This window comes from Zingiber officinale, chromosome 3A (genome assembly GCF_018446385.1).
Source record: "Zingiber officinale cultivar Zhangliang chromosome 3A, Zo_v1.1, whole genome shotgun sequence".
Classification (NCBI taxonomy): domain Eukaryota; kingdom Viridiplantae; phylum Streptophyta; class Magnoliopsida; order Zingiberales; family Zingiberaceae; genus Zingiber; species Zingiber officinale.
In genome coordinates, this window is record NC_055990.1 from 5,775,064 (window position 1) to 5,847,152 (window position 72,089).

The window sequence follows — 72,089 nt, forward strand, 5'->3', positions numbered from 1 at the left end:
GAATAGTGAGAAGGGGACGATATTTTTGCAATCCACTGACACATCTGATATCTCAAAGACAGCAGATAAGGTTTTTGAAATGTTAAATGAAATTGTGGATAAAGTTGGTGAACAAAATATTGTGCAAGTAATCACCGATAATACAGCAAATTATAAAGCTGCAGGAGAGATGTTGATGTATAAGAGAAAATGCATTTTTTGGACACCATGTGCAGCTCATTGCATTGATTGGATGCTTGAAGACTTTGAGAAAAAATTGAAAATCCACGAAGTCACAATTTCAAAGGCAAGAAGAATTTCAACTTTCATATATTCGAGGACTCTTCTCATTTTTCAATTAAGAAAATGTACAAAGGGAAGGGATATAATCCGGCCTGTTGTTACAAGATTTGCAATTGCATATTTGTCTTTGGGTTGTATTAATGAACTTAAAAGTGGTTTGCAACAGTTGTTCACATCTGATTTTTAGAAGAGTAGTCGATTTTCAAAGATACAGGAGGGAAAGTTTGTTCAAAAGACCATTTTAGATGGGAGGTTTTGGTGTAATGTAGTTACATGTATGAAGGCAACAAGCCCTCTCATTAAAGCACTTCGATTGGTAGACTCTGAAGAGCCTACTATGGGTTTTATTTATAAGGCAATCGAGGCTGCTAAGGAGAAAATAAAAGTCAACTTTGGCGGCGAGAAAAAACTGTAAGTATATATGTTTATTTACTAATTAATACTTTGATATTAACTTTCATATACATAAATTTATTGATTAATTTGATATTATATGTGTTTTTTTGCAGTTATGAACCGGTATGGAAGATTATTGATGAAAGATGGGAAAATCAACTTCATCACCCATTACATGCTGCAGGTTATTTTTTAAACCCAGTGTATCAATATAACCTAGATTTTGAAGCAGATTCGAGGATAAAAAATGGACTTTATGACTGCATGGAGCGAATGATAGATGATCGAGATGTGAGAAGCACAATTCATGCACAATTGGAATCCTTCAAGAAAGCAAAAGGGCTATTTGGTCGTGATGTAGCAAAGTTAACCTTAGGTAAAAAATCTCCTACAGAGTGGTGGGATTCTTTTGGTGACGATTGTCCTGAATTGCAGAATTAGGCTATACGTATATTGAGTTTGACTTGCAGCTAAGTATTATAAATCATCAAAAGTTCAAAAACTCAATTATGGTCTATCATGTCTCTAATATATGGTATATAATACAAACAATATTTCTAATGAAATGATATAGTTATAATTTTTGGTTGTTTGATAATTTATTTAGGTTCATACAAAAAAGAGAAATCGCTTGCATCAGAAGAAAATGAATGACTTAATATTTGTTTACTATAACTTGAAGATGCAAGGGAAGAAGTCCAAAGAAGTTAGTCAAACTCTAGCTACTTTTGAAGAGTTCCCCTCTGATGATGAATGAATAACTGAAGCACCTAGCTCTGCAAGATTGAATTTGGTGGATGAAGATTATGATGTTAACATAAATAATGATCCTTTAGAACTAATTAACTTTGTTGATGATGTAGCTAATTTAGAGGACACAAAGATCACCAATGCTCGTGTAGGGGTTGAGAGTAACATAGGTGATAACGATGCTATAGGATGTGATAATGAGCTTGATGGTACTGATGATTTTGATACTGAGGATGAAGATGAGGATGAAGATAGAGTTGATAATTTGGATGTCACCATGGATGATTTATCTTAGTATTGTTTTTTCTTTGGTTTTTAGTCATCAAAGGTTTATTGTGTTGGGATTTGGATTATCAGTTGTAAATTTGAACCTTTGTTAGTTTGTTTCCTTTTATCAAATTTGGACAATGGAAGTTTATTTGGTGTATTGACTATTGGACTATTTCTGTGTGAAATTTTAAATTTGTCATTTTTAACTTGATTTTCACACGTAAATTTTCAAACTTTGTATCTTTTCATGTTTAGTTTTTTTTATATGTGAAAAAATGTTGATGATATGTGTGTTTATGTTTTTTTATTATAAATGTGAAATAGTGATTGTTCTTATGATATATATATATATATATATATATTATTTGCCATTTTATAACTCTGTTTTTGATGATTTGTAAACTCGTACGAGTTTACGATACGAGTTTGTGAGTCCCTAGCCGAGTCGACACTGGAATCGCGAGTTTGACAATTATAATCAAGCTTTGTCGGAAAAATAATTATTTGCTATCTTCCCATTGAGACATTAGTCAACTAGATCCTTCTATCACTCAACTAAATTCAATCTAGTGGGTTGCTTATTTGTCTCATCCATGAACAAAAATATTTTATTTGTTGTCTCTTCAACTTGAGTTGATTGCCTAATAACTCAACCACCGATCAATTGAACATTACCTTTACTCAACTAGACTATTGACTATGACCATCCAAATGATCAAGTCTTTGCTTATGTTTAGAACTTACCCTCTTCTCAGTCTTGTCTCTCAACTCACATAAGAGTTTCCTTGCAGTTCATCTTTGCCTGTGAGGCCATCTCTTGTGAGGTTACTCACTCCTCAAATGCACCGAGTCCTCGGCTAATTTTATGTGTTATGCTTCATGCTTCCCCTACATAGTTCACCTCCTTCATCTCAACTAAACTTAGATGCTCTTCATTTACAATCCCTTGAATGTTCCATGATATCCTCCTCTGATCTCTAACAAATCTCAAGCCATCGAGTCATCATCAACCTTGGTGATACCCAGTTTTCATGTGTATTTTAAACTAAATCCCTACATAAATTCATACATATATCAAATACAAATATGTTCCTGACTTGAACTCTTTTTCTAAATATCTAAACTTTGATCTAGTTTGATTACTTATGGTATAATTACACTAATAATCTTCTCCTTTTTATATTTAACAATATAATTAAATTAATAAAACTATAAAATAAATTGATGCTTAAATAAGCTCCCTCTACATTTAAACTCCCCCTAGAATTAGAAAATTTTAAAATGTCTACTAGAGTAGAATAAAATTTCTAGCTTAAAACTTCTTTTTCTCCCTCTTTAGGATACATAAAAAAATTACACTAAAGGCAATTAAAACTCATAAAATTGATCATTAAATCATATTCTTATCCTCATATGGATCTATATTGAATACATAAGATACCATGATTAAAACAGGCTAAAAGTTTTATGTCTTAACTTTATGACTACTCTAGTCTACTACCAAGAGAGACTAGTCTAAACTCAAAGTCGGGTTAACTGACATAGTCAATTGAGTTGCAAATTGTACTATTGTACTAAATTTGAAAATGAATTAGAAGATAAACAAACCTCTAAAAATTATAAAATTTTATAAAGAGATTTGTTTTATATATTTTTACTATAAAAATAAACTTTCATGAAAATGCATTTAAATTTAAAATTTGACACAAACATAAAAACTAGCCAACTGTTTCACTATATATTGGCTTTCATGCCTTTGTTTTAAAATCTAAACTCTAAAATAGTAACCCTAAATTTTAAAAACATGAAAATGTATTTTTAAAATATAATTTTCAACTATAATCTTAAAACCCAAACGTACACCATCAAAACATTAACCTTCCTATAGTTGATCAACACTATAAAAACACTTATGTTCCAAATTAATACATCATAATAAGTTGGAACTCTCATCCCCTCTATAGCAAGGCAATTAAGTGGTTTAATGAGTTGGGCAAAAGATTCAAGTTAGGTTTGTAGTTATATCTAATGTGTGTTAAGTTGTGCAAGATCTACCAGGTGTACAGGTTAATTTGTCATGGCCAAGGTGGTTGTTGGTTAGATGACTTGAGGTTTATAGAAATAAGAAGGATGGAACAAGCATATGAAGAACTATAAGATGAGGAGCATCATACTAAAGTTGAGGAGGTGAACTCCATAAGCAAAGGTGTGAAGAATTGCATGAGGAGTTGAGGGCTCAAAGCATCCGAGGGATGTAATTTGATGAGCAAAAACTTCAGGCTTTGGAGAAACTCCTCACGAAATATGAGTGGAGTAACATGTATGCAAGGGAAGAGTGTAAATGACAACTTATGTAAACTCGATCATAAATGTGTTCAAAGTCAGGGGAACTAAGGGTGTAATCGAGCCGAGCCGAGTCGAGTCAAACTCTTGGATGTTTAAATTTGGCTCGTTTATAATCGAGTCGAGCTCGAGCTTTATTTAACGAATATATTCATGACTCACGAACTTATTCGAACTTTTATCGAGCCTAAACGAGCTTAATAAATATAAATTATAAATTTAAATATTTATTAAAAACTAAATTATATATTTTAAAAAAATTATAATATTTTTGTTAAAATTTATAATTTTATTCTAATAAATAAATTTAATATATTTGTCTATGTTTTTCATAAGTAGATTGTAAAATCTATAAATTCAATATCAAAACTATTATTTTTTTTATTTAAAAATTGATTCATAAGTTTAACGAACATGTTCACGAGCTAACGAGCCGAATTTTGTGAAGCTTGAGCTTGGTTTGTTTATCTTAACGAGCCTAATTAAATGAACTCAAATGAACTTTTATCGAATCGAACTTCGAATAGCTCACGAGCGGCTTGGTTCATTTACACTCCTAAAAGGAACCAGTCGTGTTAGATCCAAGTTTCAAGATTTAGGAGTTTTACGAAATGACTATGACTGTATGTATCAGTCAACTAGTGACCAAGAGAGTCAATACCCCTAGGCGTTTGGGGGTTTATGATTTGACTAGTCAATTAGAAAATATTTTTTGGAGTATTATAATTTGGAGCAATCAACTAATTAGTAAGGATTAATCGCAAATAATAGAAGGCTTGCCAATCAACAACCAATTGGCTAAGGTTCATTTGGCCGAGAACAAAATATTTTTTGGTCGAATGGCAAAATCTACTGAACACTGAATAGTCGATTGATGTTAGATCACTCAATTGATGCTACAGCGACCAATTCAAACATAGTCCAAGATGAAAGATTCAACAAAAAATTTCGGATAAAATATTATTGATAATCAATTGGTGGTCTCGACGTTAGCATAACTACAGGATTCAAGAAGAATACTATAAATTAAAAGAAACTTAAAGGGTTGCGCGAAGGGGTATCAATCAAGTACAAACTATGTTGAAATTGCCTCTATAAAAAGCTTTATTATAGATAGTTTCCTTCATATTTGTGGGGCTGATATTAGGGGGACGTTAATATAATGGATCTATATTTTTTATTATAGATAGTTTCCTCTTTTATTTTATCTCGTATATTTGTTGATATGTATGAGATTTCTCTATCTGCTACTTAATTGAAGAGGAAAAAAAAATATTGACATTAAGAAGTGATCCATCAAAAGATGCTAGCAATTGTCCCGTGGTAATGATATAATGGTTAAGTCCGCTAATGAATAATTAATGGATCTAAGATTCGAATTTTAACTGTAGTGCACTATAAGAGATTTTTCTTTCAGTAAGAAAAAAACTTAAGAATGTTAGCTATTTGGATGGACTTCCATGAGTACTTCTCAATTTACCTTGATAACCAATAAAAACTTTCATAGAGTTGAACCAATCACTTTTAAAATTAATCAGTTTGAAGAATTTATATATATATATAAAATAATATGATATGTTACGGACCGTTCGCGGTCCGTGACAAGTTGTTTGAGGCACCTAGAATTAATCTAGGCGACTTGATTCATTTTTAAAAAAAAAAAAATTTTGGTCGAGATGCCTGAATTAAATTCTTTTTTTTTTTTATATTTTAAAAATAAAAAATTCTTTAAATCTTAAATCCGAAGCATCCTAAATACATATATTATACTTCGTCAGTATTTAAAGTTTTTTATCTTGAACACTATAACCCAAAAGGGAAGTCTAAACTCTAAAGGGAAAATCTTATTAACTTCAACTCATTATAACTCAACCCCTAAATTATAAAATTTTAAACTATAAATACATACAATATACTACGTGAGCATCTAAAATTTTTAATCTTAAATACTATAGCCCAAGAGGGAAGTTTGAAATCTAAAGAAAAAATCTTATTAGCTCAAACTCATTATAACTCAACTCTTAAATCTTAAATTGTTGAAACTTAAATATATATAATATACCCTAAAAAAAATTTTAAAAAAAAATAGTGAATGAGTCTAGGCGCCTGGATTCATTCTAGGCACTTGGACCATGTTACGTACAGGCAGGCGCCTGGTTTAGTTCCAAGCGCCCTGAGTCAAGTCCGGACAAATCTGCAGCAAAAGTTCTGCAACATATCAAAATATTATATATTGTGGACCTTCTGCTGCGGATTCGTTCGGACTTGACTCAAGGCACCTGGAATTGATCCAGGGCCCATACGCGACATTGTCCAAGCGCCTAGAATGAATCCAAGTGCTTGGAATGAATCCAGGCGCTTGGATTCATTTAGTATTTTTTTTAAGAGTATATTATATATATTTAGAGTTCAAGATTTTAGAATTTAAAAGTTGGGTTATAATGAGTTTGTGCCAATAAGATTTTTTATCTAGGATTCAGGCTTCCCTTTTAGGTTATAGTGTTTAAAAGTTTTAGATTCTCACGGAGTATATTATATATATTTAAGGTTTAAGATTTTAGGATTTAGGTATTGAGTAAAATGGATGTAAGCTAATAAGATTTTTCCTGTAAAGTTCAGGTTTTTCTTTTGGATTATAGTGTTTAAAATTAAAAAAAAAAATAGATATTTCTAGGATATAATATGTGTATTTAGGAGGTTTCAGATTTAAGATTTTAAATATATATATATATATATATATATATATATATATATCTATCGTGGATGTAATAATTCTGGAGAACTGTGAACCATAGTATATTAATATGCCCCTAGTTTGCTTTTTAATTTTGGGTTTTCTGTTTGTTTTTGTTTTTTTAATTCACCAGCCTTTACCACATTTATCACCTCAGCACTCCTATCTTTACTATGTGATCATATTATTTCAAACATTTATGAATTATGATGAAGGGCCGCATTTAAAATTATGAAATTTTTAAAAAGCACATCTAACATTTAGATTTTCCAAAGGACACCTTTGTTTATCATTTTATGTCTCCTACCAACTATTATGATACTACATTAAAGAATGATACTATTGTAGTACTAGATTTTAAAAAATAGCACTATAGTATTGATTTTCGAAATGAGGAATTCCTCAACTTTAAGTGAGCAATCAAAGCAAAGTATCAAGTCAAACATACTAAATGGTTATTGAATTAAATTCAACATAAATTTTACTTCTACAAAATTCACTAAAATGAGTGGTGCCAGACTTGGACCACCAATATATGTTTGGCCCAACCAAATTCACCAACCATCCCTTAGAAATCCATCTTCTACTAATGGTCTTAGTTTTGGAATTGCCCCCATGCAATAAGACAATGATAAGCTTTTTTTTCTTTCTTGGTTGCTTCATAGTTTAGCCATTATTGCTAAAATTTAATTTTTGGCTCTCAATAATCATGTTCACTATATTTGAGGTAATTTTTCTATAGCTAACTTTAATAAATCTACTTGATTCCTCAAAGTATATTTCTCTACCCTAAGCTCCTTAATCCTACTTTCATGAACTTCATTGAATGTGTAAGTAAACTAAGTTTGGTCTTCGAGCTAAAATCCCTTTCTTTAATCCCTTGTTCTTAATCTTACAACTTGAGGATCTATGACTAACTTAGGCTGTTGGCTCACAAACACCTTATCAAATTACACATTAGACAAATAGTGCAACTATCCATATAGCAGTAAATATTAAATTTACAACTTCTGGTGCAGTCAGACCCATGAGCACATTGCACTTGATAGCTAGGGAAGATCTAATAACTTACCACTGTTATCTACTTTGTGTCCACATTAGGTTCTTTGATCCCCAAAATATTCTAATGACAAAATTACAGGTATGATGATTGTGTCGGTTAAACTCTCAAATTTATTCCATGCAAACAAATCTGTTAGGTATTTAGTTGTGGGAAGCCGAAGCAGATGATAGCCACACCTTCCACATTTTCTGTGTGCTTAAAAAAACTTGCTGAACTGCCTTGATGAACAGCACAACCAGATGGCTGGTTGGTCACGTTTAAATATAGAATTGCTGCAGCATCTTTGGCGTTTGGTTTGCATACTACACAGAGCTGGTCTAAAGTATTGCAGATCACCTTGCTGCCACATCTACAAGGACATGCACATGTCAAGAAGTAGCAAATGCATACAATTGTCTAAAATTTCCACTGCTTCTATAATTCAACAATCACCACATAGAGACAGACATTAGATTAATAGTGCAACTAACCAAAAAGTAGTAAATTCAATCTATCAACTTTTGGTGCAGGCAGATTTACGAGCACATTTCATTTCACAGATAGGGAAGATCTGGCTTACCCCTTGTGGTCACCTACTTTGCATTAGCATTAAATTCTTTGAACTCTGCAACATACTGGTCCAAGAACAACTGGATTGTTCGCCAATACCGATCACCACCAGAGTACCATGTATCCATGTGCATGCCATTTGGAAAATCCACAAATCTGCAATCCGAGTTATTTTCTATAGCTTTAGAGTGCAGCATCTGCATCTGCAAAGGGGGAACTAACTCATCTTGCAACCCAGATAGAAACAAAATAGGCTGTTCAATCTGCATGACAAAAAAAAAACCTGTAAAACATCTCCATCCACAACTATTTGTTTAACAAGCATATAGATTAAAAATATGGAAGCAAAATTTTCAAAAGTAAATATCGAGAATGGCATTCCAATGTAGGGATGTGATCCTTGTTGAACTATCCTAAATAATCCCATAGTTTGATGATGATGAAGTTTTAACATCAAAAGTGCACATTTATAGACAATGATGGTTTGTCAATGTGGAGACATTTTAGATCAGTATCAGATTCCCTCTTAGATTAGATGGTTCATGGGAGAGGTTTCTAAATATGATTTGTACATGCATAGTATTGCACTCTGGTATTTAGTCTGGAGTATAGGCCTTTGGAATGGATATCATTATCTTGACTATTAATCTTTTGTTGATGGCCAAGAACTACAGCAATACAAAGAGATCACTCTGCTGATTTTAATAAGGGTACATTACTATTCCTAATTCCTAAAACACGAATCTCTGGGAACAAAAACTTTGAAAAACATATGTAGAAGACATCATAATAAATAAAAATAATGTAACTCTATCACAAATAACAAAAGGAAAATGCGAGCAGGATAAATATTCCAACAGTTGTAATAGACAACTAGTACTGGTTTATGCAAACAACTCCAGAATTTAATCTGTTAATCTTGCTAAGGAAGTTCAATCATAGTTGACTTTCTCCTAATCATCACACTCCGCGCTCTTCAATTGTGTCATGTAGTCATTCATTTATTTATATCACTTGATATAAATGAATTTGAAACTCCATCTTGGTTGAGCTCATTAAACCTAGATATTAACTCTAACATCAAGCATAACTGAAGTGTCATCTCTTTTCTTAACCAAAAAGAAATTTTTCCTTGACAACATCAAATCTTATTAGGTCACATAATTTATCTTCTTGTTTTTTCTTCTTATTTTTATTATTATATAGCTATTTTAAATCAAGCATAACTAGGATATGTGATCATGTATGCTTATGGGAACCCTGCACGTGTTTGCTGGTGCATATGCAACCACATGAAAATATCTTTAGAGCAATTATGGGAACTTGTACACATGAAGGTCGACCAAGCGAGACACTACTTCAACTGAAGAGGTAAATGGACTATAATTCAGATAATATTAAGATGGCCCAGCTCATTTGTATGAAATATGAAAAGGAGCAGAGTGAAATTCATTTATATTTTGGAGATGGGTTATGAGGGAACCTAAAAGTTCGTGGAGTATTTTTATTTGTTCTCTACCTGACTGTTTTTAAACACTAAAAACTAGCTTGCTAACTGTCCTAGTCAAGGTTTAAAATATCATATGAGTTTTGGTCGGTCAAAATAGTTCAAGCCGGTACCATATTGTTCTCACATTCAACGCACTTAAACATGCTTCAAAACATTTTGAAATGAATTTAATAGAATTTTAATCCAATAATCCCCATTTGACTCAGTTTGTTTAACTCTATAAGTCTCTACCAATCATAAAGTCAATTGAACAGCAAAAAGTTACAAAATACAAGAATAATTTGACTAGATTACACCTTATTACTAAAATGAGTGGTTTACATTTAATAGGAGAATTGAATCATGTAGAATCCTATAGAAATTAATATCATAATATTCCAAGTTCTATATTAAGTAATCCTCTCGTAATATCTGATACTAGAAACATGTATAAGATATGTATCTCAGCTAATCACTAGCAGGAGTTAGCCTGACACATTGAAGTTAGATCAGTGTTTTTTAAATTGCGTAGCGTTGGTTCATAGCATTGCTATCTTGTCATCACGGAGCATACATAGCGAAGCGCATAACGCAAGCTTTTCGTGTACATCAATTTTTAAATTTGAAAAAACAAAATATACTTATATAAGTAAAATAAAAATAACATAACCTAAAATTAATCATAATAATTCATTACATGTCAAAATATCCAAGACCAATAATTTAAAAAGTCTTATAATTAAAACAACATAACTTCATTGTGTCAGGAGTTAGCCTGACACAATGAAGTTAGATAAGGTATAGGTACAAAATATGGCTACATTTCAATTTCCCCAGCTTTTTTATCATTCTTCATTGTTAATGTTGGTGCTCCAATGTATTTCCTCTTCCCCTCCACTTCCTAAGTGGTCTAGCTCCTCCCCATAACCAGTAGATGAAATCAAACAATGATTAATAGGAAGAGAACCTTCGTATCTCAACCAGTACCAACCATTGGTGCGTCTCCTCTTCCCCTCCACCTCCCAACTGTTCTAGCTCCTTCCCATAACACCAGTAGATGAAATCAAACAAAGATTAATAGGAAGAGAACCTTCCCATCTTGACCAGTGCTAACCATTAGTGCATATCCTCTTCACCTCCCTCTTTTTATAGTGTTTCATCTTGTTGTAATAGGCAGGGACAGTTAAGGGAAGTGAATTTTCGAACTCGATTAGTTCTGAATGGTAACGGCCAAGACAAGCCTTATCTGGCTTGGTATCAACAAAACCATATCAACACAAGAAACACACTAACATTTACTAGTTTCGATACAATATCAGTATCAACTAACAATTGGAATGCCCATGAAACAATCAATAACCAAGACCATACCAGCCTTATTAATTTTTGCAATTAACAGAAACACAAATCCCACTGACAAAAACTCTCAAATTAGTACTAGTGCATAATGCACATTGCACTTAAGTTAATCCATAGTAACACCCAAAAAAGACTAGTATCTAGCCTAGAATCACCAAATAATCATCCAACAACAATTTATTAGAATATATGGGAACAACTTCCAGGTCTTTAGCAACTTGGTTGCCAACACCTTCAATGCCATAAAACACTTCAATCACATAATTTTAAAAAAGCGCCAATCTTACTGCATATATAAGCTTGGTTTTTTGAGACACTCAATGAAGGTGTAAAGCATAGGAACATATTTTGTCTCACAAAAATAGAATCATAAATTTTCTCCTTCCTGGAACCTTCATTGGAAGCCTCATGCACCAGGCATAGAACTCATTCTATTTAAGTAGGAAATGAACCCAAATATTGGATTAAACGGATCATCAAGAAGTCAGATTTGATTGCTTCTACAACTTGGCTATTTTCATCATCCAGGATCTTGCACTTATTAGACTTGGCAATGTCACTGATTTGTTTCTCAAGATGTTTTGATTATGTTAAAATTACAACCATGCCAGAGTTATCTTACTAATATTTATTGGACATGAAAATCCAAATAGGTAAGCAAATATTTGTTGGAATTATAGACTGCTTATTATTAACATCTTAACGTCCTAACTATTAGATTGAGGCCAACTAGACCTAGACATTTAAGATAATATGCATTGATGGTTCTATAAATAATCATCTCTAAGAAAGTTCAAGACTAAATTAAAGGTGCAGGACAAAATTTTGCAATAGACATCAAACTAAGTTATCCATATGTTCTCAACACCTTAGAACTTGAAGTTGAGAATGGCTAAAAACCATTAAAATAACTGAAGATTGATTTTGGTCATCCTAACAATAGATAATTTTCATGTCAATTTCTTTTATTAGAAAATAAGTCAGTAGACAATGATTCCACATGATAAGCATAGGTTAATTTAAAGTGTGCTTAAAAAACACATGGCTTGGGTATTATTTGGACAACTTAATTAATTTAATTACATTGACCCACTTCCAGTCAAAATACCAAGTTGAATTGACGTATAGATGGGCTTTGCAAGTTGTACAGTGCAAAATTTACACTACTCAAGTACGTTTTTCTAAGTTCAAATTCTTCTGCCAGTGAATTTTCTTTCCAGTTTTGGGTTGCAAATAATATTGAGAGAAGTCATCCATTTTGGATATAATTTTGATATGTAACAGGAAAACAACAACAATTTTTGCTTGTATATGATTCAAAATCTCTTTAAACCAGCCAATACCAATCCCACGTCTAGATGAAAAAGTCAACATTAAACATAAGTGAATGTTCTATGAATAGATCCATCAAACTATTATGTTAATGCTAAGTTGTTCCCCGAATGGAATGCGTTATAGAGTCCAACTGTAATATCTCAACAAGGGTCGCTACATTTCCATAAGAACTTGAATGTAGGGTTAAAAATACAAGAATTCTCACGCTATAGGTTAGATGATTCGAAATCTCCAATTGTGCTAGTGTTTCAGTGTTTGACAGGAACAATGTTGTTTTGGTATCATATTGATGATTCGATATATGGTGTCGATGGTGAATTGGAGAAGGAAAGAAGAAAGAGATGAAAAAGATAAAGATAAACAAATGTTTGTTTTCCATCTAGAATGTTATGATTTTAGCATTATCTTGTATGGAGACAAACTACCAAAAAATAATAATAATGTTTTCACAATTTTAGCATGCCAAGGATTGTTAAATGTTAAATGAAATGGTACTCATCAACACAACAACGTAAGAAATATTATCTCAGTGCCGAGTTTTATCAAATTTTGGTAATTTATTTTGAATGATACGCTTTGACCATTTCGCTCAACACGGTACGAAGGCTTGGTGTAGGGGTTGAGCCCCAACAGCATCAATCTAAGGAGTTGGTATCATGATCCCCCAAACTAAAATCCAAATGGACTCGCAAAGATTCCCCCACGCTACCTCACAACCTATCAAGAAAACCCTCTAGCTCCAAGCACCCTACCAACATCATGGTGATGCCCCAAAAAGCATTATTAATTAATTAACACAAAGGAGATTCATAGCATTCAAATATTGAGATGGGACATCATGGATCTCAATTATTGGGTTCAAACCAAAAAAACTAAAGTGAACAAACAAAAGTTCACTTTGAATTTTTTTAGCTAAATTGATCCAGTTCTATTCAAATCAATCAAAATATAACATGTTTGGTTGGATAATCGTATATCAACCAAACCAAACTAAATGAATTTAGTTTTTAAAATTTATATATTATAAAATTCATGTTGTGATCTACAATTTGACATTTTAATTGAACATATTGCCAATATATTTTCTTAAACAAAACTTCTGTCAAGGAAAAGTTTTGATTCAACAACCCAAACTAAATCAAGTAAAACTGATGATTTAAGTTTACTTTCAGTTTGATTTGTAAGATAAGTTTATTGAAATTGGTTCCAGAAAACAATTATTGAAATATAGCATCCAATTATTTCAAACTAAATGGACACCCTTATAGATTCAAGGTAGTAGTTAGAAGGGGGTGAATAGCAATGAATTTTTAGACAAAAATTAGTCAAGTACAAAGCTTAAATAAAAAAGTTAATATGTAGTGGAAAAACAAAAGCAAAGTAAACCAATACTAATTAAAATTATTTAGCACGGTCTGAACCTCCAAGTCTACGGCCTACTGACTAGTAAGTAAGTCCTTGAAAATCCCACAAGTCTATATTCTCCTTCTAAAGGCAAAGAAACTTATCTCATGAAAAAATAAATAAATAAATAAAATAAATAAACCTTAAGCCTTAAAAATAAAAGACTATTAAAGAACAATAAAAGACAAAATAAAGCAATGTGAATGTTGTAGAATGATAGCTTGATTGTTGCTTGATGATTGTTGGCCTAGCTCCTCTTTCCCCTCTATTTATAGCCTTCAGATTGAGCTAAATATCATTCACACGCTCTATTCAATTATAATAGATTCAGATCCTTAACAACCGACCGAAACATTGATCATGAAAGCCTTATGTACCAACTATTGTCTTCAATCGACTAAACACCTATCAATCGACTCAACTGGATAAGATCACAAATTTATCTTTTGGTTGATTATGCTTCCAATCAACTCAAATAATATTAAGTCAATTCAAATCGAATATAGTCATCTCACACCTGCCAATCGACACAGATGACTTGCTGCAACCTTATCCTCCAATAGTTAAGACCTCTTTGATTGACTCAATTCAAATAAAGAGTAGGTTGTTTCTGGCAATCAACTGTACAGTTAACTCAAGTTCCTTAATCATGTTGATCAAGCAATTCAAATTGAAATAGATCTTTTCTGTTCATACGTGGAAAGTCTACAATCAACTATGAAGTTGACTTGACTCCTCAATGAGTAGTTGAGCTTAACTTCCAGTCAACTAAATCAGTTGACTGAGTCTTCTTGTCAAGGCTTCAATCATCGATTACAACCAAAAACACCATATTTTTTGGTCAAGTATATGCCTAGGTAAAAGTCTGCTAAAAACAAGATTACAAGTGGCTTATAATCTCTCAGATCTCACATGCCAAGAGTTCTCACCTTAGTGCTTCCTCCATCTACTAAGAGACCTTACCTCTGGACCTCTTTCACTTGCCAAGAGGCTTCACCTCCGGGTATTCCTTTCGCAAGAGACCTTGGCTATGAGTATTCCTCTGCTTTCCAAAAGGCTAGGTCTCTAGGTCCTCTTTGACTTCACCTCCACTCTAAGCCTTCTCCATTGACACCTACGCCACTTGAGTATCTTGTTAGCTCCTGTTGATCTTCTCCATCTACAAAGGACTTCTTAGACTTGTACATCTACCAACTTGTCTTGGACTTCTTCATCCTCCAAATATGTAGTCAACCTTGGCCTAATTGAATTATTTTATTTGTCTTCCTTATTTGTCAAAACTTGTTATACTTCTTATTTGCCAAGTATTTAGTCAACCCTAACCTACTTAGACTTTTCCAACTACTCACCTGCAGTTATTCGCCAAGATTTTTACACCTACACAATTGACAAACTCATAGTCACAATATTAACCTAACTTAAAGTCTTTGTCAAACACATCAAAGTAACCACTACTCTAGGCATGAGTTCACCTAGTGATTGAAATACTATTATGTGTCATCCGAAACGGACAAGTTTTACCATTCCAACACGAGAGCAGTACCAGCACAGCACATGCAACAATTTCACATGCGTCATTACCGTGCCATAGCGATAGAAGGAATCGAGAGTGCGACGGTCACGCGCAAGAGAAGGAATCGCAACTCCACAGACGTGGAAGGAATCAAGACAAACGCGTGACAAAAGGAATCAAATCAATTACTTCTGTCGATCGATTAATCAAAAAAATACTATATAAAATAGGGAAGACAGTGGCGAAGGCAACAAACAAGAGATCAACGGGGAGGCAGTGGCCAGGCGATAGCAACGACAGTGAGGCAATAGCGAGGCAACAGCAACGGCGGCTAGATGGTGGCAAGGCGACAACTAGGCGGCAGCAACGGCGGCGACCACTCTCCGGATAGGTATGATTTCAATTTGAGCATAGTTGTGAAAAGCGAGCGGAGGCATCCCAGAGGTGCCTCCGACTACTCTTCGCAAAAGCCCAAGGTGTCCCGGAGGCATCTTAAATGCCTCCGACCACTATTTACAAAAGCACAGTGTCCCAGAAGCATTGTAGGACGCCTCTGACATCGCCGGAAGCGTTGTGGGGCGCGCTTCACATGCTGAAAGCATCGTGGGACGCGTCTGGCATCGCTGAAAGCATCACAGGACACCGTCAGACGCATGCAATGCCTGCAATTCCTAGTTTAGTGAGGACAATCAAAAAATTAAGGATTTAATTAATTCAATTAATTCCCAACTTAAATGGGATATTTCGAATAGGCTTTTATAAATGTTAATTAAATTATCCTAATAAAATATATAAAAAATATATTTAAATTTAAAAAAAATAATAATAATAAATTTTATTAATTGATATTCTAAAAATTCTTTTTTTACTATTTTAAATTTTATCTAAAAATTCTAATAAATCAAATTTATATTCTAATAATTTTTTTATTATTTTATAATTTTTTTACTGTTTAATTCATATTCATATTTTTTTATTTTTTTTAAATATATATTATTTAAATTAATAATTAAATAAATAAATAAATATTTAATTTATATAATTATTATATATAAAGTAGCATTTTTGTATTAATTTATATACTATTATAGATAATTTTTTTTTCTTAGAATCAATTTGAGATTTAGATATATGAATATTAACATATTTAACATTTTACTTTTAGGATTCTTGCTTCCTAAGCATATGAAACATATATTTTTGTCTTAGAATGTCTCTAATCTGTCTAGGAAATATTACCTATCCTTTGTTTCAGAAATTTTTGATAAAGGTATGCTGCAAGTTTATGATTCCTAATAAAACATTTATAATTTTGTGCAATCATTCTAAATTGAGAAAGTTGAATTTATATTCTTAGGAGATTGTTTCAAGTTTACTTTATAAAAATATGTTATAGAATATTGCTTTTAGGACTCTTTATATACTTAATTTGTAAGTTACGATGATAAAGACAATCATGATGTTATAAAATGATGATCATTGCCCAAAATGTGTATTATTCTTAATTTTTTACAATGCCTAAGTAATGACACCAAAACAACAATCTTATGATCCAACTTGAAGACACGCACATCAAGTAGAGAATCAATTTCATTGGCAATATTTGCATTGTGATATGATTAGACGCGGAAGTGGGGTCATATGCCTAAAACATCTTGCTGGTGAATATCCAGATGTTTCTAATTGTCTAAAAGTTTCTCAAGAAGTTCGTCGTGCATTTAAAGAGGAACTTGATGGCAAAAAAAGTATTACAGTATAAACAACAACGACAACGTGAACTTGTTGATAGCCGAAGCTCCAAAGAACCAATCTATGATGAATTTAAAGGTCGTGGTGAAGTTCCAAATGACGAAGATTTTTAGCAACTCTCCCTCTCAAATTCAATATGAATATGAGCAAAATATGTGACATAGAAGTGGCAAGTGATAGTGAAAGTGGCTCAACTACTGCAACAATATTAGGAAGGAGTGCAAGTGTTCGTATTACTTCAACACAAGGTAGTATTGGCCGTGTTTTTCCTTCTATGGGACGAAGATGTGCAGTTGATATTACTAATATTGATCCACTAGCATTCCTAAACCAAGCTAACAAACAAACCAGAATTGATGATACATGTGCAAAAGATAAAAAAAAATCGGTTAAAATATTGCTAAATTTTTTCATTTTAATCATATTCCTCCTAATGCAGCCAACACATACTATCGTAGCATGCATCCAAAAATCTTGTCCTGGTATTCAACCTTCAACTCCATATGAAATTGTCGATTCATATTTAGATAAACAAGTGGAGAAGATTAAGACTTGGATCCTATCATGCAAGCTGCAATGAAGCTTATATGGGGTTACATTAATGTGTGATGGCTGGACAAGACCTACACGGATGAGCATTATTAACTTTCTACTATGGCTCAATAGAAAGGTGATATTTCATAAATCTATTGATGCAACTAATGCACCTTACATATATCATTTGATGGAAAGTGTAGTTCAAGAGTTAAGTACAAAATATATAGTGCAAGTGATTACACGTAATGGTACAAACTTTAAGAGGATTGGAGAGTTATTGGAGCAAAAGTATCCAACATTATTTTGGACATCATGCGTAGCACACTATCGATTTGATGATAGTAGATATCGAGTTTAAAGAATGTAGTGAAAAAAAGTCAATTTTTAACAAAATTCCTTTATAATCTTATCATTCTACGACCAGAAATGACTAGGTTTGTCACTCACTTTCTCCTGTTAAAATCATTGAATCAGAAAAAAGGTGAACTGAATGCTATGTTCTCTTCTAAGGATTGGGAAGTCTCTCAATATTTTAACACGACCGAAGGTAAGGAGGTGTAAAAAATTATTATATCCGTTAGATTTGGGGACTATATCATAGATATTCTTATAGCAGTAAAACCCTTGTATGTTGTTTGATGTAAAGTCGATATGGACAAGAAGCCACAAATGGCCAACGTTTATAGCCTAATTCATGAAACAAAAGAGGAAATTAAGTGATGTCTATAATCACCAAGTATCAATATAACATTGATATAATTACTAACCAAATGGAAAAATATATTCATTTGGTAGATACATATTTTTTAATAATAATTTTTTTTTAATATTGTTATTAATAATTATATATGTTTAATTATCTCAATTCGGCATATCAATACAGTTATAATCTTGACACAAATAATAATTTATTAGTGGCCTTCAGAAATGTAATATCAAGACTACAAACAAATAGAGAATCAATTGTTGAGACTATTAATGAAAGTCAATTATTTCGAGAGGTATATGGTTCTTTTAGCGATCCTATTACAACGTATATAAAATGGATGCAAGTAAATATAGTAAAAATTATTACTAATTAGTGTCAACAAATATAATACTATTTTAATTTTATTCTTATTTATCTTACAGCCGAGTGGTAGTTAGAATATGAAAGATCAACTCCAAATTTGAAAAAGATTGCACTACAACTTCTCTCACAGATAACGTCTTTAAGTGTTGTGAAAGAAATTGGTCAACTTTCTCCCTCATTCATACAAAAGTATGAAATCATCTTTTTTATCATCGTTTGGAGAAGATGGTGTACGTTCATTATAGTATGCGTCTTCAACTAAGAGCAATAACAGAAGAGAAGAAAAAACAAGAATATGATTGTCCAAACTGAGAATGATCCAATGGTGGATTGATGGAGCGCTGTTAAGGCTGAGACTTTCTCAAACATCCCAACCCCAAACTCAACCAAAGTCCATAGACAAAGACAAAAGCAAAAGCAAAACTCCTACAATTTTTACTAACAAGAAAGAAAAAGGCAAACCCTTACTTTTATGAAAAGAGGTCAATTGAGAATTATTGAAAATCCACTCGATGTAATTGATGAGCAAGAACATGATGACAATGATGAAACATCATCACCTTCTAACACTATAGTCTAATGAGAAGTTGAAATGAAAATAGTGATGTGATGGCAGTGCAAGTACTCATGGCAATGATGACAGTAGTGATGCATCGGGTGGGTGTAAAAATTATGTTCCTCGTACTCCAGCACTGAAGCCATGGACATGTGAGAAAGATTATACAAATACAACTCAAGATTATGATCATAGAACTAGAACTATTTAATATCAACGTCGATATAAGAGTGACAAATAAAAGAAAGTTCATAATTATCGAGATATGCGAGAGAGTTTAGCTAAGATTGATTTTGATCGAACTTTATCATACTCTCAGCCTTCTTATTATCACTCTGATGCATCATATGGTGGTCCATCATACTAGAGCTCGGAGACGTATGTTCATCCTTATCCTGTGTTTGTATCCGTTTTGATCTACCAATGCTAAATAGGGACACACTGATGGACATGTGGAGACATCAGAATCAATATTGCATGTCATGAGATGATTAATATGGGCGTTGGAGAACTATGAAGTTGATCTAAGTAAAATGTTACAAAAAACCAATACTTTTATCTAATTCACGTCACTCCTTTTGGTATTAGTAAGGTAAGCATACTATAATATATCAATTTTAATTCAAGTTATTGATAGATCAATTCTCTTTAAAGAAAATTATATTTAATTATTTTTTCTAACAATATTAAGTTATTTAATAATTTAGAACTTACATAAAATCAATATACAATTTATTTTTAAATTATAAATAATAAGCATATTTATCTAATAATTACTATATATAAATAAAAAATATTGAAGTTGTATAAGCACGGCACGATACGATATTGAAACTGTATCGTTCCAAATCGAAACCTCGGTACGGATAGAGATTGTAAACCTTGATTTCACCAACAACCCCTTAGGACCTTAGGTCGATTCCTCATCGTCACATGGCAAACAAATAGACACCTCTTAAAACATTCGATCATTAGGATCACTCGAGGACCACATCAAATTTTGTCAAGACGCATTGAAATGTGATGACTAACCCTATGATACAGGTCCATTTTGTAAGTAATCATGCATTCATTTGAAGTATTAATTAAACCTAATTCCTTATTTTATGTAGTATCTAAACAAGAATTATAGCTCTAATTGACCCATTTAGATGATCATCATATGATGAGTATCAAGCCAAACGGTGGAGGCAAGCCATTGATGGTGTAATTGTGCCCAAAGCAGTCAAAAGTTTGACCAAGATTTCTTTTGATGTGTTTGGTAAGTTGTTTAAGTTAGGCTTGTCTGCGTTACCAAGTTATGTGCATTGAATTTACAGGGACTTAGTAGATTGCACATGGGGCATTACTAGATGACGGTATTGGGCATCTGACACTTGAAGTCTTGGAAGCGAGTCTCTTGAGTGAATTCGTAAAAACCTAGAGGCATGTGGGCATGTAAGTAGGGCTTTTGGTTAAATAAGAGAAGATTTAAAGGTGCGACTTTTAGGCATATTAAGTGTTGGAAGCAATGCTTTGAGACAAATAGGCAAAGACTAGCATGGCTTATGGGCATGTGATGTCTTGGGAGTGGGACAAACTAATGAAGACGTGGAGGCACAACCTTTATTTAGTCAATGGAAGTCCTAGAAGTTAGGGGTGTCAAAAATAGACCCGACCCGACGACCCAACCCGAGTCAACCCGAAAAAAATCAGGTTCGAGTTGGGCATTTTCGGGTTAGTTCTGGTTGGAGGGTTTCCGGATTGAAAATTTTTGGGTCGGGTTTGGGTTGACCCAGATTGACCTGAATTTAGGATTGTGTATTTTTTTTGGATTAAATCAAATTTTATTTTAAAAATTAAGATGTTTTTATGTATATTAATATCAATGTTAGTATGATAATGATAGAGTATTGAAATAAAAGTGAAGAATTATAGAAAAAATAGCTAAAAAAAAGTCGTTTTGAATCAGATTTTTGAGTTATTCAAGTCATGTTCGGGTTTAGGTTTATGGGTTTTAAGTTGAATTCGGGTTCATGTCGAGTTGGATTTAAAAAGAAAAATTCCAACCCGGCCCAAACATGACCCGACCCACCCGAATTGACACTCTTACTAGAAGTGAGACTTTTAAGTAGGGGGATCTAAAAATATGGAGTTTGGGGCAAGCTAGTGAAGACTTAGAAGATGATGAGATATTATGAGTGAGTTATAATATGGATTCACATATTTAGGCGGCATCATCAAGGGATGCCATAAAGGATGACGTGTGTAAACCAAGTAGGTTACCTAATTTGGCTTATAGAGAATCATTAACTAAGGAATAATAGGTTCATAGTTATAGTTTATGATTAAGCTCGCCTCGAGCTTACAACATGGACTTACAGGGTGTAAGCAAGCAAAGTCAAGTGATGGTTAATCTAGTTGACTAGAGTGTTAAATCAACTGCAAAAAATTTAAACTAACTATTAAACGGTGATTGTTGGCATGTAATAGATAGCTTTGGAATTACAATCGACTTACAAAGGATTTTAGTCAACTAAACCTATTCAAAAACTATCCATTGATTAGTTGCTAGAGGCCTATCTATATAAGTAACAAACGCATTTTATCATTGAAACGGTGCACGAATTTGATCCTATATTCCAATATCACTGTATTCAAGAAAATTGCTCAATGGCTTTCGGAAGGCATCTTCCACGAGTAGTTGATAACTTCTCTCTACACTTAATTTACTATAGGCATTTGAATTAAAGATGCAAGATTTGTCCCTCTAGAAAAGTGAGTTCTCTGATAATGAGATTTTAGGGTGAACTTGAGGTTTAAACCACGGATTAAAATCTCGTGTTGTATCGAGCAAAACTTTTCGTTCCGCTAGCAGACTGACACAAGATCCATGACCGCTGCAGAGGCGTCACGCGAGGGGGGCGGGGGAGGTCACGATTCGCCTGCACGACGCGGGGGAAGTCGTCATCCATTTGTGTGAAGCGGGGGAGGTCACGATTCAAGTCGCATGAGCCCGAGATGGGGAAGTCGCAATCCACCTGTATGAAGCGAGGGAGGCCGCGATCCACGTCGCGCAAGCCCCATCGCGGTTAGTGTGGGGGGTCACCCCAGAGAGAGAGAGGATGAAAGGGGGTTGTTTTAATTTAATAAGTGTAAGGTCCAGTTCTTTCTTAAAAAAAAAACAAAAAACAAAACAAGAGAAAATTCAAAGGGGGAGTATAATAATAAATTTTCTTTAGGAATAAGTAGGAATTTAAGGAGCTAAATCGCTATTAGCCAATTAATGGACTTATGGGCTCGGCCCGATTGATAATGGCTGCTTGGAAGGGGAAAAGAAAAGAGGGAGAGGGAGGGGGAGAGGGAGAGGTCTTGGCAGTAAGCAAGAAGAGGAGAGGAGACTCCGACCTTGGAAGGAAGAATGAGGCCAAAAGATCTTCCCATCGTTGCCCTTCGTCATTGCCCACACCAACACCGAGCTTTCGAGCACAAAGGCACCTCTTAAACCCTTTTTCTTTCTACGCTTTTAAATCTGTGTATGCAGCAAGTTTTCGAGGGAGAATTGAGGGCTGAAAGCAGTAGGTTTTGAGGGATATCTGGAGTATACGTAGCAAGTCTTCGAGAGAGAATTGAGGGCTAAAAGCAGCAGGTTTTGAGGGATATCTGGAGTATATGCAGCAAATTTTCAAGAGGGAATTGAGGACTATAAGCAGCAGATTTTTTTAGAGATGTCTGGGGCATATGCAGCAGTTTTCGAGGGGGATTTGAGGGCTCAAGGCAGCAGGTTTTGAGGGATATTTGAGGTATGCGCAACAAGTTTTCGAGGGGGAATTGAGGGCTACAAGCAACGGAGGTTTGGAGGATTGCTTGGGCTAATTGCAGCAGGATTTGAGAAATGTGGAAGGGGATGTAGGTGTGTAGCAGATTTTGATGAAGGTTTAGTCACCCAATGATCAAGGAGCTTTAGGAGTAGGGATGTTTATGTGGTTAATAATATTCATGTTTATTTAGCTTCATGTAGTTAATATATAAGTTTGTTTGAGTTTAATGTAGATTAATGGCATGAATGCTTATTTAGGTTTATGTAGTTAATGGTATCTATGCTTCAAGAGCTACACGTAATTAATGACATGCATGTTTGATTGAACTTAGTGTGGATTAACGGTATGAATGCTTATTTAGGTTTATGCAGTTAATGATATCCATGCTTAAAGAGCTGCACGTAGTTAATGATATGCCTGTTTATTTGAGCCTAATGTAGACTAATGGTACGAATGCTTATTTTGGGTTTATGTAGCTGATGATATCCATGCTTATCGAGGTTCATGTAGTTGATGATATGCATGTTATTTGAGCCTCATGGAGGTTAATGATATGAATGTTTAATTGGGCTTTATGTGGTCTAACAAAATATATTAAGGTCATGATGTATGGTTGCCTTAACGAAAATTATGAAAAATGACAATAATGATAAGGATTAGTGAAAATTCTGTGAGGATCAAGGCCCTAGAGAGACCTCGTTTACGAGACAAGGTCCCAGAGGGACCCCAATACCAAATTCCCATATTTGGCCACAGTTCAGTGACAAGAGTTGCTGACGCTCCGCCACCTGGTACCATAATTATACAGATTGATCAATCGAATAAAGGATAAAGGGTATATGATGTACCTCCACCCATGAATGATATATGATAAATGCGAAAGGATAATGTTATATAATATGATGGATTTAAAGAATACATGAAATGCTATGTGATGCTCAAGGTTTAATGTTTTATGGTAGATGCTTACACTCTTGTTTACTTGTTCTTTGATGATAAATTTCAAGTAGAGGTAGATTTAATGATGCATGCGACTATTTATGTAATTCTTGCTATGGTGGTTTGGAGATGCTGAGTTAGACTCACTAGGTTGGGTTTATGGCAGGTGAAGAAACTGATGATGTTGGAGGCTCGGATCCTTAACCAAACTGGATTGGACAATACACTCCTGAGGACATTACAATTCCGCAAATAAATAGTATTTATGATTTAGAGAGAATAAAATAGTATTAAATTCAGACTTTTGGGATGTTTGACTAATTTAAAGCTTTCCTTTCTTTTTGGTACTGGTGAAGGTTTGAATGCAGAGGTGTGGTTTATTATTTGCAGTCAATTTGATTTTATTTCAATGGAATGATATATGGTGCATAGGATGAAAAAAAAATTAAAAAAAAAACTTAAGGTCATTTCAATAAGTTTATTAAAGTTATTAATAATTTCAAATCAACTTCTGGCTATACTAGGGATAACCTTTAAAGTCTTACTTACACCCTAATAAAATTCTCATTAATTATATATTTTATTTATTTTAATTATGAAATATATAATAAAAAAAATTATTTATTTACTTACAGTATGAGAGTCTCGTGATCCCTTATTTTTTTCCTTTTTAAAAAAAAACATTTTTTATATTTTAAATGTTTTAGTTTTAATTAATATGTTTTATTTTTAATTAATATGTTTTATATTTAAAAATATACCAAAATCATATTGCCACGGCACAATAGGTAAGGTACTGAAACTATATCGTTTCGGACCGAAACTCCAATACGACTCGAAATTTTAAACTATGTTTTAAATTATGTAAACTTTAAATGTTACCAAAGGTATGCATGCTCCTATTGGCTTTCCCAAGAACCTATAGACATGATACTTCTCACGGTGGGAGAATCCACCAACAAACTAACATGTTCACCATCCCTTCAACCCCTCACCCATAATGCCTCCAAATAAGCCCTCTTCCAATAACTATAAAATACCCATTAAAAAAAAGAAAAACAATTCTATCAACATGTACTATTAATGCAATCATGCACTAAGTAGTTGTGTTCAACTATATTCTTTTGATATGTTTAGTAAAAGGTGTAAGTTAGATTTGTTGGTACAATTTGTGTGCGCATCATGGTTTAAAGTAACGAATTGTTCCGCCCGAAACTCACGGATTTTACCGTTCCGACGAGGGACCGGCACCGGCACGTGATCGAGACAGCACGCAACCGACACAGCGCGAGGGCGTGAAGTTCGGATCGTCATCGCATGTGTCTTCGCGTGCGTCCAGTTGCGGCACAGTGCACGACAGAAGGAATCGATTGGATTCCTTCTGTCGATCACGAGATCACTTTAACCCGGGCAAAAACATTATATAAACGACGAAAACTTACCTGGAAGCATTAGCGACGAGATTGGGTCAGTGTGGCGAGGCGGCGAGGCGGCGAGCGGCGAGGCAACGAGGCGGCGACACGGCAATCACATTTCCTCGGATGGTAACGAAGTAAATTTTCATTTTAAAAGTAGAGAAGCTGCGATCAAAATCGCGAACAGAGCAGAGGAGGGGGATGGCAGCGGAATCGCGACGATCGTGATAATAGGGATTTTTTTAATAAAAATTCTAATATAACGATTTTAATTAAAACCATTATATTGAAATAAAAGATTTATTTATATGTTATAATTTATAACTGTTATAATTATTATAACAGTGTTATATTAAATTTTAATAAATATTTACATATATAATTATATAATGTATTATTTAATATATAAATATATAATTTCTAATTAATTATTATATAAACGATAATTATATATATAATTTAATATTAATTAAATAAATTGTCAATTAACTAATAAAATTATAATATATAAATCTATTTTTATTAATAATAAAAGTATTTAGATTTTAAATTCATATTTGTAATTGATTAAAAATCAAATTAAAATTATATACATAAATATGTAATAAATTATTTAAAATATGCATAATTTTTAATTAATTATTATATAACTTATAATTAACTAATATAATTATGACATATAAATTCATATTATTATTATTTATTATTAAAAATATAAAAATTAAAAATATTTAAATTAAAAACTTTGAATTTAAAATTTATTAAAATTAAATATTAAATTAATTTTATAAATAAAAATAGTTTAAAATTTTAAAATAATTTAAAAATCTATAAATAATTTAAAAATCTTATAAATGATTCAAAAATTAAAATAAATTTGAATCATTTAAATAAATTTAATTTTTCTGTAATATAAATTATAGTATTTAATTATTTAATATAAAAATTATATAGAATATTTATAAACAAAATTATATAAAGTAAATTATAATTTAAATAGATGACCAATTTCGTTTATGAGTTGGAGTTTTAAAAAATTAACTTAATTTTGGCTATTTTTTAGTATAGAAGTTTATATTCCTTTATTAATCTTTAATTTTCTAATTAATTCCTTAATATTATCGTAAGTAGATTAAATTAAATTAGTCAAAATTTGATCATTTATGACCTAAAATTTATTTAGGCATGCTATAACTCGCATTTTATTTTCACTTATTTTATACATAATTTTAGTCAGTTTTTGCTAATTTTTCATATTTTTTTATTAAACTGTAATGTATTTTTCCTAAATAACAAATTAGTATATTTTTATAAATAAATAATTAATTAAGTGAACTAATAATTAATTTATATAATTATATATAAATTAATATTTTAAAATTATTTTTATATTAAATACAAATAAAATCCATCAAAAAATCTATTTAAATTTATCTATTAATTATTTAATACCTAAATATTTTATTACATGTATACTTAAACAATTTAATTAGTGATATCTTAGAAAATTTTATGAAAAAATAAATTAATTATGAATTGAATAAATAATTTAAATGTATTTTTCCTAAATAACGAATTAGTATACTTTTATAAATAAATAATTAATTAAGTGAACTAATTATTAATTTATATAATTATATATAAATTAATATTTTAAAATTATTTTTATATTAAATACAAATAAAATCCATCAAAAAATCTATTTAAATTTATCTATTAATTATTTAATATCTAAATATTTTATTACATGTATACTTAAACAATTTAATTAGTTATTTCTTAGAAAATTTTATGAAAAAATAAATTAATTATGAATTGAATAAATAATTTAAATGTATTTTTCCTAAATAACGAATTAGTATACTTTTATAAATAAATAATTAATTAAGTGAACTAATTATTAATTTATATAATTATATATAAATTAATATTTTAAATTTATTTTTATATTAAATACAAATAAAATCCATCAAAAAATCTATTAAAATTTATCTATTAATTAATTAATATCTAAATATTTTATTACATGTATACTTAAACAATTTAATTAGTGATATCTTAGAAAATTTTAAAATATATTGAATAAATAATTTAAATTTTTTATTTATTAACTAAATTATAGTAAATTTTATCTATTAATTATTCTTTATATATATCTAAATTAATTATTTCATGTTTACTTAAATTAATTTAATTTGTGATATATTAGAAAATTTTATAAGAAAAATTGTTAAACATATAACAAATAATTTAAATTATTTATTTATTAATCATTTTTTTAAAATATATAATTTTAGATGTTTTGAATAAATTTAGCTTTAAAATTATATATAAATAGTAGTTTTTATTATATATGGTACAAAATATATAAACACTAACTATATAGATATAAATTATATAAATTAATGGATAATTAATTAAATTGATAATTAATAATATAATTATCATATTTATTAATCAAAATTTTAATTTTATTAATTTTTATAGTTATCAATATTTACATTTTTATAATGCATAAGTAATGATACCAAAACAACAATCTTATAATCCAGCTTAGAGACATGCATATCGATTAGAAAATTGATTTCATTGGCAATGTTTGCATTGCGATATGATTGAACGTGGTGGTGGGATCACACGCCTAAAACATCTTGCTAGTGAATATCCAGATGTCTCTAAATGTGAAAAAGTTTATCAAGAAATTCGTCGTGTAATGAAAGACGAACTTGATGGCAAAAAAAAATTAAAGCATAAATAACAATAACGCAGGGTCGGCCCTGAGACATATCACCGAGGGCGATGGCCAAGGGCCCCCGATTTTTAGGGACCCCAAATTTGACATGCATATATAATATATATTATATATACTTAGATTGTTTTAATAAAAACCTAAAAAATATTTGATTGGATTATTTTAATAAAGGTCCAAATATATATATATATTGTTGAATTTTTAATAAAAGTCCAAAAAAAATATATTTTCTATTAAAATTTAAGAAAAAAATCTAAAAATGAAAAGAAAGAAAAAAAGAAGGTAAACGATCCTTTTTTCTCTTTCCAAGATTTTATTTCTTGTACAATTCTTTCTTCATTAGTTTGTTTACAGAAGTCAAGACTCTAAAGAGTAAAGTATGAATCTCGAACGCTAATCTTCTCCTTTCTTCTCCTTTGAATCTCTTCTAATTAAATTTAAAAAGTTTATTAATTTTAGTTTCATCAACATCATCATTCATCAATATATAAACTTACAACGTAAGTTACCTACTTATCTATATTTTTTCTTATTATCAATATTCAATATTGATTTTTAATATTGTATTGGAGTCAATATTTTATGATTTTTTTATAGATTTGAAAGAGTTTAAATAAATCATCCCAATTTTAATCATCATAGAATAATTTATACCGATTGCTTCAAGCACAAATCAGGATTTATTATCCTTTGACTATTATTTTCACTGCTTGTGTTTGTTTCAATGTTGGCTTTGTTGCTAGTTTTGTGTGTTTTATTTTTACACATGAAATTTGTAATACAAACATATTTCTAAAAAAATATCAATCTTGGAATTAGAAAAGAAACAAAAGAAAAAGAGTGAAACAGATTATTAAAACTCACAAAGGTGTTCTTTGTAAATTTTTTAAAACTTACTCTTCAATTAAAAATTCAGTTGATGAATTACAAGAAGAAAGTCATAACAAATGAGCAATAATGCAATCAATGAGCGGGAAGAATTGAGAGAAAATGATGATCATAATCATGCAACGAATGAGCGGGAAGAATTGAGAGAAAATGATGATAATGATTTAAATGTAAATAGTTTGACAATTTTATGTATAAAAAATGAGGTGTTAGAAAAACTTGATTTTGAAGACCTTATTGATGATTTTGCTTCTCAAAATACTAGAAGATATGAAGCATTCGATTATGTTAGACAGGGAGGCTAAAAATATTATTCAATACATCAATGATTATATGCGATTGGCAGCAAAGACAGGGAGGCTTTATGCAGGACCAGAGCTATCAGAAAATTTCTGGTTAAAGATGCCCGGTGATCTGGGGAATAGAATTAAGGCGGCTTTTGAAGCAAAGCATCCAGGCCTAACCGTTGGTGTTTTCCCAAGAATTATCATTGCTCACAAATTTCTGGAGCAAGAGTGTAAGGATGCAACCTTTAAAAGATCTTTGAAAGATTTATCTTTTTGCAGTCAGATTCCTATTCCAGGATATTATCAGAAACCTAGAGCAAAGAAAGTCGGCGTAAGACAGTCCAAAACCTACAAAGGTAAACCACATGATACCCATGCAAGAATAGAAAAACGAAAACATTTACTCCGAAATAAAAAATGCAAGTGCTACTTATGCGGACAAGAGGGTCATTTCGCCGAAGACTGTCCAAACGAAAGAATAAATGTTAAAAGAGTTGCTATCTTTGAGCAACTTGAATTACCAGATGATTGCGATATTCTCTCTGTGCAAGAAGGAGAGGCACAAAGTGATGCTATCTTCAGCATCTCTAAAGGAGAAGAAGATACCTTTGAGGTAGAACGATCTATTCATACTTTACAATTAAATTCAATATATATACTTGGTTTGGAAGATGGTGGATACAGGCAACAAGTTAGATTATCGGAAGACCAGTCAAATTGTCTGCACCAATGGAAACACAATGAAAAAATTCCTGTAACCCAGTCACATATATGCACGTGTTGTAAAAGAGCTACTACCCAAAGGGCAAGAATACACTGCCCAGAGTGTTTTCTGACAATATGCAACCTATACGGACCTTATTACTTCAATAAAGAGGTACTTGTTACTCCCGCACCATCAACTCCTTTTTATCCAATGAATTTAATACAGGAGCAGAGGAATTACATAATATGGTGTGAAGAGAAAATTAAAAGGCTAAAGGAAGAAGTTGCATACTATAAATCTCAATGGGAAGCCCTTCAGTTAGAACAAGACTTACAAAAGGACTTCCAGGAACTCGAAGAAGAAGTTGCAAATATGCTTATTGAAGAAACAATAACAGCCACATCAAGTCCACGGTTAGTCAAAAATATGCTCTATAATCTAACAGTGGAAATCGATATACCAGGAATTCCAAAATTCAAATTAAAAGCAATCCTTGATACTGGAGCAACTACCTGTTGCGTGGACCAGAGATCTGTTCCAAAAGAGGCACTAGAACAGAATACCTTCGTAGTAAATTCTAGCGATATAAATTCACAGCAAACTGCTAAAATGAAGCTCAAGAATGGAAGGATGGTTATAGGAGATAATACTTTCCGAGTCCCGTACACTTATAGTTTCCCAATGGTATTAGGGGACAATATTCAATTCATTATCGAATGCAATTTTATTCGGGCAATGCAAGGCGGACTTCATATTGAAGGAAATACGGTAACATTTTATAAGAATCTAACCACAATCAATACATTACCGTCTGTTAATGCAGCTATATAAGAACTTGATCTTGATGAAGAGGAATATATACAAATCAAGGAGATGGTTAATTTCTCAGCAGGAAGAATAAATCAAACCTTTGAGCAAAAGTTCAGCCCTCTATTACAAAAACTCAAGAAGCAAGGAATTATTGGGGAGAATCCTCTCCAGCATTGGCAAAAGAATAAAATTTTATGTCAACTGGACATCAAAAATCCGGAATTTACTATTGAAGACAGGCCATTGAAGCATCTCACTCCAGTACAAAAGGAAGCCTTTTCCAAGCATGTGAAGACCTTATTAGAACTGGCTATTATTCGGCCCAGTCAGAGCAGACACCGAACCACTGCTATAATAGTAAACTCAGGAACAACAGTTAACCCTGAAACTGGAAAAGAAAAGAAGGAAAAAGAAAGGCTGGTATTTAACTACAAGCGTCTCAATGACATAACTCACAAAAACCAATACAGCCTACCTGGCATCAATACAATTCTGAAAAAGGTTAGTAACAGCTGTATATTCTCTAAATTTGATTTAAAGAGTGGTTTCCACCAGGTGGCAATGCACCCTAACTCAATTGAGTGGGCAGCTTTCCGGGTGCTAGATGGACTATATGAATGGTTGGTAATGTCATTCGGTTTAAAAAATGCTCCAACAATATTTCAAAGAAAAATGGATTTATGCTTTAAAGGAACACTTCATCGCAGTCTATATTGATGATATACTGGTATTCTCTCCAGACGAAAGGAGTCATGAGCAGCATCTTCAGCAAAAGCTTCATATTTGCCAGTTAAATGGATTGGTGTTAAGCCCAACTAAAATGAAGATTGTTGTACCGGAAATCGAATTTCTTGGAACAATTATTAGAAACTGCAAGATCAAACTCCAGCCGCATGTCATCTCTAAAATAGCATATGTAAAATACGGCAATAAAATAATAATTAAAAATAGGGTTATTTGACAAATAATCTTATTGGAATTTTTAGAAATTTTTAAAAAAAATTCTGGAATTAATCGGAGCACGTACAATGTATTTTGAGGGGATGCATTTATGGGCTCGAGAAAAGCCTGTTTAGAATACCCTTTAAGTAGGAGTTAATAACTTTCATTAACGCCCAATTAACCTAAGTGCTAAATAAAAACCCTAAGTTTTTATTTTCCTCTCATCCCCGCCGAGCTCTCCTCGTTCCCGTGCCCTAAGCCCGACGTGCCACCATCCCTCTCCCTCTCGCGACCCTATTGTTCCACCCATCGCCGCCGCGCGCGATCATCAGCCGCGACCGCCCCTTCGCGCCGACCGCCTGCAGCCGCGGGTCATCGCCAGAGAAGAAGATGTCGTCCCCTCCTTCGCCGTCCCCTTCTCCCTAGATCCACCATTGGCCTCTCTTCTATCCCGCCAGCAACAGCCGGCGATCTTCCTCCTCACGCAAGCACCACAGCTGCGACCCTTCTCCCCGCACGAGCACCATATACCACAGCCGCCGATTCCCTTTTTCTTCGAGCCGTGCCTTAACTAATCCAGTAAGTAGATCTCATTAGTAGGAGTAGGATGAATGTCTCTTCTTGTAGAATTTCAAATGATCCGAAGGATGCCCCTGTTTTGGCACAAGGTTTTCGTGATTTTCTGCTGAGATTCGGGGAGGTGTTGTTTGAATTTTACGATCGCATTGTCTCCTCGTAATAGTTTTATTCATCGGGATAGATTTGAGGGATTTGTGATCGGTTTAGTTTTCTTGCACTGCCTTTGGAAGGATTTTTTATTTTGGCTCAGATTAAGAGGATGTGGTTCAAGTCGGTTGATTGTTCTTGCTTCCCAACAAAAATTAGTAGTTGTAATTTGTTTCGAGGCTACTCTTGTTTCTTCACAATGACCTCTGATTTCTGGATCAGATTGCGGTAAATGTGATTTGGTTTTTGATGATGCTTTGCTTCTTCATGATAATTTCAGATGTTGGTTCCGAAACGGAATACATAGGTGGTAGTTCGATTATGATTTTTTTCTTGTGGCTCCATGACAGCTTTGGGATTTTCAGTTAATTATGGGGACTTTTGGTTCGATTTTGGTGATGTGAACGCTTGTTTGTGTTAGCTAAATTTCGTGGACAGTTTTAGTAGGTGGGTAGCAAGATTTCAATGTGGGTTTGTTTTAAATGAAAGACTTCGCTTGGTCTTATAGATGTCAGGTTGCGGTGTTCTTGTTTTCTTTTGGCACTAGATTTTCTAGGACAGATTCGGTGGGCAAAAGTTCGTTGATATTGATTTTGTTTCTGAACGATGGGTTGATCCTATTTTATTTCTGCTAGATCTGGAGGTTGTGGTTAGGAATGTGATGTTAAGATCATTAATTTTTGACAATGGGTGAATCGAGGTTCATAGATGGATTAGGGTTTTTCCCTAATTAAGTTAGGTTTGGGTTTAGCTAGATATTGTTTATGGAATTAGATAAATAGTATATCACGTGATTTGCAGGACTTTGATTTAGGGCGAGCAGCACAACGTGAATTTTATTCTGATACGATCAACAAGTAAAGGCGGGTACTTCTTGCTTTGTTTATTTTAGTACTTTGACCTTGATGCATGAACTATTTTGGATAAGAAATTATTTTTACCTTGACTCCACTCTTATTTTCCTGCGCTTGATACTTTCACGCGATCTTTGAGAAATTCGTTTCCATATCTATACAGTCTCTTGTTGTTGTCCGTGAGTAGTAGCAGATACTAGATACCATGTTTGTATGTTTTGACTGTTGTTTATTTATGTACTATATTGAGCATGCTGGCTTCATGTAGCATACCTAAATCTTTTGCTTATATTTGTATGATGATTGTTGCATTCGGCGCATCATGTCATGGCATGCATGTCAACGACCAATTCTCCCTTACGGTCGAGAGAGTCGTTGACCAGGGCCGCATCCTCGGCCACTCGAGAGAGTGGCAACTGGAGTTGACGCCGCTTGTCCTGTCGTGCCGCACTCGGCCACTCATAGGTAGTGGTAGCTGGAGTTACGAGCAGCAGGGACCCGTTGCAGATGTAGCTAGTTAGCTACTATGCAACTGTCCCCTCGGCCACTCGTGAGAGTGGTAGCTAGAGTGGTGTACAGTCTGTCACTGACCCGGCCTCTCGACCATACAGGGGTCATGGTGCAGAGAGGTGGGCGGGAGTGACCATCCGTGCATACGCTGTTGTTATTATATTTGTTTTGGTTGCTGCTGTCTATATATGCTGTTATTGCCTACTTACTGCTGTTGTTCACATATGTTGATATACTTACTTGTGTTGAGATATATTCTCATCGTAGATGTTTAATCATTGGAAATTTGTATATACCTTGCTTATTACCTCTATAGTTATGAGTAGTACTGTAGCAGATTAGTACCAGTTCTGACCTACTATACCTAGCCTAGGATATGGTTTCAGGTAGGAGCATTTATTTTGATTCTATTGTAGTATCTGTTATTCCTCTTATGAGACTGTATTCTTTTGACATTCTCTATGTATTTATTTTATTCATGCACTATCTTTCTTTACCCGCTGAGTTCCAATACTCACCACCTCGCAAATTGGTTTTCTTTCGCCAGGTAACAGGTAGATGAGTCATAGATGCTTGGAGAGTCCCGGCTGCCAGTCCCACGTCACACACGAGGATAATTTTCTCTTTGGATTTTGTCACTGTTTGGGTGACATGTTAATTTTGCGTATTTTGCTTTTGAACAAGTAACTGTGGATTTTTGGAGTTTAGTCTGGTGGTTGCAGGTATTTTTGTTAGTGTCGTTTTTGGTCTTAAGTTTCATGTTGTTTTGTGTTTTCCGCTGCGTTTACGTTGTTGTGTGTTTACTTTCAGCCGTGTAGGCTTATTAAACTGCGTGGTTGCGTTTATTTTGTTCCAGCCGAGTGGGCTGATGATATAAACTGCGTGGTTGTGTATATATTCCAGCTGAATGTGGCTGATGTATATTTTGTATGTATAAATGCTTCAGATTGTCACCCGTATAGGGGAGATGCTGCCGAAATTTCTTTGGATAGGGACTCCTCTGGGGTGTGACAGCATATTTTAAGGACCATGATTTAAAGACTACCAAAGGTATGAGATCATGGTTGGGCCTATTAAATTATGCCAGAAATTATATTCCAAATTTAGGCAAACTTCTTAGCCCCCTTTATGCTAAGACATCACCAAATGGTGAGAAGAGATTGAATCAACAGGACTGAGATCTAATACATCAAATAAAAGAGAAAGTAAAGCAACTTCCAGATCTTGAAATACCCCCTCCATATTGTTATATAATTTTGGAAGTTGATGGATGTATGGACGGATGGGGTGGTATATGCAAATGGAAGAAGCAGAAGTTCGACCCTATTTCTTCTGAGAAAATATGTGCATATTCAAGTGGAAAGTTCAACTCCCAAAATCCACTATTGATGCGGAAATTCACGCGATCATGAACACAATGGAAGCTTTAAAAATTTATTTTCTAGATAAGCAAGAACTACTTATCAGAACTGAGCAATAATTAGTTCTTTGGCAAGACCGCTAATCATAAACCATCCAGAGTTCGATGGCTTTCCTTCACAGATTACATTACTGGGGCAGGACCGTTAGTTCAATTTGAACACATCGATGGCAAAAACAATCAGGTAGCAGACTCTCTGTCCCGACTAATATCTGTGTTAATCTTTACAGAATGGCCGGAACAAGACCTAGGCAGACTGGCCTTGGTAGCTCCAGCACTCAGAGAGCTCGAGAAGCGACCCAACCTGAAGGCCCAGGAGACGTTGAGCAAAGCCCTTCAGGCCCTCTCGACCTTGCTGAACAATACCAACGGAAGTCTAATGAACGTCACGGTCGCCCAGTTCCAAATAATGAATTGAATGAAATCACAGAAGAACTGCACCAACTGGAATAGCGTGCAGCAATACAAGACATTAATGCGCTACAACAACTCAGACTCATCCACTCTCTGAAACGACAAGAATGCAATAAGTGCAGGGGAAAGGATAATTGGTGGAATGACTGGTATCCAGCTGTAAAGCAATGCGATGAGCAACTTTCACAAGCAGCATATCTTTTGCAAGATTGCATATCTAGGATGAGGAATTTCAAAGTCTAAAGCAGCGGACATGATGGACCCAACGAATCGCCTACTCAAGCTTTACTTTAGTTAAAGTAGATTCTCGTGAGCTGTAAACATCTGCTTTATAAAAGTAAGTAGTGTGTTGGACGTCCTAAAGAAATAATGGACCGTCCTTTATAGGATTCCCTCTTAACTTCTTATCACCAGACGTGTCGATGAGGCCCAATGAGCACCCGACGTCGGCTATAAGAAAGGAGGTAGTTTCCTCTTGCAGGGCATTCAAGCTTCAACTTGAGCCTTACTTGAGGGTTTCTCTCTTCCGTAAAAGTTTGGAGTGTGTGTTTCTTTCAATAAAAATCACGTTTCTCCTCACGGTGCGCTCTCTCTATGGTATGACTTAGCACAGTAAGAAATTTGTGGCACCTTGATTGCCAATACCTATTTTGAGTTTAACACTTTGAAAAGCATTGGATTTCTATTGTCAATACCATCTGCAATCATCTTTTTTGGTGTAGTGCAACAATTTGAGCCAATATAAGAATTTGAGCCAATATAAGATACCAACTATTCTGGGACATGAAATTTCTGAATTTGTTGCATGCTACTAACTTTCAAAATGAAGCTTAAATATGAAAAATAAGTCAATGAACTATCTATGCAGCAAATTTCAGGGCTATGTATACTAACCTTATCAATGATATCTATGGTGCTCCATGGTGAGCGAACAAAATAATTAAGAATCTTTGGGCCTTTAGGCCCATTGCTACCAATGAACCACTTTAGGAAAGGAAACATCATAGCTGCCATATCAAGGATGGAAGTGAATGTGTTCTCCAATATGATAGCAGAAACCTGGAAATAGAAATTATAATTATGATTCAAGACCTTCAGATAATCTTCAGGAGTTGAAAATGTGCAAAAGATTAATACAAATTCCAGATCTAATCCAGAACTTGAGCTTAAAAAGACATGTTAATCCAGTATTGACTTAGGAACTATGAAACATAAAAAAGCGCACTGAACGTTGAATCAGAGTGACATGGATGTCGAATTACAAGTCTTAAGTCAGATATACTGAAACAAAAACTAGGATAAATTCCAAATAGTGCCTTCAATCTTCCACATTACAAGTAGAAAGTAGCTAGATAATGGAATAGAGAAAGTAAGGTTCAAAATCTTGAAGAGTGTCAAAGTTTCGATCATTGAATAGAATCATATTGTTTCGGTATCGTACTGACTTTTTGATGCATGATGCTGGTAACGGATTGGAATTGAAGAGGAGAAGAAATATAGGAAGGAGATATTGTCTGTGTGGAGTGATTTTAAATTACTGAAACATAGCATTCTAGTTCATGCATATCTTTCCAATCAAAGACCAAAAATCAACACAAACAATGTCTCCTTCCCTTGTTTCATCTCCTTTCTTCTTCAACCTCCAATTTGTCACCGGCACAATGCATATCTTTCTAGTCCAAAACTTGGCACAACTCGAGATTTTGAACCTTGGTGTCGAGTGGTATCAAGTTTCGATGATTTACCGGAACGATGCATTTCGACCATTTCTCCAGGCACAATATTAGATTTTAAACCATGAGAGAGAACATTTTGATTATACCTACTAAGAAAAGTGGCAACAAATTAAAAGGTAATTGTCAAACACTAAATGAGAAAAAAGAGATTTCCTTCACATAAAAAGAAAGGAGAATAAATAATCAGTATTGGATCAACATAATATCTGCAAAGGGCAATAACCTTATCAGGATTATTCCTCGCGAGCATAGCTCCAACTGCACCACCTAAAGATCTTCCAAAGACCACTATTCTTGATGGGTCAATATCAGTTCTCTGACTAAGATGATCTAAAGCTGCCTAATTATGAAAGCAAAGTCTTGCTAGTCATAATTAATAGTCTCATAACAGAAATCACAAAAGAGGGGGAAAATAAAAAGAACGAACCTGGGCATCCTTTATAATGCCATGTTGTGATGGGTAGCCATCACTTTCCCCATACCTGTTCAATCATGCATACATATACACATTGACTATATTAGGCAAGATTGGGTAATGATTGATTTTAGTTCCATATCAGAACAAATTTAATAAACCAAAATAAAATAAAAGATGGTATCTGTAAAGAATACCCTCTATAAGAAAGCATGAACACATTGCAGTGAAGCCTCTGCATCATTATCCGTACAAATTCAAGACGGTGAGCAATATCTAAGCAGCTAAGTCAAGGCATCTAAGAAATATATATATCTAGTATATATGTAATTGCAAGATATAGACAGTTTGAGATGTTTAGGATACTGCCAGCATTTTCTTGGAAGAAAAGAACTGTTGGGCCTGTTGAACAATTGAAGCAACATAAATAATTTGTAGGTAAAAACCTAATCATACTTATTTAATTGAAAATTAAGTAATTAAGAAAAACAAAAGAGGTAAACTGGCAAAAGATTAACCGATGAAAGATATATAAAGCACCACTTCTAACAATTGAATGAATAACTTTATTTCTATGAAATATATCAACATGAACCTACAGCAATAAATAATTTTACATAGAGATACTTTATATAGGTCTTGATACTTTTTTATGAGTTTGTTATAATGGCTCATTTTTATGGGAGAGAGGAGAAGGAAAGGGTATTCTCAGCCCCACCAGGAGTGGGCTCCACAGGACTGAAGCCACACAAGTCAAGCTTTGGATTAGACAAAAGGATGGTTTGCACTTTGCTAAATCTACTACTACTCTTCCCAGAAGTTGCCTTGAGGAGTTGGATTTATCTAGAAAATTCTGAAAATGTCATCAACTAGACACTAGTTGATGACACTCGAGATGCTTGATCTTTGGGTGTCATCAATTCTCTCCAAGTCTGATCACTATCATTGTGTATATGGCATTAATTGCATGTAGTTAATGTCCATTGCTTCAAGTTTGAGACTTAGGCCAACCATGCCATGCCACACAATTGGCTCGTAGATATTGTATTATAACTGACATGGGTCATGGTAGATGAATGATCAACTCATCCATATAAATGGAAAGGACCACACTATGAACACTTAACCTGGGCTGGGAGTTTGGACGCTTTCCACCATGTTCGGACCTCCAACTACTTAGACTCCCTTCTTCAACCTTCGCCCTTGTTGAGTCTTGTCTCATCATCAACCTCACTCGTTATTACCAACTTAACAAAGCCTCAAACCCCACCCAAGCAAAGACCATGACAAAGGGAATAGGAGTGAACAAAAATTCATGAAAATTCTTAATCCCATGGTCAAGTTCCTCTAAGGAATCCTCCCATAAAAGATTCTCTCTTTCGAGTCCCAAACTTTGTCTACCTAGCTAGTGAACTAGCAGAGACTCAAAGGGAGTACATAGTCCACCTTTTGTGACTATCGTCAAAGTAGCCACCTCGATGCTACTCGTCATCTCGGATGTCTCATACCATCCTTCTCTGATTTTGATGTAGGAAGATCCGAAAATTTTTATTATTATTATTGGTAATTTTTATTTTTTGGTGATTTTTGATTTTTTGGTATTTTAGGTTTTTTTGATAATTTCTATCTTTTTATATTTTGAGTTCGTTTAGGAATTTTAGGATTGTTAATAATTTTTTCTTTCTTTTAGAATTTATTTCCTTTCTTTACAAGCTAGGAATTGTAGCCCATATATTAAGATTTCTTTCCTTTATTTGAATCTGAGGATCTAGAGTTTATATAAATATGTGTTTAGCTGTTTGTGGAAGATTTTCTTTCTTTTTGTATTTTAAGTCTGTTTAGAAATTTCAGGATTCAATAGCCCGGTGCACAAAGCTCCCACCATGCGGGATCCCGGGGAAGGATCCATTGTACGCAGCTTTACCCTGCTTTTTGCAAGAGGCTGTTTCCAGGATTCAAACCCGTGACTTTCACATGGCAACAACTTTACCGTTGCGCCAAGGCTCCCCTTCAAATTTCAGGATTGTGAGTCTATTAATAATATTTTCTTTATTTTAAAATTTCTTTCCTTTCTTTACAATTTAGGAATTGTAATCCATATATTAGGATTTCTTTCCTTTATTTGGATCTGAGCATTTGGAATCTATATAAATATGTGTTTAGATGTTTGAGGAATAATCCTCGATTATTAAATATTCCACTTTGTTGCTTTTGTAATTGTTAGTTTCCTCCTGGTTAGAGCCAACTTACTATTGTCTAACCAAGCTTGGAGATGCAAAGTTATTGAATCAATAAAATAGCTTTTCTTTCTTCCATGCTTGTGTTTTTCCATCTCTTTGGTGCAACGAACAATCCTGTGCTAAGCATGTGGAGAACTCATTACACTTCAACAGTCACATTCGCACTTAAATCGTGTGCTAAGCATGTGGACGGCTCATCGCACTTCAATAGAGTCTTTTAAATCTAATCCCGCATTGAGCAAGTAAATGTTTTAATGTATCAATGGTTGTTAGGCTGGGGGTCTTTTAAATATACTCTTACACTCAAATGAGCTGATGTTCAGACGTATTGCCTATGCTTGGATGAGGATTCGCAGAGTCATCCTTATGATTAGATAGGTAAACATTTTGACATACCACCCTTGCTCAGATGAAGATTGTTCAAATATGACCTCACAATTAATGAGTAGACCTTTCGAAATAATGCCTATACTAAATTGGGAATTCTTCAAGTCTTGATGTACATTCATACTAAAACAATGGTTCTCAGATTTTTACTTTGTATTTAGGTGGGTGAATATTTGGCGTATCAACATACAGAATGTGATCCACACAATAAGTAGATGGACATCTTACCCGCACGTTGATCTTTTGAATTTGGCATCGCTCTAGGATAAGTAGATCTTTCATTAAATTGTTTCACCTGTCTGATTCCCTGCGTTCAGCCTCGTTCTTAAACAAGTGGATCTTTCAACATATCATTAATGCTAAGACAAGCTTCTTTGAGACTACCCTAGGCTCAAAGGGTTGGACATTTCGACATCTTGCCCATGCTCAAACGTGCATTCTCTAAGCTCGAATGGATATATAGACATATTGTGTATGCTTACATGATATGACCTCAGTGTTGCCTCTTCAGATGGCCAACATGGTTATCCCCATGCCACATCATATGGGTAGCAACCCAATTCAATCAGACTGCACCCCAAGTCATGCCCCAGTCTAGCACTACCATATAAGACTTCTTTGTGTGTCAGTTCTTCCAATCAAACATCTCTTCTAAATTGAAGAGATAAGAAACACTGTAATTGAGAGAGCATTTTTCCTCTGCAATGCATTCAATTTTATAAAACACATGACAAGAGGTACACAATGTTTATTCTTTTGCACACATTTTTTTCAAATCAACTGACTTCATCAAGATAATTCAAACAAGGGAAATCCAAAGAAATAAAGAAGCTCACTTTATCAATGAAGTATGATACAGTTTGTCACTGGATTCTTATATAGAGGATGACACGTTTATCATGGAAATAATTATTAATATCTGATCCTAAATTGTAGAATTAAGAAGTAAAAAAGGTCGGTAGGAGGATTTAATACCCCAGGGTGGAAACACTGGGTGCTATTCTAGCTGCAACTTTTCTCACATTTTTTTTCAAAACAACTTATTTCCGCAAGATAATTCAAGCAAGGGAATTCTAAAGAAATCAAGAGGCTCACTTTAACAGCGATGTTTGGCACAGTTTATCACTAGATTCTTATATGGAAGATGGCACACGTTTACCGTGAAATTAGTAGATAATGCCCGATCCTAAATTGTAGAATTGAAAAGTCGAAGAAAAAAAAACGATGTGAGGGCTTAGTAACGCAGAGTCCATACACTGGTCGACTCAAAAAAAGTATACTTTCTTTAGCAAGGTAGTATCAAAAGAATCATAGAGATCCAAGAAACAAGGCGGCCAGTATATATAAGAACCCTAAATTAAACTCTAGATCTACCCTAATAGAATCACAATACCCAACCTTTCCTCAAACGAAAAATGTTCTCCATTATTTAAGGGATCAGGAAATTTTGAAGGAGATCGACATCAGTCCCGAGAAATGGAGAGAAAATCCCTAGAATGAACGATGGTGATCAAAAAGATACCATATTCACCTGGCTTCCAAGGAGACTGCTTGACGAACCAGGCGTGCAGGCGGACACCATCCGAAGCGTGAAGGAAAACATCTTCGTAGTCGAGTCGAAGCCGCGCAGGCGTGATGGGGTAGGCGCGGGCGAGCCCGGGGAGCACTGGAACGTAGACCAACCGTTCCTGCAACGCCACCAGCGCTACCATCCCAACCACCACCACACCGCCCGCACCATACACTAGCGCCTTAAGGAACGATACCATCGCAGCCTCCAGGAACTCGGTCGAGCAGTTGACCGGCGACAGAGGAGGAGCTCCCGCGACCAGGTCTCGACGGTCTTTGCCTCTGGGAAAAAGGAGAGGACGCACGTGCGGAGGCGCTTCGTATAGGCCATAATCTCCAACCACGTCATCCGAACAATCATTACATTATGTTTGATTTCCAGAATACATCCAATACTTGTCAGCTTTTTTAGAATATATTTGATAATAAAATACAATTTTTAAATAAATATTTTGACATTGATTAAATTTAATAATGTTTTTAAACAAGTAGTTTAACACAAATATTACTCTTACCTTGTGCGAGTGAAAATTTTAAATTAGATTTGCCTATAATTTTGATGTGTATTTTAAGTTTTACATGACTTAGAGGAATACACATGAAGAATTGAAGATGACTTGGACACTATTGACGGATGATGTTGAGCAAAATTGTAAGACAAGGAGTATTGAAGTGGAATAGAGGAAAATGGACTTCAAAAGCAAAGAAATCAAGAATGATATAAAGAGGAGTTGTGGGCTCAAGTGCATCCAAAGAACATAAGGTCTAAAGGAAAAATGACTCTAAAGTGAAAGTAAAACTCAATGAAAGTTGAATGTTGGAAAAATATGTTTGGACCAAGGTGGGATCTCAATATAGATAAAATCAACCATAGAAATGATCAAAGTTAGTATACCAATGGAATGGTACAAAAATATCAGTCAATTGAAGGTTGTCATGGAATTATCAATTGAACATAATTAGTTTTTGTTTATAGTTATCGATTTAGTCAACTAACAATTCAAACTCAAGGTGCCTTTCATGAGATTTGAACTCTCGTTGCATAAAGAATTCGTCCCACCACTTATTATCACAACAAAGCTCCGAGGGCAAGTCTCATTATGCTCTTAAACATTAATTTCATAACTTAGATATTTAGACAATTATTGTGAGTTTTTAAAATTTAGACAATTTTATATAATTCTACACAAACTCTAGACTTAGGTATATCATATCTCCTTAACAATAATATTAATGTGTTAGAACTCTCTTGATTTTGACCATATCTAAAATTTTAAAATCTAGATAATATATGACTATAAGTGTGTAAACTCACTAGTGATAGTATAAGTTCCTGAATTTAGAAATTTAAACCCTAAGTCTAATAGTATGATTTGTCAAAATTGCATTAAGTTATCTAAATTTTAGAAACTCATAGTATGTTATATGGATTGTGAAATTAAGGTTTGAGGACATGATACGACTTAGGAGCCTCCTAGGAGTTCATAGATTCTAATTTAAATTTAGTTTTGGTTAAAAGTAAATGAGGTTTTAATTATTTTTTTTAGTTTTTTTTAAGAGAGATAAATAATTCTTTTAAAACCCATTATAAGGTGATGTATTTTTTAAGCGTGTATATAAAGGGAGGGATGTTTTAGAAAAGAGGTGCTAATTTGATAAGTTTGAAAGTGTAGTATGTGATTTGGATATTAATAAAAATAAAGTCTACGATTTGGTAACAAGCTAAATTATCTGGTTAACTGAAAAACTTCTCATTTAATGCCTATATAAAACTGATCAGTTTTTTACAAGTAAAATTCCATTTCACCCGTAAGGTTCACCTAGTTTTACACAATACCATAAAAAAAATTTAATTTTTGAACTTGCTATTTTGTTTTCCAATTGCATGTGTTGCACGAGCAACTTCGATATTTGTTTTATTTTTTTTATTTTTATTTTTTTTTTTGAATTGTGCCATATGCTCACGATAAGATTGTATTGTTAACAATTGATGAGCCCATGAAATCACAATATTATTTAAAATAAATTTTATTTGATTTTATTTTTTTAATAATTTAGATATTCAAGTTTTTCTTTATTAATTTTGGAGATAGATGATCTCTTTTTAGTTTACTTAGAGCATCTACATAGGTGGATATTTTAACATTAACATTCATTATTTATAGGTTTTGTTGTTCACTCATCCATTTTTATTCTTATTTTATATTAAATAAATATAATTTTAATTTTATTTACACAATTTAAATGATTATTATTTAAAATAAATAAGAATATTATTTTTAAATATATTTATTATATAAAATATTTTTTATTATTTATGAGTGTCATTTATTTAAAATTAAAATATTATTATAAATTTCAAATGAAGAGTACAATATATAAAACAAATCATACTTGCATAAAATAAAAAAAATAACATATAAATTAAATGTAAAGAGAAACTATCAAATATTAATTCAATGATTATTGTTGTCTTGTGATCAAATATGTTCAACTAAGTTAGTACAAAATTGGTAATACACAGGACTATTACATAATTCGAAATTTGTCCGGAGATAATCATGAAATCCTCAGTTTGAGTCATGGACAGGTTGTGCGGGTTTGTCACATTTATTGTTGTACTAATTTGTCACGTGACCCCCTCATATTCAACAATCATGTTGTACAACATCGAGCTTGGAACATCTCAAATGCTCGTTCAACATCTTTTCCTACATCCTATTGTCTTTCCTTAAACAACCTCCTCTTAGGATCTTCCCGGTAAGAAAAAACCTTTATGAAAGTAGTCCATTCTAAATATGGGAGATTCTTACAACACATTAATATCATTATGCGAACCTGCGATACTAAAAAATGCATGTCATATTCACAAGTCTTGAGACGTGACCGCTTCAAGTACGATTGTTGCTGATTTATGACCTCTTGTAAACTGGTCTTTCCAAGCAACTCGATAATTTTTCCATTCCTAATGAATGCAATCCAGGTTGCCCAACATTCCAAGGAAGTCATGCCTCTCATCATGCATTTGAAGAAGATGCTGAAAATTATCAATATTCGGCTCTCAAGTATCGATCACCAAATAGTTTAATCACATAATGACATAACTTGAAAAAAAACACTTGATGGAGGTTGATTGACTCATGCATAGGTACTCGTCAAAATGATCGTCTAGGACTCCATAAGCCAATTGGTGAAACGCAACTGTGTATTTTTATAGTGGTGATAAGCTTTTTCTTCTTGCAGCATCATCCCTTTGCTAAAAATATAATGAACGACTCTCAAGTGCATTAAATATGCAATAAAATAAATCTTTTCACATGCAAAATCGTCTCCAAAATATTTGATCTGGATACACTAGGTTTGTGGAGAAATAATCATTGAAAAGTCTTGCATGCCCGACTTCACGATTTCTTTAGATGAACCTTCTTCTTCACCGCATCTCGTTATTATTTTAATATGCTTCAACTATTTGTCGGCTTTGTTAAATTATCAATGACAGTAGCTCATTCCCTGGATCATAACCTTCATCAACAACTTCAACTTGAACTTCATTTTTACTTGTCGAGTCAAAGCTGATGTTACTTGAATATTGAGACATTTTGGAGGAAATGAACTGTAGAACATAAGGTGTCTATTTTTTTTTCTTACAAACGACTATATTTCAACAACTACATTGCAATAGTTATATTAATTGACCAAGAATTGTACATTAATTTAAAAGTATAATAATAAAAAATTACATTATAATTAAAAAGTACAATAATTGAAAATTTCAATAAACAAAAATTGCATATTTCATCTACTCCAATCTCTTGACATAAACATTCGTGGATGATAAGCTACTCCGCTATCATTTATGAAGTGTCCTTCGAAAGGATTGTATATTCCTTTAGTTAAACTTTGCTAAGGCAACTTTTGCTATAATCTCGGCAGCTTTTGCTTTCATCTCCTCAACTTTGAGTTATTTTTATTTTATTTCAACTTTAACCATGTTTATGCATGTATACTCAATAAACTTTATAAACATATTGTCCAAATTTGTTGTCATACATTCAATGTCTAATTTCATTTTGCTTTTCACTTTCTTTTTGCTACCTTTGAACCCAGACAAGTTTCTTCTTCATTAAGGTCTACATGTAGATTTGTATCTGTTGGTGCGGGAAGCATCCAACGATCAAACCTAAGTTTTGATAATGGCAAAGGGATTCAAAGTTAAGATTCCTTGTTATCTAATGTGCTTAAATGAGATTGTAGGAAAGTCCTAACTGCAGTTAGGCAGGTGAAAACTCCTAGGGGGCGGTAACCCTAGGTGGAGGAAAACCCTAGGGCGCGGTAACCCTAGGTCCTAGGGGTGGTAACCCTAGGTGGAGAAAAACCCTAGGGGGCGGTAACCCTAGGTCCTAGGGGTGGTGACCCTAGGCAAAAAGTCCAGTCGGTCTGGAGGACCGGACTGGCATCAGGTAACTCTCCTGAATGAAGTAGGTGAGGGTGCGTTCCCCGTAGAGGGAACAGTAAGCGTCGGGTCGACCTAGAGTTTCCGGTCGGAAATTTGAAGTCAGACCCGGACAGACCGATGGTTGTCAATTACTTGATTTATCATATTTATATCTGTTCTAACTTTGTTTTGCAGAGTATGTTGTTGTTTTGGGACTAACGTGTCGTGCAGGTATGAAAGGAACAAGTTAAGCCTCAGATGAACAGTGGCCGAGGCGCCTCTATGGAGCTTGGAGGCACCTCGGGTGCAAAGCAAGAGCTGGCTGCGAAGCAATGCTGTAGGCGCCTCAGATGAAGCTGGAGGCATCTTGGACCAAGGCTTGAAGGCGCCTTAAAGAGGCTTGGAGGCGCCTTAAAGCAGATAAGTGCGACCAGTTCTGTGCTGATCCACGCGTGCGACTCGGGCAGCCTGGAGGCGCCTCGGACGTGCTTGGAGGCGCCTTCAGCAGTGTATAAAAGGGGTTGTCGAGGCAGCACTCAGATAATCAATCCTCTAGAGCTCTTTCTCCTGTGTGTTGCTAACAAGACGATCCAGCTGAGCTACGGCAAGACCCCGACGACTCGAAGCTTCAAGATAGTGATTTTCATCGTCGGTATAATTTGTATTCCAGTTTTAATATTGTACTTCAAAGTTGTACTCTCATTTACGATATTATAGTTGTTGCCCACCGAAAGTGATTAATGATCGTGAGCCTTAGAGTAGGAGTCGCCACAGGCTCTGAACCAAGTAAATAATATGTGTCTTTGTGTGTTGTTCTTTTTATTTCCGCTGCTTTAACACTCGAGTTTTACGAATTGAACGAAATAGCAACGAGCGTTATTCACCCCCCCCCCCCCTCTAGCACTTCTCGATCCAACAGTATCTTGGTTAGATGAGGTATTGCTTACCCCGCCTCCGAGGTCCTTGCCTTCTTCATGCCAACAACATGATCAACGAACCATGGAGTAAACATTAGACGGTCTTTGACTATTCATCATACATGCTCGATATTAAATACAATGCCATTATTTTCCTTGTGATATTTTTCATACACAAAACGCTATATATCCTCATCATTGTGGTCGTTATGATACACGTTATAAACACTATTGTAATTTATGTTAAAGCGATATACCTTTTTGTATGGTAGTGTGACAGTGCAGTTGTATGACACTTGCAATTCTGCTCGGTGTATCTGGAGGGTGATTCTCATTGTAGTAGCTTGCAACATGTCCTTAGAAAGCATCCACTTTTTGATCATTGTCGATGATTGGATCATTGCTAATAGTGACAAACGATCTCACTAAAATCTCATCTTCAACCTTACTCCATGTTGACTACTTTCTTCTACCCACGACGCAAGAATTCTCCTCCAAATTTACGAATTCAATTGGGGATTCATAGTCAGATAGTTAAGTCTCCAGAACAAAAATTGGATTAAATGGTTTATTTTACATCAAAGATCTAAAAGGCATACCGGTTGTATGTGAATTAGATGGATAATTTTATAGATATGGATTATATAGATAATTAGGTGGATATTGATCATATAGATTATTTGTGAGTATGAATTATGTGGATAATTTTGTGGATATAAAAATTATAGATAATTTAGTATAAATTATGAATTTTGAAAGGAAGCATTTTCTTTCGGCAATTTTTGGTAATTCACAACATTTTTAAAAAATCTCTGATTATTTTCATCCAATTTAGAGGAAAATATGATTATAGAAATAAATATTCAAAATAAAATTGAGATGATGAAAATAGTTTAGAGAATATTTTTAGAGGGATTCAGGTGTTTGAGTGTATAAAATAAGTTATGTTAGTGATTAGTATTTATAGATGAAAATTTGATTATTTTTTTATTAAAATAGCCATTAACTAGCTGTTCACTAGCCATTTAATTTTTTTTATTTTAACCTCATTAAAAATAGTTTGATAATAAAATACCATCAATTTAATTTTGTTAAATTGGTTTTTAATTTTATTTTTTTTAATTAAAAAAACATGGAAGGGCACCCATGTAGCCCTCCCTTTGAACCCATGTGGGGTGGGTCAACCCTGTGCCCACCCTCACGCCCTCCCATAAACAGATTTTGAACGCGTTCAAATAATTGAACACGTTCAGTGATGTGGTATTTTGTGGGTGTTATAACATCCACTCATATTGGTTTTAACACCAATTGAGTGTTATATCACCTAACAAATTCCATCAATGTTGAAGCCCTTATAAAATAAATCTAGAGCATAATTTACATACACTCAGAAGCTATAGCTAACTTCTAAAATATTCATCTCATTTGAGATTTAAATCTTGATCTTTTATTATTTCTTTGATATTTTACATTTTGATTTTTTTTTATCACGAGGAACAATAATAAGACTTGAGATTTATTGTTAAGCTCTATTATTGAAGAAAAAGAGAGGTTTTTTTTCAATCATAAATGATATGAGGGTAATTAGAGAGTACCACGTGGATAAGGGAGGTTAATGGTCCTGCTGAGGTGGAGGTTTAGGCTAAGGGAAAACTGAGTCAGCTTTGTCTTCCTGACAACCTCGACTCCTTAACACTCATGACTCCTTAGCGCCCCGACTTCGTGGCGACCTTGGCTCCTTGACAGTTCAAGTAAAGGGAAAATTGAGTCAACCTCGTCTGCCTAGCAACCTCGACTCCTTAGCATCCCCGACTCCATGGTGCCCTCGACTCCATGGCACTCCAACTCTGTGGTGTCCATACTCCTTGCAACCCATCTCTTTAAGCGCTCATCTTCTTGATACCTTGACGTAGAACCTTAGATTATTTTAGGAAAAAAGGATAACAATCATACAAATCTTGGATTATTTTAAGAAAAGTATAACAATCACACAAATCTCAAATTATTTCAAGAAAAATATAACAGCATGAATCTTGTGACATGGGGAAAACACCAATCATCATCCTATAAAAGGTGATCCCCCATACGAATATAGGTACGCGCACACATGCATCAAAAACCCTAAACACCTTTTCATTCTATTTCTTGTTCTTCCACCAAAAACTTACTTGAACGTTGGAGTGGATGCGCTGAGGAACCTCTTTGTCATCATTCTAACCCTCTTTCTTTCATTCTTTTATCCAAGCTCCAGCAAATCTACCCGCTAATCCTCATTGTTGTTGGGCGATTGACAACCAAGTTAGCATCCCCGCTAACTCACTGATGGTTCGTTCGTTGACGTTCCCAGACATGATCAATGAATTTGACAAAAGACAATTTGTTTAATTTCTTTATCAGTAATTAATCTAAACAATTAAAAAAATATTGTGTTCTATAGGAGAAAAGACTATTGGTACAATCAACTTCCAGACTTTTGATATTTGATAATGTACTTTAGTCTGGTCAATTTGACCAAGGGTTGATCCAAATTAGACTTAATGTTTGGCAGAGAGAAGTCCAGTCAGAACTGGATGACTAGCAAAGAGAAGTCCTAGTGAGTGAAGCTAGGTGGTGGAAGTCCTGATAAGTGAAGTCAGGCTATAGTGAGTAAAGCTAGGTGGTGAAAATCTTAGTGAGTGAAGCTAGGCAATAAAAAATCTTAGGAAGAGATAACCCTAGGTAATAGAAAGTCTTGGAGGAGTGAACTCCAAACATGAAGCTACTTAATCCTAAGGGATTGTCCCTTAGATGATAGACTTGGAGGAGAGACCTTCAAGCAAAAGGGAAACTTAGTAGGTCAAGTAGACTTACAGGAGTATGACTTAATCCTAAGGGATTGACTATTAAGTGGTAGACTTGGAGAATGGACCTCTAAGTAAAAGATAAGACTAGTAGGGTAAGTAAACTTACAAGATTAAGGCTTAGGTTATTTGTTTATTGTTATATGCTTATCTTGCAGGAACCTGGAGTTAGAAGCAAGATTAGGGGAGCAAATAGAAGCAAACAGAAGGCAACCAGCGTGAAAGCCTGGACTGGGCAGATCCAGGCTCCAGGTTGGAGCAAAATATGATTGACAAAGGATAATGTGTAGTGAATTTGGATCAGATGAGGCTGAGATCAGGCGCCTTGGAGCTGGTCCAGGCACCCGGAAGCACTTTGTAAAAGGGACTTCAATTAGAGCTTCAAAGACATCCATTCTACTACTACTCATACTCTGTGTGCTTAAAAGAAAAGCTATTACATGAAGCTCTACCATTACAACAAAAATAACTTTTCGCAGCATGTTATTAACAGCGCACATTAAAAGCACGCCGTTAATAGTATTATTAACGACATGCATATTAATATGCACTGTTAATAATATACACTTGAAGGAAAACAAAATTTGCATTTAGATTTTAACGGCGTACATTAAAAGTAAGCTGTTAATATTCTTATTTACGACATGCATATTAACATGCGCTGTGCATGATTAATAACAACAACAGCGTGCCAAAATCGGTATGCTGCTAATGCATCACCTTTACTATCAATGGCATATAGTAGGCTGCGAATAAAACTACACAGAAATGCAAACTTTTTTTCCATCTTATTTCCCCCTATTTCTCTCCTTATCTAGGTTTTTCCCCTCTTTCTCATCCCCGACTCTGCTCTCTTCTCTCTGCTCTCCCCTCCCTGCTCCCTGCCGACTCTTTTCTTGCTCCCTTCTCTTCTGCTCCCTGCCGACTCCTCTTCTGCTCCTCGACGACTCCTTCCCTATAACTCCTCGTTTTGCGGCTCTTCTCCTAGGTGACTCTTCTCCCCGCTGACTGCTCCTTCTGTGGCCCTTTTCGCCGTCGACTCTTCTCTATGCCGACCCTTCTCCTCTGACTCTTTTCCCCGTCGACTCCTCTCCCACGATTGCTCCACTAATCGTGTTCTCGTGATTGCTCCCGCACCATTTGCTGTCGCAGCAATGTACGTCGTCGCTACAGCCGTCCTCATCATCTTCTGCAATAACATGGTCTGACATTCTTGTCTCGTTTCTTTGCATATGATCTTAAGACATACTTTTTATTATCTTTGGACAATTTTTTGTGCTTGAGTTTGTATCAGCTCTATGGTGTTGTGTCCATTACATGCATTCCCAATGATAGATCATTTTAGGAGGACCATGTGACTCCAAAAATTATTATTTTGAAAGTTAGGGCATTTTTTGTAAGAATAAGTTGTTGATGATGAAAAATGGTAAGTGGGGTTGATCATCTTTATCATCTTAACCGCTATGTTTATTGGCATTATCATGATTGAGGGCCTGCAGAATTGACTGCTAATTTGCTATATGAATATATTTTAGAGTGCATGGAAATGTAGACCAATTTATATCTTAATTGTAAATAAGGTTTTATTTCTTTGGGCGAATGGAGACAATAGTTTTTTTTTCTTCTCTGATGATTGAACACATGGTATTAAAACATGAATTATTCAAGAAGTAACATGAATACCATGTATTACATCTAAAAAATAGATACATATAGCCATGGAAACCCATATGCACAAGAACTTATCTATGACTTTGAGATGTTGCTTCAAGACTGCATCCACTTTAGCTCCTTGGAAGGTTCATAGAACAACTGAAATTTCTCCAGAATTTCCACAATTAAGTTTGGTAGCAGTAGCATCTGATGGAATTGAGTGCGATACGGCATGACTGGTTAACCCAACTGTAGTTAGAACTAATGGAGAAAACTTAGTGTTAACTCTATAAATCATATCCCTTAAACAAAGCCAACCGATGAATATGACATACAGAAATATATATGGTCCATCAAGGTGATTTCCTTTAGCATCCTTATTACATTGTTATATACTAGTTAATTTTGCTAGTTCTCACTTCATTTAGAGATAACAAGTTAACAATAATTAGTCTAATACTAATTGCATGCTAGTATGTTATTTATATGCGAATTGTTCTGACTTACGGATGAATCGATCATATTGATTGTGTATTTGCTGAAACTTATATGTATTATTGCATGTTACTTTTCCAATACCTAATTTTGTTGGATTGCATTAACTCTATCATAAATGGCTATTGCTGATAGAAGTGTTGCATGAAGATCTAGATTGTATTCAATGGATTGTGTTGATGTGTGATTATTATTATAAGCAAATTTACTCTGGTGATGTTCTGACACTCCATATAATTTTTAAGACATCCAAAGTTTGATCAAATTAGATGATTTGGTTGTAGATATGTTGGATCTTATAATTCATAAATAGATGCTGAATCCTTAGTAGTACCTATATTTGAATTTGTGATTTTATGCTGAAATGTTGTTTTGTCATTTGATTTAATTTTGAAGCCATTTTTAGTTTAATCAAATCAGATGATGTGGTTGGGGATATTTTTATGAGTTAAAAAATAGATGCCAAATCCTGAGGTGGCATTTATGATTATGTCAATGTTATTCAGCATTGTTTGATACTAATACTCTTTGATGGCGGTGTTTCTCCCGTAGGTGGAATAAGGATTCTCCATGGGAGTCTTTCACCCTAACTACTGATTTTGACTAGAAAAAAAAATGCAGAACCTGTAATGCAACTGGACACTGAGGCAACAGATGGATCCTACAGTGAGTTCAAAGATACGGACTTAGTTTGGCATCATCAATATGCTGATCCAGATTTTATCGCTTGTCAGACTAAAGAACTCCTGGATCACCTAGAAAATGTGCTTGCTAATGAGCCTATGGTTGTGAAAAGATGCCAACATATAGTTGAAGTGAAGGCCCAGGTATGTGGCTAAATTATGTTCATTGTTTTACCAACTTTGTTAGAGATTTTTTCTTCTCATATGAAGAAATAACCACTCTCAATGTCACATTCCTAGTAACTCCATAATCAAGTAAAGGAGCATGTTTAAGATTGATTCCAATGTCACATTCCTAGTAACTCCGTAATCAAGTAAAGGTGCATGTTTAAGATTGATTTGACTATATTATGTGTCGCACAAGCATACATCTAACACAGGTCATTTCCATATAAAAGATGCATATTAGTGAATTTACAAGGGACCATGCTTTGAATTATCTATTATGAGATCAAAATAATTAGATGTCAGATTCTAAACTCTAATTTTTTTCTCATGCTATGTTGTTTAAGTTGAATACACATATCTAAGTATATCATAATGTGGGGATTATTTGCAGGGGATAAGCAAAGGTGTAGTTGCCGGAAATCTTTTGTAGACCATGTCAAGCATTGGAAAGCGTACAGATTTTATAATGTGCATAAGTGATGATCAGTCTGATGAAGATATGTTCGAGAGCATTGTTAGTTCTATGATTGATACATATTCTACTAATTTATGTGGATTAAAAGTTTAATCATTGTTATATATGTATTAGTTAGTTTGTTAGAGATTTTGTATCTTATTTTGGATTTCAGACCTTTTGATTTGGTATAATAATAAGTAATAACTTTTATTAATTTTGTGTGTGGATTAGATTTAAATTTGCACTAAATTTGTTGTAAAAATTTGATTTATCATTTTCGTCAATGAAATTATTGTTTTAATATTGATAAGAACATCAATAGCGTACGTTTGCATGTTGTGGATTAGAATATTAACAGTATACATTTGCATGCTGTGGAAAATACATTCCGCAGTGTGCGTTGCGCACTGCGGAATGTGTTTTCCGTGGCGTGCGTTGCATGCTGCGGAATGTGTTTTCCGCGGCGTGCGTTGCATGCTGCGGAATGTGTTTTTTTGCAGCGTGCGTTGCACGCTGTCAATAAGCTAGGATTTTTAACAGCTTTCAATTGTGCAGCATGCAATGTATGCTGCGGAAAGCGAATTTGCGCGCTGCGAAAAGTTATTTTTGTTGTAGTGTACGATCGAGGAAGCTCTAGGAAGGGTGCATTGCGCTCAAGACTTCCGGATCACCTCAACAAAGTGTTTGTTTGTACTTTTATTATTACAAGTTGTATTTATTTTATCATTCTTTTATGATTATACTTAATAAACTATAATACGAGTTTCTCTGCCTCCAGAAAGGAGACCACTAGTGGAGTTACGCTTGTGTATGTAGGTTTTTGACATACTGACCCTAGGGGGTTGAGAACCAAGAAATCCCACATATCTTTTTTATTATTCTATCTATTATATTCTGCTGTATACCAACAACTTTGACAGAATAAATTAAAGTGTAAGAAAAAAGAACAATCGATATTCACTCTCCCCACTCCCCCTCTATCGACATTATCGATCCTACAATGATAGTGTTATGTTTTATTAAGAAAGGCAAAATGTCATTTTACAATTTTACAATAAGGAGGGTTAAAATGAAAATTAATAAAGCACAGAGGCAATTTATTAAGGTCTCTTGGAAAATCACATTAGGAATTGCTAGTTGGGTATTCCTGATCGATAATGCAGGCAAATATTGTCTAATTCATCGCAACCTGCACTCATTGCCAAAGACACTAGAACCTCTCTCACCACCCGATAGAATTCTTGAAGACACCCATTGTATTAACTCTTTTGACTAATGGGGTATGGATATTGCGGATCCCTTCCCGATTGAGCCTCAACAGAAGAAATTTCTCCTGATTATTATCAACTACTTTTCTAAATGAGTCGAGGTAAAAGCGCTAGCCGAATAGTTGAAGATGCAGTCGAAAAGTTTATATGGAAGAATATTGTCTATCGATATTGCATCCCTCACAAGCTCATCTCAAATAATGACAAACAATTTCAAAGTTGTTCATTAAAGGAGTGGTGTGAAAGATTTGAAATCGAGCAAATCTTTACCTCAGTAGCCTACTCGTAAAGCAATGGGTAAACTAAGATGGTCAATCAAGAAATAGTTCATGGGCTCAAAATCAAGGTAGACCATGTCAAAGATAGTTGGGTGGAGAAGTTGCAGAGCATTGTATGAGCTTACCGAATGACGCCTCAGGAAAGCATGGGAATGACTCCTTTCCATCTTATTTACAAAGGGGAGGCAATTATCCCAGTAGAAATTAGGAAAGAATTCATTCGAGGAAACATTTATGAACCAAACAATTCTGAACAATGGCTCTTAGACTTCGACCTAATCACAAAACCCCGAGAAAAGGCGGTTGCCCAACTCATTACGTATCAGCAGTGGATGCACTCGGGTACAACAAAATGCATCATTTCTCATGTTTTTCAAATCAGAGAGCTGGTTTGGAAGAAGGTCAAGCCAGTTTGAGACATTAACAAATTAGAAACACAATGGGGGACCCTTTCGGGTGACCTATAAGAATGTTTCTGGGGTATACTATTTGGAAGACGTCATCGACAAAAAGCTTGATTGCCCATTAAGCATCAACCACCTAAAGCCTTATTCATCTCAAACTGATTCAATATTCTTAAATGATCCTTTTGGCATTATGGTTTGTTTGTTTGTTTATTCTATCAATAAATAAGTATTTTTTTTATTAGATTCGGATTGTCTTGTACTTGTCATTTTCAGAGCTCAAACTCCTCTATCGAGGTAAAGATCCTTTCAGCTCCGGTAGCAACCTCCCCTTCACACAAGGGTCAAGCACATATCGTATCACCTTATCCTTTTCTGTTATGCCCTCCTTGGGAATGTTGTTGATGATTTTGGATAAGCTAATACAGGGGGGTGGTGCATCAACGGGGAGGCGTCCGTTCGCCAACAGTTGTTGAATGGTGTAGTCCATTTCGCATCAAATCATAGGGACAAAGTGGGAACTAATCATATCATAAAATTCCTTCAAGCAAAGGAATTCTACCTTCTTGATGGCCCATCACTTGTTCTCCCCACCTTGATACTCTTGGAGCTCCGCCATCTTACTCTCTAGCTAGCCTCTTTGAGCATCTAGGGTTCTTCCAATTCAGACTGGGAGACTCCTCGGGCTTCCGCCTCAATCTTGGCTGCCTCCACTTCAACATAAGTCAACTCCAGTTCTTATATCTGGACCTCCGCCAAAGCCTTAGCTGATTTGGCTTCCTCTCGGGTAGTTTTTAGCTCTTTATTTAGCAACTTGCCTTATTTTTAGCTAGCCCTCAACTCACCCTTGGTGGTTCTCACCTCCACCTTGGTCGCCTCTAGCTTAGACTTTTAAGCCTCTATTGCCTTCTTCAACTTTTCCACCTCCTTCTGTTGTTTCCTCTTCCTTGACTTCAATTTTTTATTTCAGCCTCGATGGAGTCCACCTCCTTCTTCCGCAACTCCAGGTTGTCTATAGCCTAGAGTTGATCTCTTCTCTTGTCCATCAAAACTCTCCGTAGTCGGTGATCTCTACCTGCATGTGTCTGGGTCAGCTTGTAGCTTCTTCAGGTGGATAATCTCCACCATTTCTATAGACGCTTCCGCTCGAAGCATGGATATGATCTACACAGAAGGGGCTTAGACTAATTGGGTCTCCAATTCAACCACCTAAGTTCGTATTTCTTGAAGATCTTCTAAAATTTGGTCGAATCATTGACCAAACACCAACATCTTGTGTAACGACCCAAATTTCCTCATTTTGAGTCCCAAAAATAATTCAAAAATATTTTTAAATGCTATAGAAAAATTCTAGAGATTTTTAGAAATTTTTAGAGTATTTTTATGTAATTTTTGGAGTTCGTTTGATATTTTTACCAAGAGAAAGAAGTTTAAAAAAAAAAGAAAAAAAAAATGGTTGCAGCCGAGTTTCGAACCCGCGAGCCACGCCTTAAGCAAAACGCAGCCAACCAACTGTGCCAGCGGCTGTTGTTAATTTAGGAAAGAACGGATTATATTTAAGGTATAGTTAGTAATAGAAAACCTAGTTATAAAGGGATTAGGTTTTCTCTCTCGTCGAAAAACTCGATTCTTTCCCCCTTCCTCGCGACGGCGTGTTTCTGTTCGGGCGAAAAATGCAGCAAAGCTTTAGGGCTTTGTCTCCGGCAGCCGGCGAGGACCTTTCCCGTGAGATCTTCACATTCTCAAAGACCCCTTCAGCGAGGAGAAGGTGTAGACGCAAGAGATCGCCGAGGTTTGGAGCTCACCCGAACCCTAGAAGCACTAGAAGGTTCCTCCTTCGGCTGTGAGTCAAGGAAACGAAGGTAAGTTGCTTACTCACCTGCGGTAAGAGTAGTTCCGGGATTTCCTTTATTTTCTGCCATATGTTGAGGCTTCGAATTCTTGTTTCCTTTTGGATTTCGAAGCATGTTTTAAGGGGGTTTTGTTTTGATGCTTACTGCCGTGAACCCTAAAGAAATGAAGGGAAGGATTAGTTCAGTCCAAGCATGTGGAATTGTTAGATTCGGAAGTTAACAGATTGTTTAGTTTGTGGTTGCTCATTTCGGATTTTTGTGTTCTTGAATTTGAAGCATGCTGTAAAGTCTGAAGCTTTTGATTTTTGTGTTGCTACCGTGAGGTTGTTCTGGTGCCAGGTAGTGCTATTTGGTTTTATTAGTTTCTGTTGAAGAATTTATGGAAATGACATGGTGTTTGTGAATTGGTTTCAACAACTTGATTACTATCTTCTAATGGTTGGATCTGCTGGGGCAGGTCCATTTGGTTTCGGACTTGGCATTTATACAGTAGTTGCCTTTTCATTTCTGCTTCAAGCGCATAGGTTGCTTATATTCTCGAATCGATTGAGGATCGACCTCCATGCTTAAGAATTAGTTTGCAATGTGGAATCTGATACGATTTAATTAAGACCAATGCCTAAGTGTAAGGAATGTGAAGTCAAGAAGAGTTTCAAGTGAGCTTCATGAAGCAGCAATTGTTAATATTGGAAGGAATGATATATTTTGTGATGTTGCTTGAAAGACTGATAGGGAGTATGCAACAATTTATTTGCGCTGGTCAGGAATTAAATATTATACAGGAGTAATTGTTGTGAAGAGGGTTCTTCCACATTACAAGGGAATTGGTTACTAAGGAAGGTTAAGGGTTCTTGGTTGCAGAATGATTCAATTCCTAGTTTTCTTTAAATAAAATAAAAAGGAGAAACAAGAATGACCTTCACTAGTAAAAATTTATGTTCATCATTAACAATATAATCTCAATCTTGAATCTTAGGATGAACATTGTGGTCAACAAAGAAAAGACTTATGATTTAATATATCTGGATAATGCTTGAAGAAAGGAACTGCATGATGTAGATTAGTAATTTAGTACAGATTTCTGTTAAGCATTAGTGCAGATTTATGTTAAGTCTTAGTGCAGATTTTTATTAGTATAGTAGGCAGATTCTTGGTTTAAGCATTTCAAAGTCAGAATTTATTTAAACATTTCAGTTTGTAAGAAGCAATCTTTTATTAGAAGTATTAACAAGAACAAGTATTTAACTTGAACAAGTATAAGAAAGATAAAGAAAAGAAAGAAAAGGCCAAGGCCTTAAGTAGATCCTAAAGTCAAGACTTTAGGGATTTTAGCACACAAGGTGCTAAAGAAAATGTCGAGACATTATATAGAAGTATTAAAAGATAACAAGTATTTTACTTTTATCAGTGGCACTGTGCTGGACTCTCAGTTGTCCATGGGTTGGGCTCCCATAGTCGTCCCTAGGTTTAGATAACCTAGTAGTAATGGCACGGCCGACGGTCGACGACCCGAGGGTCGCCAAATGGGTCGCCAAATGGGCCGCCAAATGGGCCGGGTCGTTACAAAAGTAAAAGCAATTACAGTTGTCAGGCCCAAGAGAAGTTGATTACTATTTTGAAGTATTATAAGTATAAGTTTTTTTTTGAACAAGTAAAATAAGTTTCACATAAGTATTAAAGAATAAGTCTTTAAGCAAGTGAAATAAGATTCAGAAGGTGTTTAGAATTTAGTAAGTTTAGTTCTTTATGCTAGCATGATTGTATAGATTTACTTTACATGTTTAGCCTTTCAATATGTTTCTTGTACTAGTAGATGAGCATGAGTAGATTTCCTTTTGAGCATTCCGTTATCGATTTCAGTATATTCTCATGCATATCGAGATTTTGTGAGTTAGATAGCGCTTACTAAACATTTTGCTTATAGTTTGCATTTCCTCTTATTGCAGATACAGGAAAGGAAAAGATATAGAAAGGAAGGCGACAAGGAGGTGTTCAAAGGATGTGTGATGTCAGGACTATGGAAGCCTTGGGACTAGGAAAGAAGTTTTATTTTAGTTTCCATTGTCTTTTGCTATGTTAGGAGTATTTGAGATAGTATTTGTTATTTTGATGTGATTAGGATATAGTAGAAGAATTGTAATCTTGTGTGATGATTTCTGGTGTTGTTCTCTTTTGTTTTGGATTTATTAAACTGCGTGAGAGTCTGTTACATGTTCCAGCCGCCTGTGGCTGTGTATATTATGTATGTATGTCAGTTTAAGGTCACCGGTACAGGGGAGACTTTGCCGAAATTTTTCGGTAGGGTTTCCTTATGATTTTAATCATACCGGTTAAGTAGAGTTGGTAGTTAAGTAACGGTCACTCTTAGGTAGTAGTAGTAGTAAGAAGGGTGGTCGTTATATTCTCATGCATATCGAGATTTTGTGAGTTAGATAGCGCTTACTAAACATTTTGCTTATAGTTTGCATTTCCTCTTATTGCAGATACAGGAAAGGAAAAGATATAGAAAGGAAGGCGACAAGGAGGTGTTCAAAGGATGTGTGATGTCAGGACTATGGAAGCCTTGGGACTAGGAAAGAAGTTTTATTTTAGTTTCCATTGTCTTTTGCTATGTTAGGAGTATTTGAGATAGTATTTGTTATTTTGATGTGATTAGGATATAGTAGAAGAATTGTAATCTTGTGTGATGATTTCTGGTGTTGTTCTCTTTTGTTTTGGATTTATTAAACTGCGTGAGAGTCTGTTACATGTTCCAGCCGCCTGTGGCTGTGTATATTATGTATGTATGTCAGTTTAAGGTCACCGGTACAGGGGAGACTTTGCCGAAATTTTTCGGTAGGGTTTCCTTATGATTTTAATCATACCGGTTAAGTAGAGTTGGTAGTTAAGTAACGGTCACTCTTAGGTAGTAGTAGTAGTAAGAAGGGTGGTCGTTACATCTTGGGTGTGCTATCAGCTCCCCCCCCCCAATATGAGGTCCTTGGCTAATGCTCTGAAGGGCATGCTCTTAGCGGCGTCCTCGCTGCTTGACCACTTGGTTGCCATTGGATCGTAGAGGGTGAGACACGGCGGATTCACTTCGAGGGTCTATTCCTGGGGTGCTTCTACAATAGTATGGACATCAACTTCGCCTAACTCAAGGAGAGAGGACCCCATAAGGGATTCTGGCCCTCTTGTTGGGACACTCTGGGAGCTAGAGGGGGATGTATAGCTCGTCTCTCTTTGTTGATGATGATTTGCAGCAAAAAAAAATACAAAGCAAAGCTCTATCAATACTAACACTAAGTTTTACTTGGTATCCATCTTAAGATGAAGTGACTAATCTAAGAATCCACACTCAAGTACACTTTCCACTAAACCTTACCACAGCTTGAAACTGATGGTTTAACGGTTTAGAATCAACGGTTCGATGGTTCGGAACCACTGGTTTGATGGTTCCTGGCAGGTCGACCTTTAACCTTAACCGCCCAAGATGGTTACGGTTCACTGTTTGGAACCGCCGGTTCACAGTTTGGTTCATGGTTTGCCACGGTTCACCACAGTTCAAGATTATTATATTAAAAAAAATAAAAAATATTTTTACAAAGGGATTGTACTTATTTAAGTTGCTTACATATCCCCTTAGGGTATAGGGAAATCAAAGCCAAGTAGTTTTTTTATTTTTGTATCCTTTTACATTGTCACTCACTTCCATTTCCTGTTCCTGTTATATTCGTTCCTTCAGTATAAAAATCTTCAACTTCGTCATCTGAAAGTTGCATTCCTTGGATTCTTTTCTCGGCTCTAGTCTAATCATCCAGTAATGCTTAGGCGTCCAATGAATCAGGAGACAAAGTTAATTGTCATTCATTTAATATGTTGCCACCAGCACTGAACGTCTGCTCCACAGTAACAGTTGACACTTGACAAGATAAAATTTCTTTAGTGATCACGGAGAGGACGGGAAAGCTTTGAGCCTTCTGTGACCACCATTTTAAGATATCGAAATTTTCGCTATCTACTTTATTAAAATCAAAAGAAGTCATAAAATAATTTTTAAGTTTCTGTGTGGAACTTGAGGATCTTTGTGGACGTTTCATCCGTTCTTTTAATAAAAGTTATATTTTTGTAAATTTTAAATTACTACTAGTAGTTTGTTGTATTTCAAAAACATTAATTTGTATTCCATATTTTACATAATATTGACTATAAATACCATATAAATAAATTATAACATTATATATAATATTAACTGGATCAGGAGAAGAAAAATCTTTAGAATTAAAGCATTATAATATAAAGTTAACATTTCTAGTAAAACTTCTAATTTAAATTTAGGATCTAAAGCAAATGTAATTAAATAAATTTAAGGAATAAAATAAAATATTTTCCTCATTTACTTTTCATAGTTAAGATACAAGAAAATAAAGATTCTTTATTAATATGTTCATTTAAAACTAATACTATATTAGAAAAATTTTCTAAAACTAATTGAGCAGTAGGATAATAAATATTGGAAAGTTGTTCGGTTACATCATTAAATACTTTTAAAATTTCACTAATACTACTACAAATATTCCATTGTTATGAAAATCAATATATATTAGTATTGGTATCTTGTGCAAAAAATGAAATAATAATTCTTTATATTGAAATGAATCTTGTAATAATTGGTATATTAAATGCCAATGTATTGGTACATCATGTGAAAATTTTTAGGTCTCATTCCATTAGTTTTATGAAACCTACCTAATTATTTTCATTATAGATGGACGAGACTATAAATAAGAAATTACAATTCTAATTAGTTTAATATAATTTTTTAAAACTTTTAATCCATCTTGAACACATAAATTTAAAATATGGCATATATAACGAATATAAAAAATAAATCACCAATAATAGATTAACAAACAAATTTTATATCATCTATACAAGTGGTATTGGAACTAGCATTATCTAATGATATTGAAAATATATTATGAGTTAATCCATATTCTTTTAAAATTAAACATAATAATTGTGCGATGTTATGAGCATTATGTGATTCATAAAAAACTTTATAAGCTAACAATCTTTTTTGGAGGTTCCAAGAGTTATCGATCCAATGGCAAGTCACACCCATATACGAATGTGTTTGCAAATGATCACTCTAAATATCGGAACATAAAGAAACTTTATTATCTAATTTACTAAATTATTAATTAAATTTAGTTTTCCTTGTTTTACTAATTTTTTTATTGTATAAGTAAGTGTAGTTTTAGGAACACGTTTAACACATGGATTAAGAAATTCTTTACAAAAATCTTAAAATGTGCATTTAGATCCACAACTAAAAGAAAGATGTTCTATATAAACAAATTTAGTTAATAATTTTCTTAATTTAATATCTAAATATAAAAATAAACTAAAATCAGTACTACTGCTAGTTGAAGAAAATCTTGATAATTATGTTTGAGAACAGTCGACTCTATATTCCATCAGGTGCTTCATTTCTATATGTCATTTCAATGACCCATAGTCGCCACCGGCTTAGAATTTGTAGGAAGCATTGCAGTGCTTACATTTTACACGCATTTCTCCAGACGAAAGAGTGATCTTCTCAAAATGTTTAGTGAAAATAGAATACTTTAGAGGAGAAATTTTCTAACCCTTAGAAGTAACTGCATCAGTATTTCCTTATATTTCGGGTGTCAGATTTAGAAGGTGCTCAATTTCATCATCGATAGATTGAATGTTGGGGTCTTCCTCCCATGGATTCACTATTTTAGTTCCCTTCCGAACTCTAGATGATGCACCTCCATGACCTCCTTCCATTATAATTGAAAATTGGAAATGAAAGTTGCGTAGAAATGAAGATGAAAATATATAGATAATATGAAATTGAGATTAAGAGTAGAGAAGATGTGTGAAAATAATGAAACGAGTTCTCTATTTATAGAGTTTAGATAGTAACGGACACTAAATCATAGTCATTGATAAAAAATGGTCAAATGATCCTCGCCGTTGAAAAAAATATCCAAAAAACCCCCACCCCTCCCTCAATGGCTAGGAACCGTCGGTTAACCGACAGTTCCAATGACTAGGAACTGCGACGGTTCCAAGCGGCAAAAAATAAAAAAAAAATCTGGTTGAACTAGTGGGCCAAACCAACGGTTAATCGGCGGTTTACTAGTTTTACACTTAAGGAATCGGAACCAGCCTGGCAACTTGTCGGGTCGGTTCCAATTCGGCCCGGCAAACCGGGTCAACTAGCAATCGACCCGTTTATCCGGTTACAAACCTGACCTGGGGTCGAGTCTACTCTCCACTATCAAAACAACTCCTTCTCGGAATATTTCAGAGGTAGAGAAACCTCGTACAATCTCACATACAACAAGAAGAAAATGAGAAGCTAATACAAATAAAATCTTATAAAATTTTCAACAATAAACCCTAGCTTGCTCTCTTTTTGTTTGGAAGCGCCTCTTGATGGTTGGAAATGTTGCAAAACTTTCCTCCAAGAATCTTCAAGAACTGGTGGTGAGTGTTGGAGAAAAATTGGTGAAGAGTTGTTGCGTTTGAACCTTGTCGTCACCTTTATACTTCGTGATTTAAGGCTTCCAACCAATTGAGCTTACTCCCCAATTGATTGCCACGTAAGATCCAGTCAATCCTAGCCATCCAAAGCTCACAATCTGCGCAACGTCATATCTTAATTGATCAACTGATCGATTGGGGTATCTGGATCGATCAATTGATTGATCTAGATGTCTTCTATGCTCTCACAGAAGACCCCATAATCAATTGACCAATCGATTTTGACTGCCTCGCGTCATCGTAAGAAAACCAGCTCCAATTGATCAACTGATCGATTAGAGTATCCCGATAGATCCATTGATCGATCAGGGAGCACATTGTGCTCTCATGATTTACCCCTAATTGATCAATTGATCGATTGAGCTCCTCACGTCAAAAACACTACCCAACTGATCGATTGGTGCAGAGAAATACTAACTTTCTTTACTCAAGTCTAGAGTTCCCACACCCAAAATTTAGTCAATCGTGATCTGTTGGTACTTCCTCATGCCTAGCATTTGATCAACCTTTACCTACTGGGACTTCGTCACTAAGTGTCTGGTCAATCCTTTGACCCACTTAGACTTTCTCCCAGTGCTAAGTATCCGATCAACTTTAACCCACTTGGACTTATCATCTCGTGCCAAGTGTTCGGTCCTCCATGACCCACTTGGACTTCCAAACACAGATGTCTGATCAGCCTTGACCCACGTGGATTTCTACATGCCTGATTTCACTCACCAGGATTTTTCACCACTTGGTTTCACTCTCTAGGATTTCCCTTTGCATAGCTTCATTCAGTAAGGCTTTTCATCTAATTTCACTCACTATGATTTCTCTCTGCCTAGCTTCACTCACTAGGACTTTCATCTAGTTTCGCTAACCAAAACTTTTCCTCTACCTAGCTTCACTCATGTAACGACCCGCCTTCTACTAACTAAGCTGTAAGGCCGATCATCACATTATGCTGTGCTAAACTATTCCCTGACCATCACTAAAACTAGATGCGGAAGCTGTGCTAATTAAAATTTTGCTAAACTATTGTCGTTTCTTTATTCTACATGTGCTAAGGAGTGTAATCTAAGCTATTCATGACATCTATTACATTCCCCAATGGTCAAGGAACTTAACTAAGTGTTTCTTGCTAATATCAGGCCTCCCAATCGATCTAATATCAGGCCTCCCAATCGATCCACGGATCGATTGGAATGGTCGAATCGATCCGGGGATCGATTCAGAGGGCTACTGTATCCGAGACGTGAGTTGGATCGATCCAGTGATCGATCCAGCACGCTACTGTGCTCTGGGCAATATTCTGGATCGATCGGCTGATCGATCCAGACTGGCCAATCGATCCAGTGATCGATCCCAGAGCCTTCTGTTCGCGACAGAAATTGCTGGATCGATCGGCTGATCGATCCAAAAGCCTACTGTTCGTGGAACAATTTGCCCAATCGATCAGCTGATCGATTGGGAACCCTCGAATCGATCAGCTGATCGACTCGAGTTTCTGATTTCGACCAAAGGTCTGATTTCAGCACTTGTTCGTGCCAAAATCACCTATAACAATTCTAAACCAAATACAAAACATTCTAACATCACAAAATGGTGTTCTAAACTTGACAGGATGCATGATTAACTAATTCATAACATCTAAGATACTGAAGTGCTTAATATCGAAAAACAAAAAGGTTCTAGTGCTTAAATAAGCTTGCTGAAATTCCCTAAGATCTTTATTCCAAGTTCCATCCACACACATCTGCATCGCATTGCCCTCCAGCCTCCTCTAGTCCATCTTTCCTTTACCTTTGTCTGCAGTATAAGGAAAAGAAAGTATCTATAAGCTTTCGCTTAGTAAGAAATCATCTACTCACAAAAACATGCATACGATAAGTTCATGCTTTGAAAGATGCTGATTAAAAACATGATGAAGAATGCTAGGCATGACATACTATCTTACAAAACATAAAAACCAAAACTAGTCATGGCAATAACTGAAGTATCAATAAGAAAGAACTAAACTGAAACATAACTGAGTTAACTAAAGCTGAACTAAAACTGATTTCAAAACATAATCATATAATTGATTGTGAGTTTGGAAAGCTATTACCATAATAGATCAAAATACATAATCATACTGCTAATGAGCCCGACAACTGTACATGCTATGCGCGCATCCTTAACTAGACCCGGGGTTGCAAATCCCGAATTTAGCAAGGTTTACTAGGTTATCTATGTAAAAACGCCCACCCTTCTTACCCAAGGGCGGCGCTACGATCTTATACTACTTACGTACATGCTTTAGTTATACTATAACAGCGGAAAATTTTAAATCATTCCTTTTATTTAAATAAGCATGATATCACATATTCTGATTAGTTCGAATGTGCATATATTGATCATATAACTAAAAATATTAATTTGTCCGAATCGTTCTTGCCGAGCCACCACCACACACATCACTATCTGCTCCTCCTGCTGCTCCGTCGTTCCGAATATCCGTCCCCCATATCTGCGGTACAAGGAAAGTAAGCTATGAGCACTCATGGCTCAGTAAGTTCCTTTCCTACTCACTAAAACCGAATTCATATCATTGCATATCAATATCATGCGAGGTATCATAAGCATACGACATACAAGGGTATCATATTCATATTCATATCATAATATCACATGACATTATATCTAATCATCAGATAATTCAAGCACATATGTAGGCAATGCATCATGAATTTGAAAACTTATACTTATAAGTACTTGAAATTAATATCATCATTAGAGGGGATCCCGGTTTGTACCACATACATAATGCGCGCGCTTCATAGGTAGGTCCAAGGTAGCAAGTCTTGAACCCTACCATGCATACATACTAGGCCCAAGTCTTACTCCATCGACCTAGGGCATTCAAAGGCCCATTACTGACGAGGCCCGAGTCTTACTCCATCGACCCCGGGGCGTTTACGGAGCCCACCCTTGGTACAAACCATACAAAAAAAATAACTTATCATGCATAACTATCATATCATGTCCCTAACAATCTTTCATGCATTTCCTTTTTCATTTCTTTTCATTATGTATAGCATTTCCTATGCTATAACATATCATTATGTAACATAATTTCATTTCTTCTCATTATGTATAGCATTTCCTATGCTATAACATATCATGGCATATTACGTAACATAATTTCATTTCTTTTCATTATGTATAGCATTTCCTATGCTATAATATTACGTAACATAATTTCATTTCTTCTCATTATGTATAGCATTTCCTATGCTATAACATATCATGGAATATTACATAACATAATTTCATTTCTTCTCATTATGTATAGCATTTCCTATGCTATAACATATCATAGCATATTACATAACATAATTTCATTTCTTCTCATTATGTATAGCATTTCCTATGCTATAACATATCATGACATATTACATAACATAATTTCATTTCTTCTCATTATGTATAGCATTTCCTAGGTTTCTTTCCCTTTTTCTTTTATTTTCCTTCATGGCCGAAACCTACCAGTCCTTAAGCTAGGTTTCTTAAGTGGCCTAAAGCATGGAAAGCCTAAGTAAATATCATGGCAAAAGTTACTAAGAACATCATACACAAAATTGGATCATAAACAAGCTAGGACTCTTGTGATCTTACATGTCTTATATCATGTAACTAATTTTCTACATTCCAATTAAACATGAGAGCATTAATCAACTTTCATATCATAATATCACAGAGGTCTTGAGCATATTAATATTTTTGTTTAGGCTAATCTAAGCTATCCCTTTTATCATGGCCGAAAAACCCTAAAAAGAGTTCATGAGTTTCTAGCAATGTGAACACCCTTTAAGAAACTTTATATCCTATCATAGGAGCATGTTTATTAAAAAATTTTTTTTGAAGGTCTTTCTAACCCTTAACCTTTCTGGTCCGAAGCATACAAGTGAGTTTTCTTTTGGTTCCAATTAATTTCCAAGCAAGAAAACTATAGAAAGGTCCTTAGCATTTCATAGAAGGAACCTTGCACTAGTTTGGTTAGACAATAATCTTCCTAGCCTCTTTAAAATATTTTTGGTTAAATCCTAGGGTTAGATACTCCTCTGATCATACATCATATCAGTATAAAATCATGGAAAAGAATCCTTCTACATAGCATAGAAAATCTTATCATGAAATGAGGTCTTGTTTAAATCATCTTAGATTTGAAAACCTTTTCTTTAGCCGAATTTTCTTAAATTCTTTCCTAGGTTTTCTAATCCTTATAAATCCGAAAATCACATAAAAGCCTTGTACCACAGGTGAGGGGAAGCTTACCTTCTTTGCTTAAGTTTCCTAGAGTTGAGAACTTGCTTGTGGACCTTTCTTCCTTGCTTGCTTTGCTCGGCACCAATGGAGGAAGAAGTGGCTAGGTCTTTTGGTGGAGAGGAGGAAGAAGAGGAGGCTTCTTCCTCTTGTGTTGCTCGGCAACAAAAAGAAAGAAAGAAAAGAGGGAGTGTCTCGGCACCTCTAGGGGAAGAGGAGGAGAGTGAGTTGAGGATGAAGTCACCCCTCCATGCCTATTTATACTAAAATGAGGGGAGGAAAACTTGACTTGATTCATCCTCCTTATTTATTTCTCCTCTTTAATGATAAGAATATTCTAGAGAAATGCTTCTTGAGTTCTCTCTTTTCTTTCCTTTAATTTCTCTCTTTTCTTTCCTTTAATTAAAATTCCTATCTCTCCTCTTACAATATCCTCTCCTATCACACTTGGTTAACATATGCATGCATCCACAAGAGAACCAAGGATCAAAACTTGGTTATGTATATTTTTACTTCTTTTTACTTCCTTTTCATTTTAAGTAAAAAGAATCCTTTCTTATTCTTAACTACTTAGCCCTTTCTCTCCTTATCAATAATTCTCCTATCCCCTTTGATATCCTATACATGTTCCTTACAAGAGGTCCAAGGTTCAATCCTATTTCTCTTCTAACATATTATTGATATTCTTTTGTACATAATAATTCATATATCACCATATTATGCATTATGCATAAATATTTCATACACATATATATTATCTCATATTCCTTCCTTTTGTTTACATTAATTCCATGTATTATAAATATAGATGATTTATATTCTCAACTTTATTTTCTTTCATAAAGTTTTAATCATCTAAATCCTTCCCATCTTAATATTCAACTTAGAATATTTACACCTTCTTTTCACTACCTTCAAACTCTCATTATCCTTACTTTCTTATCTATGCTTTCTAGGGGTGTTACAATCTAAACCTAGGGACCGACTATGGGAGCCCAGCCCAATGGATATCTAATCCTGTACAGTGCCCCTACTGAAAGTAAAATACTAGATCATAGCTAACTAATTTATCTTGCTTTTAATAGGTTATCTGAACCTAGAGGCGACTATGGGTGCCCACCCATTGGACCGTAGTCCCATATATGCTGTAGCAAGACTAACTAAGCTATTTTAAATGCTTCTATTGCATTTACTGAGCTATTAAAAATGCCTACTGTAGCACTTTACTGAGCTAAGCATTTTATCGAACACTTAGTGTGCTCCAACTCTTCCCTCTATTAGGGAGATCACCTCTAGGCACCCGACATCGTCTAGAATCTCCAACTGAAAGGAGAAAACGTGTCTGGCCCATCTAGAGGTGCTCAACTAGATCCCTAAATCTGCGAGGAGGGTTAAATACCCACTATGCGTCGAAAAAATCTACATATGGCTAAATTAAAAGCATTCTATCGTACGACAAGCTACTTATACTGCAGGTGAGTGGTTTCTTACCTCCTATTCGAAGTTTCTTATGATTCTAATCGCTAGATTTCCGGAGGAGATGATCCTTTCGACGATCTTCTCGCGTCTTCGCGTTCCTCTCGCGGAGGGGAGCGTCCTCGTGTCGAAGTCGTCGCCGGAAAGTGCCCTTGGGCGGAGCCCTAGCCTTCCTTGTGGTTGGCGCCGAAAGGAGGAGAGGAGAAGTGGGCGGCGGAATTAGGTTGGGGTGGAGAAAAGCTACGATCCAAGAAAATAACTCTTCACTTAATTATTTCCTATTTATATTAAGTGATAATTCCGGCCCAACTCCAACTTAAATAAAATTGTTTCCCTTTCCTTTCAGCACGGCCCTGCTGGGTTCACTTGGTTACCATGGTTCACCATAAGGCATAGGACCCATAGGTCTCGGGTTCAATTCCTGCTTAGGCTATTTTTGTTTCCTATTTATTTTTGCTACTTCCGCTACTCCAAAAATTCCATAAAAATATTCTAAAATTCCAGAAAAATCATAGAATATTCCTAAAATAATTTTGAGAATTTTCGGGCGTTACAACTCACTAGGACTTTTCACTTGGCTTCACTCACAAGATTTTTTTATCACTACCTAGCTTCACTCGCTAGGACTTTTCACTTGCCTTTTGGCTTCACTCACCAGGACTTTTCAATCTGTCTGGCTTCACTCACCAAGACTTTCCACACCAAGTGTCCGGTCAACACTGACCTGCTTGAATTTTTATCTTCAGCCAACCTTCCCTTTGGTCTTGTTCTAGCCTAACATCTAATTAGGACTTCCCAATCAATTATTCAGTCGACTTGACCTACTTGACTCTTCTGGTTAACCTTTGACAATCAATCTCCCATATGAATAATTACACTTATAATTTTTATATATTGTCAAACATCAAAACGCAAACACCACGACTCAAGCTTGAGTCAACTCAAACTTAGTCAACCTATCCAATTTTAACCCAAGGGAAATTGCACAAATAATCTCCCTTTTTTAATGTTTGATAAAACATTTAAGTTAAGCTAATCTTATAGCCTCAACTTCTTCTTCTTACCAAAGTATGAATGAGGGTTTCCTTTATTCTCCCCTACCAAGAGGATAATCTCTCCCATAGGTCTCGGGTTCAATTCCTGCTTAGACTATTTTTGTTTCCTATTTATTTTTGTTACTTCCGCTACTCCAAAAATTCCATAAAAATATTCTAAAATTCCAGAAAAATCATAGAATATTCCTAAAATAATTTTGAGAATTTTCGGGTATTACAACTCACTAGGACTTTTCACTTGGCTTCACTCACAAGGTTTTTTTATCACTACCTAGCTTCACTCGCTAGGACTTTTCACTTGCCTTTTGGATTCACTCACCAGGACTTTTCAATCTGTCTGGCTTCACTCACCAAGACTTTCCACACCAAGTGTCCGGTCAACACTGACCTGCTTGAATTTTTATCTTCAGCCAACCTTCCCTTTGGTCTTGTTCTAGCCTAACATCTAATTAGGACTTCCCAATCAATTATTCAGTCGACTTGACCTACTTGACTCTTCTGGTTAACCTTTGACAATCAATCTCCCATATGAATAATTACACTTATAATTTTTATATATTTTCAAACATCAAAACGCAAACACCACGACTCAAGCTTGAGTCAACTCAAACTTAGTCAACCTATCCAATTTTAACCCAAGGGAAATTGCACAAATAATCTCCCTTTTTTAATGTTTGATAAAACATTTAAGTTAAGCTAATCTTATAGCCTCAACTTCTTCTTCTTACCAAAGTATGAATGAGGGTTTCCTTTATTCTCCCCTATCAAGAGGATAATCTCTCCCATAGGTCTCGGATTCAATTCCTGCTTAGGCTATTTTTGTTTCCTATTTATTTTTGCTACTTCCGCTACTCCAAAAATTTCATAAAAATATTCTAAAATTCCAGAAAAATCATAGAATATTCCTAAAATAATTTTGAGAATTTTCGGGCGTTACAACTCACTAGGACTTTTCACTTGGCTTCACTCACAAGGTTTTTTTATCACTACCTAGCTTCACTCGCTAGGACTTTTCACTTGCCTTTTGGCTTCACTCACCAGGACTTTTCAA

At 34.7% G+C, this 72,089-nt stretch overlaps 1 protein-coding gene and 1 long non-coding RNA gene across 3 annotated transcripts; one reads left to right on the forward strand and one right to left on the reverse strand.

The window, feature by feature from the left end:
- Nucleotides 1-7,732: 7,732 nt before the first annotated feature.
- Nucleotides 7,733-42,517, reverse strand: LOC122051092 (alpha/beta hydrolase domain-containing protein WAV2-like). 2 transcript variants are annotated; one of them, XM_042612042.1, is made up of 8 exons: nt 42,165-42,517; nt 38,382-38,417; nt 38,213-38,291; nt 38,028-38,082; nt 37,824-37,940; nt 36,759-36,923; nt 8,398-8,650; nt 7,733-8,187 (listed from the first exon to the last, which is right to left on the reverse strand). In XM_042612042.1, the coding sequence occupies exons 1-7, from the start codon at nt 42,409-42,411 to the stop codon at nt 8,411-8,413; spliced, it is 939 nt and encodes a 312-aa protein (XP_042467976.1). In that variant the 5' UTR covers nt 42,412-42,517; the 3' UTR covers nt 7,733-8,187; nt 8,398-8,410. The 2 variants fall into 2 exon arrangements, with proteins under 2 accessions (XP_042467976.1, XP_042467977.1); XM_042612043.1 differs by having other exon boundaries at nt 42,174-42,516.
- Nucleotides 42,518-51,169: 8,652 nt separating this feature from the next.
- LOC122051093 lies at nt 51,170-54,073 on the forward strand. The gene is made up of 3 exons (XR_006131320.1): nt 51,170-51,605; nt 53,104-53,378; nt 53,794-54,073. It is a non-coding gene; the product is annotated as an uncharacterized LOC122051093 (long non-coding RNA).
- The last annotated feature ends 18,016 nt before the right edge of the window (nt 54,074-72,089 follow it).

Bases quoted from the DNA above. Each gene is read 5' to 3' on its own strand.
- LOC122051092 (XM_042612042.1), bottom strand. From the start codon at position 42,411: ATGGTATCGTTCCTTAAGGCGCTAGTGTATGGTGCGGGCGGTGTGGTG. The intron at 38,292-38,381 runs GTATCCTAAACA...TTAGCTGCTTAG, and splicing joins CTTCCAAGAAAATGCTGGCA to ATATTGCTCACCGTCTTGAA. The intron at 38,083-38,212 runs GTATTCTTTACA...ATGATTGAACAG, and splicing joins TTCATGCTTTCTTATAGAGG to GTATGGGGAAAGTGATGGCT.